Source organism: Aulostomus chinensis, chromosome 22 (genome assembly GCF_037954235.1).
Source record: "Aulostomus chinensis isolate RoL2024-O1b breed Wild chromosome 22, RoL_Achi_v1.0, whole genome shotgun sequence".
In the NCBI taxonomy this organism is placed as follows: Eukaryota; Metazoa; Chordata; class Actinopteri; order Syngnathiformes; family Aulostomidae; genus Aulostomus; species Aulostomus chinensis.
The window spans coordinates 17,162,494-17,234,582 of record NC_141341.1 but is presented as its reverse complement, the minus strand read 5'-3'; the positions used below and the strand labels follow the sequence as shown (position 1 = coordinate 17,234,582).

At 42.5% G+C, this 72,089-nt stretch overlaps 3 protein-coding genes across 8 annotated transcripts in view; all 3 read left to right on the top strand.

The window, feature by feature from the left end:
- Positions 1-6,471, top strand: part of lrrc3b (leucine rich repeat containing 3B) — a 20,799-nt gene extending 14,328 nt beyond the window's left edge. For all 5 annotated transcript variants that reach the window (XM_086194088.1, XM_086194089.1, XM_086194087.1 and 2 more), the window contains one exon: positions 1,065-6,471. In XM_086194088.1, coding sequence (XP_086050214.1) covers positions 1,206-1,988 — 783 coding nt within the window. In that variant the 5' untranslated portion in view covers positions 1,065-1,205 and the 3' untranslated portion in view covers positions 1,989-6,471. The remainder of the gene's footprint in view (positions 1-1,064) is intronic.
- A 25,075-nt stretch (positions 6,472-31,546) lies between these two features.
- Positions 31,547-61,789, top strand: septin7a (septin 7a). Of its 2 annotated transcripts, XM_086192465.1 has the most exons (13): positions 31,547-31,649; positions 38,631-38,737; positions 48,061-48,161; positions 48,243-48,377; positions 51,498-51,615; positions 54,329-54,421; positions 54,825-54,921; positions 57,919-57,970; positions 58,531-58,656; positions 58,998-59,018; positions 59,853-59,988; positions 60,067-60,212; positions 61,025-61,789. In XM_086192465.1, exons 1-13 carry the CDS (start codon positions 31,640-31,642, stop codon positions 61,059-61,061), a joined length of 1,179 nt encoding a protein of 392 aa, XP_086048591.1. In that variant the 5' UTR covers positions 31,547-31,639; the 3' UTR covers positions 61,062-61,789. The 2 variants fall into 2 exon arrangements, with proteins under 2 accessions (XP_086048591.1, XP_086048592.1); XM_086192466.1 differs by lacking the exon at positions 58,998-59,018 and having other exon boundaries at positions 31,553-31,649.
- Positions 61,790-68,922: 7,133 nt separating this feature from the next.
- eepd1 (endonuclease/exonuclease/phosphatase family domain containing 1) overlaps positions 68,923-72,089 on the top strand; it is a 20,427-nt gene continuing 17,260 nt past the window's right edge. The window contains exon 1 of the mRNA XM_086192828.1: positions 68,923-70,162. Within this exon, the coding sequence (XP_086048954.1) occupies positions 69,315-70,162 (848 nt within the window). The 5' untranslated portion in view covers positions 68,923-69,314. The remainder of the gene's footprint in view (positions 70,163-72,089) is intronic.

Here is a 72,089-nt window from a genome sequence, read left to right as displayed (position 1 = left end):
ATCATTTTGCGTGAGATAAATGCCGGAAAGTTTCGTGTTCCAGGTGTCAATCAATCCATCTTCAGTGGCTTATCCGAAATCAAGTAGTGATAGTGGCAACTCAAGTTTCCTTTTCCCTGGCCATATCAAACAGCTCTGACTGGGGGATCCCGAGGCGTTTCCAGGCTAGAGTAGAGATATGGTCCCTCCACCTAGTCCCCGGTTGGCCCCATGGCCTCCTCTCAGCTGGACAGGCCTGGAGCACTTCCCTAGGGGGGCACCCAGGTGGCATCTTAATTAGATACCTGAGTCACCTCAACTGGCTCCTTTCGACACAAAGGAGCAGTGGTTTTACTCCTGTCCGTCACAGATGAATCCGCCTGTCACCTTATGGCTGAGGTAGACCCCAGCCACTCTCCAAAGGAAAGCCACTTCAGCTGTTTGTAATTGCGTTCTCGTTCTTTCGGTCATGATTTCCCATTTCCAACCAGTCATGAAATTTCCCAGGTGTCATCACCTCTAATCCGAGGTGGACCTCGTGAATTTGCTTGGTTACCAGAGTCGTTTGATTCCGGATTCAGTCCAGCTTGTAGCCACGGTAAACAAAACTAGTTGTTTGTATGTGTTTTCGGTCCAGTGCGAAAAGGAAAGGGTATGAAATAAACCAAATATCAATCGTTGTTGTCTCAAGTTGCTCTCACAAAAGCTCTTTCAACAAGTTTTAATGTTGGTCAAGTTGAGGCTTGATACTCTTGTCAGTGGCTCATTAGGAGTCTCATGGACTTCACCCCAATGGTCTGCAACAGCAAGTCACTTTTCAAAATGTTTACAGTTTTTAACACTTTTGCTGGGTAATTCAGTAAAACGATCATCCTTCAGTACAATGACAGAGAATTACATGGATGTGTCTCCAAGTAAAGGGAGCAGCATTGATTTGAAACTGCCAGTTACTGAATCGCACAGATAAGTGTCAGTACCTGAAGAAGCCAGGATGATGACCTCAAACAGAACAAAAAAAATGTCACATTAGAATGAATGTACTGGAGGGTATTCCACTAACCTTATTTTCTCATCTTTTGTTTTAGGTCTCAGCATGATCTTATCTGTCGACCCTCCAGTACCTCCTCTGGGTGGACGCTGAGGACCAGTCGCTGCTATGCGATGTGTGTAAGGGACCAAGAGTGGTGTAGTGACCCCAGGCGGGATGCTGCTGACGGCCGGTCAGTATGACTCTGCTGGACTTGTGGCTGTCGCGCTCCCTCCCCATGTGCCTGCTCCTTCAGAGCCTTGTTCTCATGGCCCTTTGCTTCCCGTCGGCCAGCATGTGTCCAAAGGGATGCATCTGCCAACGCGACCCCCATCTCCACGGTTTCAATGTCAGCTGCAGCCAGAGTCGGCTCAAAGAGATCCCCCCAAGCCTCCCACTTGACACAGTCCTGCTGAGGCTGGACCACAACCAGATAGGCGCTGTACCTGATCAAGCCTTTCATGGACTCCGGCTTTTGAGGGAACTCAACCTTTCTTACAATGCAGTGGAGACGTTGGGGGAAGGCGCCTTCAGTGGCATAGAGGCAACATTACAAGTGTTGGACCTCTCCCACAACCGCATCACTAGCGTACACAAGGATGCCTTTACTCGGCTCAAAGCCCGCATCATTGTGGATGATAACCCCTGGCATTGTGACTGCGCCCTCCAGCAGGCAATTGGTGGAATGGCCCACAACCACGAGGCTGCTGCCCGAGTTCTCTGCAGGAGTTCAGAGCTTCGAGACCAGGAAGGACGACCCTTTTTGGCAGTGGATACTGACCTCTGCAACCTGGCCAAAAGGACCACAGACTACGCTATGCTGGTGACTATGTTTGGTTGGTTTGCCATGGTTATTTCATACGTGGTCTATTATGTCCGTCAGAACCAGGAGGACGCCCGACGACACCTGGAGTACCTCAAATCTCTCCCTAGCAAGCCCAAGAAACCTGATGAAGCTGACGACATCAGCACTGTTGTCTGACAGCGGGGCCAACGTGACTGTATCCTACACAAACGCAAGGAACACCAAAATGATTATTCAACAGGACCCACATTTGTAGTGTTTACCAGCTCAAACTTCTAGGTGATATGAGCATCAAAATGACGTAGAAATATTTGTATGTTGGAAGTAACATTGTATGTCCTTACTAGGGTTGGTGCATGACTGGACCTGAGATGAGAAGAGAGGCAACCAAGTCTAGGAATCTATACCAACATCTTCTTTTCAAAAAACAAAAAAAACAACAACAAAAAAAAAAAAATCTTAAGGAGTCTTGAAAAATTTGAATCTCAGGTTTAAATATTGACAAGGTTTTTTTAGATGAAAATTTGGAATGTTTGACAAAAATATATTTTTAAGGCACCCTTTCCTTTCCCAGAGCCCAAATGTTTCCATCTGTAATTCCATTGTAAGGAAACTATATTTTATTTATCCCGTTAAAACCACAAAGTGCAAGATATTCTGCTGAGAAATGTTCTGATGAATAGATTCTGATGGAGACTATTTCGTCCAAATATTGTGTAATATTCCAGACCATTCAATCCTTTGAGACCCCAATCAAGTTATCACTCAGATCCCCCTGCTTCTGCTGTGGTGGCTGTCTTTATACAAACAAGATTTAAAAAAAAAAAAAAACAGAAAAATGATAAAACTTCCACTATAGAGAGAAGCAATCGCTGAAAATGTAATGAATGTCTTTGCACTGTGGTAACATAGACTACTGGAGCTGGAAGTCCATTTCTGCCAGAAAAGAGAACAATAAATAAAATGTCAGTGATGATGAAAATGATGTTCATTGAAAGTCAAATTATTATGTCTTTGGTGTTGAAGAACTGAATTAAGTGTTTTGATCACGATTGACGATGAAAGCTGAAACTAAAGAGGTCTGTTGCAGGTCAAGGTTGTCCAGCAGAGGGCAGCATACTGACTGACCAAAAGGTCATATTCATTACAATGCGTGTTGTCACTCAGCTGGTTGAGTCCAATGGAAACAAATCTTCCTTTTATCGTCTCTCCCAGTACGACGTGTGGTGTTTTTTATTATCTCAAGTATTTATGTCCTGGAATTTATCTGATACTTTGTTTTCAGGTGTTGACTCTCTCTTTGAGTCTCCATTTGCAGAAAATCCAAATGAATCTTTGAACGTAAGGCCGACTTGTACAAAAGAAAGAGGGGTTTACCAATGTGGAACCACAAGAAACCTGATGCCTGTGTTCTTTACTTGAGGGAGCTGGTTAGTGAGATTCTACAGCCATGCGAGCTGCGCTCCCATCTGGAAACTAAACATGGATAATATTCAGCGAAAGATATTTAGATTTCAAATTGAACCACAAAACTCAGGAAATCTTTAGGAAAAGCTGGCGGTAGATTACCAAAGCTAGATAAGCCTTTGTAGGTGAACTGTAAACTGATTGCAGGGCGATAGCTATGTACCATGAGGAGACCGGTTCCTGAGTTAGTGACTCAGTTACAGTAGCCAAACATACTCACTTGCCTAACGTGATTGCGCCATTCTCATCAGGTTTGACAGGCCAGACCTGCCATTTTTTTGTTGTAAAAGTACAGCGCAGCAGCTAACTAACATTAGCTGGCGTTAACTCAACTAAATGTCCAATGGAAAAAAATATTCAATTTAAAGATAAATACAGGATTTATTAGCTTAAATATTCTACAGAATCCATAGTTATTATCACATATCAAATGTCAGAAAGACTGAACATTGTAAAGTGTCTCTCATACTACCCTTACGTGACCATGACTGGCTAAATTAGCCCCAGAACCAGATGTCTCCTATTCACTGTTCGGTGATCAATTGCAAACGTAAATGAGTATCTATTAAACCTACAGGCCATAACTCCCACATCAGCTTCTCTTGCTCAGTAGAAAATTTGAATTTACTGCTGAATTTTGCAAAGACATACGGTGCACTGGCAAACATCTCAAAGAACCTGCTCATTTCGCTGGGTGGAGCATAAGCCAGTAAAAATGCCCCCCCATGAGATACTTGTGTATTAATAATGTCCTTCTATGCGTCACAAGTGGCAACATATCTGGATTTAACCATCCCATTGTTCTCTCTTTACATATAATTTCAGCCTACAAGTAATTATATTTTTCTCCTTCCTTACATTTTTTTCTATATTTTTCTTTTTGTGGCGGTAATGGACTTCCACGTGATTCTGATTGGCCAGAGAGTTATTTTAAGTCAAATGTGATGCTGGATCAGATTTTTTTGTGTGTTTAAATGCGTGTGAAACTTTAATTTACAGATGTAAAATGTTACTATTGAGCAAGAATACTTGAAATGGGGGTCCCCAGATTGTTACAACTTGGGGTTCCGAAAAGTTCTGTGGTCTGAAAGCCTTTGAGTGATAAACCATGCACAGTTCCTGGTCACCGGTTCTGATAAACTTCCACATGTGCCATTCAAATGAATTCTGTCAGAAAACCTCTTGACTTGAAAATCCAGCCGACTCATTCATTATAGAAAAGTGATAAACATCCAGTTTACAAATTCGCTGGTTAAAGTTTGACCCTCTTTACTTCCCGTAAGTGTATGTACATAGTTGATCCGTGCTATGAGGAAATATGAGCAACGTTAAAGCTCAAACTTGAGCATTTAAAGCTAAGTTTACTACCTAATAACTCATGTTTAGCCAGATTAGCTGCAGCAGGTAGACCTGGACCGCAATAGTAGCTAATACAGGTCATCTAAATTTTGATATGTCTCCACAACAAAGCCTTTGGGGAATAATGTTGCCTTTGTTTTTCTATTCAGAATAAGTTTGATAAACCAGTCAATAGTTTGTCCTATGGTCACTTTGTGTTAAAGTAAAAGTGCACACGCCCCAAAGGTGGCCCTATAAGCCAACCAGCAATTCACAAATTCTTGATAGATATTTGGAAAATAACAAGAGAGAAAAAGGTTAAGATGCTATAATGATGTAAATGATGTAAAATATAAATTATATTAAAACATGTATCGAATATTTGTCTGCCTTGCAATTATATTTTTGAATTAATGTTCATTTTTTTACACGTTATGAACATTCATGTTACATTTATCAAAAATGGAATGTTACACTATCTGTCATCTTACAACAACAACAACAACAAAATATATACTTTCAGGTTGCATGTTTTAAAACTATACCAGCGTTTAATCTTATTTTTAAGTACTTGAACTCCGAACTAAAAAAGCCTGTTCAATGAAAACTTATGAAAACCTCTATGCGCTTATTTGGGAAGTAGGACAGATGTCTAATTCATGTAGCAACTTAATTTTATCAGCTGAAAAGTGACACCAGTAACGTCCTGTGGTCTTCTCAGCATGAGCTGCTCAGCAACACCACACCGCTGTGACTACATCTCCCATCAGATCTGCTTGTGGTGATTCACACTGAACATTAGTGCTTCGTACCTCCTGCTGCGTTTTTACGTGTGTTTTATAATTTTAACTGACCAGCTATTTAGCACTTTTTGAAAGGAGGAAGTTCTGTACTGTCTCTAAAATCAGCAATAGTACAATAGGATTAGAAATCAAGCAAATTAAATTGAGCTGCTACTGATGGAGCGCCACCTTCCAGCAGCTGGTGTTCTTGTCTGAGGTGCTCTCGGGAATAACAGAAATGTTCCCATTTTAGCACTGGTCTCTGCATTTTGAGACTGAATATGTCATTGTGTGTCGACAAGACCCTTTAAAATATTTCTCCCAATTGAATGACCAAAGTCACAAATTCTTCGACTCAAAGAATTTCACAATGTTTGAAACCTCTAGTTTGGCTGGTGCCGAGAGGGTTAGCAGCTGCAGGATTCACACACCAACTGGTTTCTGCTCTGTCGATGGATTATTATTAGGAGGGGAAAACAGAATGATAGTTTTCTTTCTCCTTGTCAGAGACATGTTTGGTCTATTGATCTTCTCTTTGTCTTGCTGTACTATCACAGCGTGGCACCCTCACAAAACAAACAAGGGATGCTGTCCCTGGTTGATAGCTCTCTCTCTCCCTCTCTCTCTCTCTCTCTCTCTCTCTCTCTCTCCCTCCCTCTTCTTAAATACATTTTAAATGAGAAATGTCACTGGGGGAATAAAAAAATGTGCATACATATGTACAAGGTCCAAAGTCCTGTTCAAGCTCAAATGAAACCTTGTTGTGGTCTAGCCACCTCAATGTGGAACTCCAGTCTCGGTAAAGGTGATGGTTGTTAGTGTACATTTGGAGGAGAGGATGACAACAGTCCAGTAGGTTGAAGAACAGAAATGGCACCACTAAATCAAAGGGGAAAACCAAAGTTCCTCTGGAACTCAAATGTCAACATGGCTTGGTTTCATCCACCAAACAAGACTAACCTGTTCCGGCTTCTGGTCAGTGCTCACTCTGCAGAGGTATGGTGGTGGTTTTGTTAGTAGAGAGACAGTCAACCCATTCATCATCCATTTTCTACCGCTTATCTTGTTAAGGGTCACGGGGGGGGGGGGGGGGGGTGTCTAGAGCCTATCCCAGCAGCCTTCGCGCGAGAGGCAGGGTTCACCCTGGATGGGTCGCCCGTAGATAGTCAACCCGTTAGAGTGTAACTGTGCGTTCACACATCGACTGTTGATGGTGTCAAGTGAAAGCCAGTGCCTCTTGGTGGCGAGCAGTGGTATGGCTGCTGTTGGTGCATCGCTACTGGTTTAGCTGTCGGTATGCAATCCAGACAACTTTATGGTAATGACCTGTGACATATGACTTCCCATCAGAATCCATTTTAGAAAATCTCAACAAACTGAATAAAGTTTAGTTCCAAAGCACCAGGAGAAAAAAGCAAAAATCAAGCATGAAGACAGATTTGTCGGGAAGTGTTGTGTTACCGATGAGTTGGTGAGGTGCGTAATACATGCAACACAAATACAAAATAGTAGTGGTGGTTGAAATAAGTATGGAACATTAACAAAACAAAAATTGTCAGTTTCTTGGAGCACTGTTGGCAGGGAGAGAATGTCAATGGTCTTGTGGCTCCCTGTCTGAAAGTACAGGATTAGGAATGAGGTCATCCGCCTGTCAGGCGAGCTGTTTACATGCTTCCATCATTAATGTCTAAAGACAGAAAAACTACCACCATCTCCCCCATATGCAGCCAACCATAGTCAGATGAGGCAAGTTGTTCTAAAACGTATAAAAAGCTGGATGTCATCTTCATCCAGCGATGACAACCATCAAACACCGTGAAAGAGCAAGTAAAATGTCTGGTACATGGAAGCTAAGGCTGAAGAGACTTTTACTGTTGTTCTCTGTACTGTACTTTTCTTTGTGATGTCAGCATTCGTTCCTGTTGTCTGGAGTCAGCTGTTGTCAACCAGAGTCTTTGTAAATCTGGTCTGATCAGAAGTAAGCACACGGCGAACTGTCAGCGCAAGTGAACTCTTCTTGTTGGTGTTTTGTGGTCCTGTGAGTCTGTCAGAATCAGTGGTATCATAGAACATTGGGGCAGTTTGCCATCACTGCCTTTGATCCCCACCAGGACCTTTTCAAGGTTTCCCAAAATGAGCATATGGCAGACAATATGATAATCTCAGATATGAAAAGAAATCCACATCGAGTCCAAATGCTAATGCATCATTTCCCTTTAATAGCACCTCATCACATGGTGTAAAAACCTGTTCCTGGCAGCAGGACCAAGCGCCGGCGCTCCATAAAACAGAAATTTCTGGGAAGACACATTCAAGATGATAGAGGAACAGGAAATTAGATTGAATTTTTAAAGAACTTCTTTCATAGATGCTTCCCACTTTTGAATAATAATCTGAGGGAACCTTCACATGACTGGTGGGCATCCTCTTAGCTCATGTTTGTTTGTTACAGTATTTGTAAAATAATGGTTGTTCAAATGACGTAGGAGATTTTCTAATGAGAATATGTCAGTAGAGAAAAATAGGACCACTTGTAAATAGGAATGTTGATGTTGTGTGAAATACTTGAAATCCCTTTAATTATTTATTGAATGTGTAACTTCCCTAATAATGAATGAGGGGACCTTGTACTCCGCGTGACAGGATCAGGGTCGTCGATCACATGCATGTTTCATGTAAGGAAGCACAGTGTAGCCAAGGACCTGAGAGTTTTTCTAAGTGCCTGAATACTTCTCTGTGATTTACCTCTTCTTTTTCTCATCTTCTGGTATTCGTTCTCATCACATGACATTAAGGAGTCCCAGTTTATTGGATTTGTCAATCAAGGCTTATTTTGCAAGTTAGACAAAAAACAACAACAAAAAAACTGAACCAAATATTGTTTCTGTATAGAGCTGAATTATCTTGTACCATGTCAGTTTTCTGTGTACGAGAGGTAGCGTGTGATGGGTCAATTCACACTTGTGACTACAAATAAGAATGAAAGAGTTCGCCCTGACCATCACAATTGTGTTGTAATGGCATGAGATACAGTACATGAAATAAAGCAGGTATAAATTGGTGTATGCTCTTTATTTGTATTTTGATGTAGAAATACTCAGCATACTGACAGTAACGTGTAACCCATCCATTGGTGAGTTTTCAGATGATTTGTTTCCCAATAAGTATTACAGGTACTTCATCTACACAGTAGGTGCCTGCAACTTTATGGCTGATTGCTCTCGAAGAAAAAAAACGATATTTAGAAATGTTTTCCTTTGACTCCAACAGCTAAGGACAACATTTAAGATAATAACAATTAAACTACAAAGAATTCTACCATGAAAGGAAAAGTTGGCAACTTTTTCCCCGACATCGGAATTTCATTTTTATGGGATTTTACAGTTTACGGTTCTGTATACGCACACATATTGATTGTGTGTTACTGTTGTTTTACTTTGTGTTGAGATATAAAAAAGTCAGTTCCCAAAAGATTGGTTACACAGTTAAAAAAACAAAACAAAACAAAAAGGCAACAGATCATACTGCATAATTTAGTTTTAATGATTTTTATCTGTTATATTGACTGAAAAGTAGTTGATGTATTTCATTTCATACGATTGCATTCATTGATTCACAGGAGAATTTGTGTTAGTTTATGCGAAAACTTGTTTTGTTATGGTTTGATAAGAAATTTATATAACAAGTGATGATCAACCAATATCCATTCTAGGCTCATAATATAATATAATATAATATAATATAATATAATATAATATAATATAATATAATATAATATAATATAGGGAGGCACGGTGGTGCAGTGGTCATCACTGTCCCCTCACAGCAAGAAGGTTCCGGGTTCGAGCCCCGGCTCGAGCACGGGATCTTTCTGTGTGGATCTTGCATGTTCTGCCTGTGCCTGCAGAGGTTCTCTCTGGTACTCCCTAAAGATGCAATTTCATTCCATGGCTGTGTCGACAAAATATTGTCTACAACACAGTAGGATATGAGACAACCTTCCCACTGTCATGGGTATGTCCATATGAGCATGGATGGGGACTCAGCATTCACAAGCACACACTTTGTCAAGCAGAAAAAAACCATCCTGGGAAATATTATACTGGATGGGTTCTCCAATACCTTCCTGGTGTTCATTATTTCAGTGCTGGAGTGTCCTGTGCATATCTCATAAATTGTTCCCCTTCCTGAGTACAAGCAAAACCTTTCAATCACTGTGCAAATACTATTCAGCGAATGCGGTGGCCTGCTGCTCAGGGAGGTGGGCTGGATCAAGGTGCTGCTGGAGGCAATGATATCGTACTTTCACCAGAAATCCAACTTTTAATTGTGATCTGGGCTGCTGTGGCTTCTTAGAACCAGAGGGTGGTCTCAAACCAGACACTAATGCACACTTGTTCCAGCTGAGGCACATTGTTATAACTAAGGTCAGCCCTGGGCCACGGGCCTCTGGTTGCTGCACAATGTTAATTTAAGTGTGTACAGGCCCACTGCTGAAAACCCCACAGTGAGTCATTTCACATTTTAATATTTCAGATCACTGTTGCTTCATTGTGAATAATCAAAGCCTTCACTCAAAGCCAAACATCGTGATGAATATTGTCCTCAGGTGGCATCTTCCCTTCCTCTGCGCTGTACAATTTTGCTTTTTAAAAAATCCCATTGCCTGATCAAATCACACAACCGTGCTGAGATTGTGATGCGTTTTTACGACTGAACCAATTCAGAAAATGTTGTGCATCAAAAGAAGACGAGGAAAGAGGGAGGGTGGCTCTAATTTTTCTTGAACTGAAACACAACCAGATAGATAAGGTTTGCTTTAACCTCTCAAGAGAAATTTCATTGTGTTTTGTCTCGCTGCTCAAATGAGGAAACATAATATGCTCCCTTATCTTTTCTTAATTGCATTTCAAACCGTTATTTTGTGTGATGCCTCTGCAGTAACCTGATATTTCTCTCTGGTGCGAGAACAGTCACTCTTCATTTTCTGCCAGCCCCCTTGGTATCTGTTTATCTTAATTGCAAACACTGACTTCTGTCTGACTGTAAGAAATGAAACTCGTCGACGGAAAAGACTCTTCTATTTTGCCAAATGTGGGATATTTATATTGTTCTGATTAGCGTCTGTGTTGCTTTTCATGTGATTAATAAGGAGTGGCCTCGGCTGAGTTTTTACATTTGCTCACAGTCATGAAGCAGAGATTAATATTAAATAAAAGCATGCTGATTTAACCTGACACTGATGGTGTAAATCTCTGCTAACACTCAGAGTAAACTCAAGACTCACCGACTGACTATTCTGATTCATATAACATATGTGGTGGTGCCCCCGAATTCTCCAAATTCCCTTGTGAGGTAAATCCTTTCCAATGCTTGCTGAAGAGATTTAGGGAGTGCAGTATTGACAGAACAAGATTGTATCTGCTTTGTTTTCAGTCTTCAAAATATGCGCACATCGCCCAGTTGCTAAACAATGTGCTAAATCTTCATTGAACGTAAGAGAAATTAATTTTCTTTTAAAACAGAGGGACCAGAATGTCTCTCAGTTCAATATTTTCATTGCTCAGTTCAGTGTTTTTGTTGCTTTCTGTCTGCAGCCTTGATCCAGCTGACGGCTTTGAACAGCTTCATCATCACGCTGACAATTGTAAGATTCACTGAATAGCATCAGATTCAGCCTGTGCTCCATTCATTCATCAACCTTTATCAATTCAATGTTCCTCTCAACAACAATACTGGGGCACGTCTCAGCAGCAGTGCTCCTGGTCGGAATTACTAAGAGACAGTGTGGAACTTCTCGAAATATTTTGAGTTTATGTCATGGAGCGAATGCACAAAAAATTACCTCCACCTGACCGCATCAGACAACAAGAGCAAAGTGGAGGAAGTATACAGCAACAGCAGTACATTCAAAGTTTAATTCAGTACTTTGGGATGAGGAAATATTTCCATGTTTTGTATCTTGTTAAATCACCCTGCTCTGACAGAAAGTTTCTTCTAGAGATGAGAAGGTGAGCTCAATTGTTCTCAAATATTTTTGTTAGACATCTGTGTATGTGTGTGTGTGTGTGTGTGTGTGTGTGGACATCTGTGTATGTGTGTGTGTGTGTGTGTGTGTGTGTGTGTGTGTGTGTGTGGACATCTGTGTATGTGTGTGTGTGTGTGTGTGTGTGTTATAACAGAAATTAAATACATTGAATTGAAATAAAATATGGGTTAATGGCTCGATGTTTATTTGGGATATTCACCTACTGTGGATCAGAACATTTTAAAATATGTTATAAAAATAAATATAAATATTATATTTTAAAATATAATATTTTTTTCAATGGAGGCTGCACAGTGGTGCAGTGGTCAGCACTGTGGCCTCACAGAAAGAAGGTTCCAGGTTCAAGCCCTGCTCCATCACAGGATCTTGCTGTGTGGAGTCTCCATGTTCTCCCTGTTCCTGTGTGGGTTCTCTCTGGTACTCCAGCTTCCTCCCACAGTCCAAAGACATCAAGAGGGGACGAGGCTGACTGATACTCTAAATTGACTGTAGGTGTGACTGTGAGTGTGAATGGTTGTCTGTCTCTATGTGTTGATAAGCGGTAAAAAAATGGATGGATGGAAGAATGGATGGAAGGATATTTTACAATTGTACAAGCCAGTCAGCGACGATACGTTACCTGAATGTGACAGTGAATAACAATGCTCCTTTAATAGAAAAACATATCTTTTTAGAACAGTTCAATAAGAAAAATGTCTGTCTACTAAGGTCTGACAAAAATTTAAATGGTTGCAAGATTCTTTGCAAAAGATAATGAAATGAATGAACATCCTCTGCCTCCTTCTCTCTCTCTCTCTCTCTCTTTCTTTTGATGCAGGACTGAATTCAAGTGTGTCAGGAGTCAGACGTGAGCTTCCACAGCTGCAATGCATCATCTTCTGTTCCTATACGTTTTTTCCTTGACCGCCATGGAAAAACGTTCATGGGGTCAAATTAAGGAGGAAAGGAAAATTCTTTAGCCGGCAGGGGAAAAGCATGGTGATGCTGACAGAATCCGAAAAGATTTTTTACTAACTAAAGTGACGGCGCACGTAATCGAAGCATGTCTGCATCATGAGACTATGAACAGCTCTTAGATTCTTTACCTGGCTTGCAGTAAAAAGGAAACTACTGAATTTGAACATGAAATAAACACGGTCGGACACAAACATGAAAGAAAGTGATCAACACACTGGGAATGTTTGCTCACACTCATCCTATAAATCTTATTTATCAACCCCTGTTACTCATCTAGGAAATGTGTCTGATGACGTCATAACCTCTCAGATTGTTTTAAAGCGGCAGCAGAACGTTCATGGTTCACCTGAGAGTTGAACATGTTGAAAGCTTTAAAATAGAAACATACTAGCAGATTATTGCATGAGTTGAAAATTTTTTAAAAAAACCATTAATAATGTGCTAATTACCTACTAATTACTATCTACCACCAGAGAAATTAAATGTCTCCACAATCGATACACACAAAGCTTCATTGATGATTTAAGTGTCCGCCGCCCAGCAATGAAGCAGCCGTCTTCCTTTATTTACTGTGTGTGTGTTGTTTTGATGTTTGCTGTTCTCGGATAATTTCATGTAACGATCAGAGGGGCTGCACCACCCTGCTGCCAATATTGTGGAAACTATCAACTTTTAGCGTCTGAAATATTTTTAAGAGTACAAACATGTTGGTTACTGGTTTTGATCAAATGCCCACACCAATGGCAAAGGGGGGGGGGGGGGGAGCACATCATCATCATTAACTTCAAAATGTTCTTGTTCGCACCATATTTTGAGTCCATTTTTGCATTCATGGTGCACATTTAATGATGTACTCTCCCAGCTGGTGTCGGTGTTACGTAAAATCAAGGTGATGCCTTCTTTGTTGAGTCTGAGAAGTTGAAGCCACAACAACTCCCACATAACTTCTGTTTTTACCTCTGCTGCTACTGTAGTTGTTTTTAACACCAGAAACATGTTTTCTCCTGCACATGAGGCTGCAGCTGCCCTCGGGCTCCTGCATGCTCTACGTGGGTTGACCCAGAGCAGCCTGCACATGGCACCGTTTGAAGACTGAAGATCTGTTTTTAGTCGCTCTTACACCTGATGACTGGCGACGCTCACGTTTCTCTCGTTCCTTCAGAGAGAAACAATTTAATTTCCTCAAGCACCCCAAGTCTCGAGATAAACTGGGACGTGTGAAACTTTATTAGGTTAAAAAAAAGGGAAAAATGCAATTGTATGTATTTGTTTGTTTTTTGCAAGGGAAATCATTACATTTTGAGTTCATACACAAAGAGAATTTTCGGTAAAGCAAAGCGATTTGCCCTGTTTTTGTTCTCTTTTTCCATTAATGGAAACGTAAAATGTCAATTTCACCTCCTGACCGTCAAAGAATCCAACTCCTTTCTCCTTTCTGCAATGATCAAAGTCATCTCGTGTCACACCAGCAGTGAAGGTTTGGCAGTTCAAAGGTGATATTAACATGCGGGGCTTAGTTTGTGAAAACCAAAGTAATAAAGACACAGAATTGATGAACGGGGGGAAAAAAGAAGTCTAACTGCTCTACAGAGTACTCCTCTGAGGTTCTATGACTGGTTCTCCAAGTGGTGGCGCTTCACCTGATGGAGCTCATGAAACGACCAATCAAAGCCGTCTTCCATTATAAGCGTTTTTGTTTATCTCGTGCGTGGTGAAGAGCGGATCCCCACTTTTACATACACACCTCTGACGGTTTGCCTGCTACCTGTACGTATAATTAGTCCCACTTTCAGCAGATCTTGCTGAGCTCAGACTTTGTGTTTACACAGAGATTCAAGTTGTCTCAGATGAGATTTTTGACAAATGTTGGGACAATTACCAAGTGGACAGTACTCCTAATACTGTCTATATCTCTCAGAGGTTCAGTTCATTGATGTTGAAATCGTATTGTGTCTGTAGATGCAAACAAGAATGACTTATTTTGTTACTTAACTTGAACAAAACTACTACCATTTGTAAAAACTGGAGGACAGAAGAGACAGCCAACTGTTCTCTTCAATTACAGGATGGCGTGTCACAAAAACCAAACAATACAGGCAGTTTGTGGTGGTGCAGGAGCCAAATGCAGAGACAGCAAGGGGGACACATAGAGAACTCAGAGGTTTCAAATTCAAAAGTAAACTAAAACAGGGCTGAGATGGGAGAGGATCCAACAAGGAATGAAACATACAACCAAACTAAAATACAAACTCAGCCAATCACACAACAGGAGACAGATAAGACACAGGTGGTTCACTTAAAAAAAAAAAAAGGCGGGAAACAGACAAAGCCAGGAAGTATAAACCAAAAGAAGTCACGGGGAAGGTGATTTCAAAACAAAATAAGAACTGACTATAGCGTGAAACATCCATCCATTGTCTTCCACTTATTCCTGTTAAGGGTCGCGGGGGGGGGCTGGAGCCTATCCCAGCAGCTACGGGCGAGAGGCAGGGTTCACCCTGGACAGGTCACCAGTCCATCACAGGACCAACACATAGAGACAGACAACCATTCACACTCACAGTCACACCTACTGTCAATTTAGAGTATCAATCAGCCTCATCCCCTCTTGATGTCTTTGGACTGTGGGAGGAAGCTGGAGTACCAGAGAGAACCCACACAGGAACAGGGAGAACATGGAGACTCACACAGAAACCACACCCCCTGTCCGAGCCGGGACTCGAACCCGGAACCTTCTTGCTGTGAGGCCACAGTGCTGACCACTGCACCACCGTGCCGCCTGCTAGTGTGAAACATAAGGAGTGAAAATACAAATACAAAAATTACAAATGTCCTCAGGAAAAACAAGGAACACGACTAAGACCAGAACTACAAAACTGAATTGTCAAAAATATAAAGTAAAGTTTCCAAAAAACTAAAAGTCCAAAATTAAAAATTCACACAGTCCAGACGGATGGTGACACAACATGCCTGCATGCATAAAACATACAACAAAACACAGATTATGATGAATTATGCCCAGGGAGCCAACTACATGCTTAAATGTCACATCAGTGTAATAAATTAATGAAATGCACTGCACAATTGCGTCTGCTAGCCAAATGCTTTCACCATAGAATTATGGGACATTAGTTAGTCCAGCATTATATTCTTTAAAGCGGTTGCTGTTGGTGCTATTTATCATACACTATCAGGGCTTTTCCGAATAAACGGATAAAATATTCTCCCATTATGGCAACCATCTTTCTGCTACCTGAACTGGTGGCAGGGGAGTCTACCTGGAGTCTTTCAGCAGTGTGCGAGGATCAAAATCATTCAGAAGGAGACAGAAAATCCATTTTTTTAATGGAAATTTTTGATGTGAAACAGCTTATCAATGTAGGTTGAATTTAGATGCGTTGATGCATTTTGTGGACTTGTATCCGTCGCGTGTAAGGACATTAAAGTTGAATCGAATCTAACCTAACAATGGCAGGACATTGCTGGTGTAGGTACTGTGAACCAAAGTGCCTCAAAAGTGCTTCTAGTTTTCCCTCAAAAAAGTCGCATGAAAATATATGTCTCATCATAAGTTGTTCATTGACCACCACTTCATTCTCCACCCGTGCACCATGTCCTCCATTCTCTTTCATTCCATCCTTTCCTCCTCTCTTCCTTCTATCATTCCATTGACCTCTCTCCTAATCGTTCTATCAGTAAGCAGAGCACACTGCCTTTTTGATCAGTGCCTGTAGGAAATCAATACAGAAGCTACCCTGTGGGCTCTGCATGTACTACAGTATTCAGCTGCTCCATATTGTCCACATCACTGCACACCTGCAGCCACATGCAACATTAACTTCCCCTTAACTCTGAGGTACCCACAAAGCTTTGAAATAACGTTTCTGTCATTCGTCACCGTCTCTGTAATTGTATTGATCATTCTGTAAGCTAAAATTTTGCAAATGATATCGAGTTTTATCAAAGAATGATACTGGATATTTTGCCGACAACAGAAACGCCAGTATCATGCAACTGATTAGGAAATGTCAATATGACCTGTATAAAACTTCAAACCTGTGCGTTCTCCCTGTACCTGCGTGGGTTCTCTTCAGGTCTTCCAGCTTCCTCTCACACACCAAAAACATGTAAGATGGGTTAACTGGAGACTGTAAATGTGTCGTAGTGTGAACACTCGTACGTCTCTAGACCTGGCGACCTGTTCAGTGACAGCTGAACAGGCTAAGTGGTATAGATAATTGATGGATGGACATTTGGAAAAGCCCATAAATCATAGCGTCACCACATTGTTTAAGCGCAAAGAAGAGACGGCTGCTGGCATTTAAAAAAAGAAACCAATATCTAGCGATACTAATGACATGCCAATGTTAACATGCTTCCCTTTTTTAACGTTTCAGTCCTGCACTACTTTGAACATGTCCTCTTGTCAGTAGCTTGGTGTCACACTGAGGTACACCAACCTGAAGATACAAGTGAAGAGGAAGTCACAACTTGACTCTCACCAAAGAGTGGATGGACAGGGCCATTTGTGCCTGATATCTCTGCTCCTGGAACTCAAGCTCCAGCTGAAAGGGAAGAGGTTACCTCTCTCTGGGATGACAGCACAGCACAGCTCATGGGTTTGTTCCCGGGCAGATGAGAGATGAAACAGAAACACTTTCTCAGATGGTAATACAGGATGACAATAAGGCGTTTCTATGTCAAACCTGCAGGAACATCAAAGAGAATGTGTTGAATGCGGAGCCAAATATAAGATGGGGAGAAATGTATTCACACATGAGGCGAGTACAGGGTATATTTCACCAAACCGCAATGAAATATTCAGATACTATATAAAAAAATCATTACAATCTATTCATGTTGCATTACGAGTATATGATGGTTTTTGGTTGGTGCTCATGTATGTTTATAAAAAAAAAAAAAAAAAATCAAGGACTACATACATTCAGTCTCACTGGCGGTGTTTTCCGGAGCTATTTCTATGCATAGAAATAGCTCCGGAAAACACCTGTCCTTCCACATCATAGTCATGACTATGATGTGGAAGGACAGATTTCCAGTCCATGTATTCCCCTGACATACAGAAATCTTGGGAAATATATACAGTATATATATATATATATATATATATATATATATATATATATATATATATATATAATATGTGGTTATTAAATTTAAAGTAGAGATTTGAAGCATCCATAGGATGAATTCTACTCTCATCATTTGATCTGCTATCCTTTTGTATTATCCGCCCTATTGTATCTTATAATAAAGCAATTCTTAATTGCATTTTCTCTTTCTGGCATCAGATAAAAAGATGAGTATGAAATGAAGACTGAAACAAGGTCCATTTAGTCAACATGTTACCCAGCAGTCACTTCCAAAATGCTGCTCTTTTTGTGTGAGAACAGCTTTGTAGGCAATGACATTCCAGATATTGTTGTCTTCATTCAGAGGGGTACAGGGTACACAGGTTGGCACCGCTCACCAGTGATGCCAGATGTAGAGGTGCCACAGTTTAAATATCGACCCTTCAGTCCCCCAAGGGAAGTCAGTGCTGTTGTATACATGGTCTCTTTTTGAGGAAATTCACTCCCTTCCATTCTGGTGATGCAGGGGTCTGATTTCTGATCAGTTAGTGCATGGTGAGACACGCCTGCAGGAGTATGAAGCTGATTCTCTCCAGGGGTACATTATGGAAGAACCCAGTTTATTTGAGGGAAGATTAGTGACATGGATGAGTTCAATGTCCTCCTCCTAGTGGTTTGACCAGATCCATCACAGATTTGGTCAGAAACACCTCTTATACTGGTCGAAGGGTAACTGTGAAGACTGTGAGTTTATGTCAAAGGGAAACTTGAGTTTTTTAACCTGGCCCCTATTTTCCTGACATCTTTTTTATCCGATGGACAACTGGCTACCATGAAATTACACCCACTTACAGTGCAGTTTTTTTCTACACTGACAGGTATGAAATAGTCATTATAACTGTTGAAAAACATAATGGAAAGGATAAATGTACGTCTGTCTGTACCTTCACTTGGATCGCATCATGTTTGTTGTAGTCTGTGTTTAACTCTCTGAAATCTCCTAAGAGTTGAGTTGTTGATTAGGATGCGCTGTGATTGTGGCTAGTTGTCCTACATATGGATACTAACACCGCTCCTGCCAACCATCAGGTCTGACTACTGCCTGTCAAGCAGGAGAAGAGAAGAAGAGAATAATTCCTAAGCACTTTTTCTTAAAGAAAAGTGCTGCTCAGTGAGAGACCTCCTGCAGACGTGCATTTCTTCTTTCCATTAAGCTGTCAGACAATTATATTAGCATTTGTCAGCATGGAAAATTTGACTTTTTTTGTCAAATCTGCTACATGATAGTGGACCGATTTACTTGTCTGTTCAGAAGATGATTCGCGGCAGAATGTTGCTCCGTGGAGCAGCAGATGTGTAAACAGCGATGTGGCACATTCAGCATAGGTGGATGAGAGACTGAAAAATAAGCTGCCCCTCACTGACAAGGTTGTGAAGGTCCGTCTTCTTTCACTCATCCCCAGCTTCTGCCAGCCTTACAGCTGCCGTGAATGTTTTGAATGATTCTCATCAGTAGTTCCATGGAACCGGTGATCAATAGCCAGGTCCAGAGATGGCGAGAGAGTTAGGAACAGAAACTGCATCCTGGTCACCAATGTTATATTGTATCCACAGACGATGATAGAGCAAGCGCTCTGGAATGTTTATTCATCACTTGCACCACAACAACCTTGGCTGTAACTCTGTATAAACCACCTCCCAGCAACTTTCACATGACTCGCTGCGCCAGATGTGGTGCATTTAAACAAACATCATCAAACATTCAATTAAAACTGTATTGTCTTCACATGGCTCAGAGGTAGAGTGGCTGTCTAGTGACTGAAGGATTGCTGATTCAATCCTCACTTCCTCAGGTAACCATGTCAAAGTATCCTTGAGCAAGATATCAACCCCCCCCCCCCCCCCAACCCTTAACGGATAAGCAGTACAGAAAATGGATGGATGGATGTCTTCACTGGATGGTCAACACATAAGACTGTTTTCTCTGCTGCCACCTAGTGGACTCGGCAAGTGACAGGCACCACTGTGCGGCATTAGTCTGCTCCTACTCTTAAATAGAAGCGAAGGGTGTGTGTGTGTGTGTGTGTGTGTGTGTGTGTGTGTGTGTGTGTGTGTGTGTGTGTGTGTGTGTGTGTGTGCATGTGTGTGTGTGTGTGTGCGCGCGTGTGCACGCACATAGGGTCTTCAGAGAGATTTGTGTTTTGTGTACAGTACTTTGGTCATTTCCTTGTTTTCCCACTACATGTTCTCTTGTTTTGTTTGTGTTTTGTGATCCGTGAAATACTTTGTCATATGCAGGAATATGTGTCATTTAAATACATTTTTTTAATCTTTCTAATTCTAATATCAGAGTCACCTACTGATCTTATAATTTAGCATGATGTAATTACCATTCCATTTCTTAGAATTATCTTTTTTAATAACTGATTATTGTTTAATTAGATGGCATGGAGAAATTAAGTAATACAGCTACTTCAATCAATAAGAACCAATAAATAATAGAAATTATTACAGACAATTGTCAAACTTTCACTTTTTGTCATTCTACTCATGATATGCCTTCTCTGATTTCACCCTTTGTCTTTGTTTGCCACACCACCGAATTCTGTGTCCAGAAACTTATCAAACTTACATTCATCACAGTGGGGGCGGCATGGCTTGGAGGTAGAGTGGCCGTTGAGCAACTGAAGGGTCGCTAGTTCAATCCTCACTTCCCCGGTTGACCACGCCAAAGTGTCCTTGACCAAGATATTAAATCCCTAATTGCTCCTGATGGCCCCGCAACAGACTGGCAACCCATCCAGGGTGAACTCCGCCTCTCAACCAGTGTCAGCTGGGATAGGCTCCAGCCCCCCCACGACCTTTAATGGATAAGCGGTATAGAAAATGGATGGATGGATGGATCATCACAATGGCAGCATGTGAATTGTGCAGACCAGCCTGCCTTCTGTGTGGCCACCGTGAATATGAATGGAGAGCCAAGTAGTGTATGTAGAGGCTGGCATATATTTGACTGTTGTGCAAAGCGAGAAGACGGCTGGCTGGTTACAGGCTTCACGTTTCCCAGGGTCTGTTCTGGGAGGAAAAGCTCACTTTATTCTCCTTCCTAATGAGCTTGTGCTGAAGATGACAGGCAGCTCTTCCACCAGCATGAATCATGCTTCTCTAAGACACGCCAGCTACACTGCCTACTGGTGTAGCTCATTGTGCGTGTGTGCGTATGCACAGTTTCAAAAGGAGAGTTAATAGATACCTTGGATAAAAGGGAAATCAGATGCTGCTTAGTAGAGACAAACATTGTTCATGAAAAACAGGCGTAAGTTATTTCTTCTTCTTCTTTTTTTTTTGCTTCTACATTATAGGCCCGAGGAAGAAAGAAATTGGGAATTTTCAGTCTCTTACTACCGAGGTATGAGGTCAGTATTTTGTTATGTAACTGCATCATTATTCTCAAATCCAGGCAATGCTCTCTGTATTCCAGAGCCCACACTGACACCCTGTGTGTGTATTGTGTCATAGCTCACCGAGGGCACCCTTGTCTACGCTGCAATGTTTCACTATCACCATAAATAACAAACATGTATAGACGGGAAACTGTGCTGATACAAAGTCCCCCGCTACATCTTTGGATATCTGTTAATGATACGATGGATAGGATGCTCGATTTGGTGGAAGCCTCCCCCCTCTGGAAAAGATGGAACACTACATTGATCTCACTTACGCTGTGATGGCTTCCCATTCCCAGTTCTACTGCCATTTTAACTATGTCAGCATACAACTGTCATTGGCAGCGTCCTGTGGTTGCAGATCAAGGCTGCCTAAGCTCTCTTCTGACTGGGCTGCTCCTCCGGTGTGGTTATGAGCCTGGTCTCGACTGTACTTAGCAGACAGTGACCAGTCACTGTGAGGGGGGCTTGTGGTTGGGAGCTAAACTCAAATCGGCAAAAGGCTTCTTTCAGGTTGACCTCTGACCATGATTGAGCAACGATCAGCATACAAGCAGACAGCGACCTGTCATCCTTCAGTTCCACCGCCTGGCCCGCCTGCTTGTGCTTCTTCCACATCTTCAACTAAGACTTCAATCTGGCCTCGACACTGTCCGTCATTATTTATGCACTCTTCCACGAAAACGGCTTTCTTCAGCTGAGAAACAGTCTGTCTTGCAATAGTAAGGGCAGTGAAACATTTGTGTCCACCCTGTGATTTGGACCCGCTCGAACATGTAATGAGTAATCCAAATGTGTGATTGATAGCTTATTTTCAGCACAGAGGTTTGAGCATTTTAGGTTTGTAAAATAGGCATATCAGAGGATTTTCAGGACACAATTGCCCAAAAGAGGAGAAATCATCAGAATTCTTCACAAAATTATTGATGCATCTATTATCCCAAATAAACCTAACCAGGAAGACTGAGGAGTGTGATCCCATTATAGTTGGAACACATCTGCTGGTTGAGTCGTGTCAACCAAGACAGCCCCATAGCATCCAGGGCCTTGAGGAACTCTGGGCGGATCTCGTCCACCCTGGGGCCCTGCCACCAAGGAGCTTGTTGACCACCTCGGTAACCTCAGCCTTAGAGATAGGAGAGTAAGTCCCCTCTTGTCCAAGTATTGCCAACCCTGCCCGTCGCCTCTCACTGGTGGCAACACTGAAGTAGAAAAGAGTCCAAACCCGCTCAAGAGGACTGGTTCCAGAGCCCTTGCTGTGCATTGAAGTGAGTCTGACTATATCTTGCCGGAACTTCTTAACCTCACCCACCTGCTCAGGCTCCTTCCCTACTAGAGAGATGACATTCCGCCTGCCCAGAGCCAGCTTCTGCAGCCGAGAAACAGACCGCCAAGGTCTCCGCTCTCGGCTGTCCCCCATTCCACACTGCACCTGACCCCTTTGGCCCCTCCCATGGGCTCAGGCCAAAGACCCACATTTCTTCTTCGGGCTGTGCCCAGCCAGGCTTCATGGGTGCAGCCCTGGGCACCAGGTGCTTGCCATGGAGCGCCGAGGCTTGGCTCCAGAGGGGGGAAAACTCGGTCCATCGTTGTTGATCACCATTTGGGTCTTTCGGCTGTAATTTCCTTTGGTTAGATTTTTGATGGAAACACATTCAATCTTCACGTAGTTCATGTGTAATATAGAGCTGATACCAATGAGCTCATCAGAGCTGATATCATTCACTGTCTCTGAGCAGCACTGACTCAACAGCTATGGCATCCACAAGAGTAAGACAACAGCTTCATGATTATTATCAAAGAATAGGCGGCTCGTGTGAAACTGCCAGATTCGCATAATGGGATATGACATGCTCATTCTTTTGCTTGCCATCTCCTTTTCATTACATTTCACAGCCGGCCAGCAGCTGTCATCTACTCATCTGCTCAGGCTCTGCATTCACTTTATTGTTGCCTTGTGTGGGACGGTCCATATCTGCAATCCTCTTTCGTTATTTGTTTAAAAACAAACAAACTGAGCAACAGATGAGGTCTGTCCTTTAGTAAGTAGTTAGTTATGTACCAAAGGAAAATAACATGCAGCCATAGCCACACTGGCAGCATTGTGATGTTGTTGATGTAACTTGATGGTCAGTTAAGCACGAAGTAAAATATCCTTACAAATATTAAATGGATTGCAATCAAATGTAGTTGTTACATTCCTAAAATAAAATAATGAACTTTCATCTATGCCTACCGACACATTCAGAAATACTTCAGTGTACCACAAGATACCTTCGGCCTTTATTTCCCCCCAAAATAATTACTTTAAGACAAAATTTAATGAAAGAAAAACAAGGCAAATCAAATCAAACAAAAAAAATTTTTTTTAAGCACAATACTAATGGTGTTTTCGGTCTGAAACGTGTAAAGTCTTCTTTTAATCTGGAAAAATAAAATGAAAGTGAATTGTAAGTAATGCAAATGTCCTGTTGATGGCGCTGTAGTATGCTTTTTTTGCACCACACGGCGTTATCAGATAAGAGTCTTTTCCTCCTCCTTATTTGTTTCATATCCTACTTACAGAATTCCGCTGGTGACGTTCTGACTAACGTCTCCTGTATTTGTAAAAGTTTTAAAATTTAGATTGAATTTTATGCCGTACAACCCTCCCGCTGTATCGCAATTGGTATTCTCCAAGGAGAGCGTACGCATTTTACTCTGACGTAGCCGCGTCAATCCTGCGCGGTTACGTGCAACAATGTGCGTAACAGACGAGGTACAACTACTACTACTTTCTACTACTCTTTACACAGACAGTTGAGCACTAAGAGAGAGGGAATGTTGTCCGGAGGAAGAGTAGTCACTGAAACAGACGAGAACGGCGACATCATGGGTGAGTTTCACCGTGTTTGTAAGGTTTTATGTTGTCCGCCTGTAACTTTTTACACGGTTTGCTTTTGTTTAGTCAGCAGTTTTCTTTAGAAGCGACACCAAAGAGTTGGAAGCCACTCGGAGTAACGTTAGCCTAGCCGGTTAGCTTCTTTAGTAGCAGACAAGTGTCACCCCAATCTGAACCATGTCAAAGTCAAAAGATTCGCTGCTTGTACACACCTCGGCTATTGCGATGGTCCCCCAGTAAAGGAAGTTCATGTCTTAAAACGCCTGGTAAAAGTTCGCGTCTGTTGCTAGCGCGCACCACTTTGCGTTTCATATGGAAAATATATGGAAATTAAATACGACCCTTCTCTAATTAATATGATGCTATATGTGTGCGCTGACCTGAAAAGTGTAGGGGTTCTTATTGACGGTGTACTGGGAGTCCACTCCAGGTGAGAGAGAGAATGTAGCAGGGCTGTCGCTGACAGGTAACGTTGATGTTAGCTATGCCACATAGATCTGCACGCTATTGCCTATGTCACGCTGTCTGATCGAACCCGACAAAACGCCAACAAGGCCTGCAGGTTAGTGGACGTAATTGAGAGAAAGGAGGAATGAGCTCCGTAGTTCAGGTTAGCAGCGTCACCACAGCCAGCGAAACAGGTCGGTCTGAAACCAGTGCAACTGTGTCGATGCGATGTCCTTCGATGTCATCTCCCTTCACTTTTACGGCATTACTTCCTGAGTAGCTCTGTCATAGTGAAAACCATACTGCTGATATACGTCCTGGGTGATATCAGACTGTACTGTGACATGTTTTGGTGTTGGATGCCCACCTGCTGGTCAGTACACTTCACTAACTGGCATTTAGACTCACAGTATGGTAACTGAATTCAGACTTAACAAAATCACAGCATCCAGCTTCCAAAGCGGGCTAACATTTAGTAGTACCATCCCATTCAAACTAACATGGGAAGTGTTTGATCTTACTGGACCTGTATAAGGGATGACAAAAAAAATCAACATGTCATCGGCAGATTCTGCTCAGATATTGGCTGTATTTATTTTAGCCCAGCAAATAAATATAGTGATTGTTGTTTTTTTGCTCATTGTTGTTGTTTGTGATGAAGTAACAATGAGCATTAAGCTTTTCCAAATGTTATGGAAAGACCGAAAAATGTTACTCTTTCAAATTGACATCGTTTATGTGTGTTTCCCGGTATGAGCGAAATACAAACATCCTATGAAACTTGTAATCCAAACCCTACTTGTACAATTTTTCGGTACGGGGATGTTTGTTTGACTCACCAGGGTGAGTGTGCAGAAGCACTTTAGCCTAAAATGGTACTAGTGTGAGGAATCACAAACATAATCTTTCCACAAGACCGAAGGTTACAACACCTGTTTCAGAAGTCAAGAGGAGCACAAGTAGGAAGGTAGTAATGGTCTTTGGCTCAAGGCTACAGACAGATTTGGGTTTTACACATCTGAGGCTATACTGGAGTCAGAGCCAAGTGGCGTACTGTTGGTGCTGTTTACATGGTGGAAGTGATTTTGCACAGGGTGTGTGTGCGTGTGTGTGTGTGTGTGGGGGGGGGGGGGGTGGTATCAGGTGGCCTGGCAGTCAAATTCCAGGGGGGAAGTCTAGTTCTGCTCTCAGTGTTACTCAGGTGTTAACACGAGTATTGAGCTTCCTGCCCAATTACTTTTAAAGACATAAATGGGGGGGGGGGGGACATAAATATGACCCATTTTTATATATAATGTAAAAATTCTAGTAGGTTAAATGTTAATCCTTCATTGTGTTGTTAGTTCGTGGCTTGAGTACAGTTCTTATGAGCTCTTGTCTTCACCTGCCACGGTGTTACTATCGAATGTAGTTGAAAGCTTTAAACTGCACTATTAAGCACGAACATCACTAGTTCACAAAACGCTGCAGTTGTAGCAGCAGACAGCTTAAAAACATCTGCTCCTATGAGGAGAGCTCCCTCCACTTGGAACTTCAGAATGCATCGAGCATTCAGACAGACGGAGCGAGCTTCATTTTATCCCACTCCACCATGTTTTCATCCACCAAGTCACATCATCGCCTTTATCAGATGATCCGAATATGCGGTGTAACAAATCTGCCGCCTGTTGACACAAACTGTCAGTGTTATGTTACCCCCTGTTGCCGCCGCCGCTGCTGCTGCTGCTGCTGCTGCTGCTGCTGCGTAAAGCTGCTCCTGTTAGTGGTAAACAAGTGGCAGGGTGCTTTTATGATTCAAACAGCAGGTTGCACTAATATACTGTTTTCGCGGCATGAGCAGCGATGACTATCATAGCGGGGCGGGCACATTTTTTTATGTAAGTTATTAAAAATATAACTAAACAGGGACTCTCCTTTGCATGTCTCCTTTCCTCTTTGACCCATGTTCTCAAATAGGATCTCTCTCTCTCTCTTTTTTTTAACTTGCACTAAAGTTTAATAAAGTTTTGATTATGATAAAACACATATTTTTAAAAACAAAACCCCACATCTTTTAAATGTACTTTTGCTGTCATTATAATTGATGATAAACATTTATCTGACTTTGGAAATCTCATATGAGTGCAACCCTGCACAGCAGTGACGTATTGCAGAATTGCACCGGAAATGATGTTGTCCTCTGGGCTAAATAACACTGTAATTTAGCTTGCAAGGTGCTAACAAATATCTGTTTAAGGGATGACACTGAACTGCAGGGAGGCAGATTCAATCATGTTGCTTGTCAAGGTGCAGTGTCACCATGAAAGAACATAAAATTGCTGACGTTGTGGCTTCTGCATGTTTTGTTTGTATTGAGGTTCCAAATAAATGAAGCATATCATGCGAGGAGTTCAAGGAGCACCTGGTGGAGTTAAAACATGTCAAACTCACCACGAAGACAATTATTCAAGACGTAAGTGCTAAGTTTAGTTTTTTTAGGGTCCCCATTACCTGTCAGCTTAATGAGAGCTAGTCTTCTTGGGGTCCATTCAACCGATCAATTCAATACAAAGGCCAAGTATAAATAATACAAGATTAACACAATAATGATAATACTGATAGAAGAAAACCAAAAAATTACTTACATCAAGCAAAACAAAACAGAACAATAAAAACAAAGACAATTTCACATCTGCTGCAGGATCTAAATGGCAAAGAAACGCAAAAAGAAAACCTGAATTCTTTAAAGTAAGATTTCAGTCGTTAAGACCATTTAGATCATTGTCTTTGTAATGATAATAACAACGTTGTGTCTCGTTCTGGACTGAAATGACAAACACAGAAATTGCTTAATTTCAAGTTACGTGGTTTCAGCAGTGAAGTCCATAAAGACTGTTACATACTTTCAGACAGAAAAAAAACAACCCATGATGATATCATCAGACTATGCTGGAATTGTACAAAAAAAGCAATCCTTAAACTTGTCATTGCAATGTTCTATACATTCTATGTGTGTGTTAATATAAACAGAGACGTTTGCAAGAAAAACATATTTGGCTGATTCATGTAGTGTCTGAGCTCTCTCTTCAAAGGTCGTGGGAAGGGGTTGGTCTGTATTCTCAGGCCCAGTCGGACCTCCCTCTAACCCCATTTCTGCTGGAGGCGCGCTACAGAGTTTCCGGTAGTATAGCAAACAGCAAAGTATGCCGTCAGTTTTTCTGTCTGTCAGATTACTGCATTCCTTCATGCAGTAATTAGATTTGTCAGTAACATTGTGTTGGAGCTTCATGAGCGCTGCAAACTAGCTTCCTGTTGTCTTAGCAGTGATGGCGGTAACCAGACTGAATCATATCCTATCGTCTTGTTTGCTTTTCACTGAAACTTGATGCACAACTTGCCTCAAAGTTCAGCCAGCTTTTATCTGTAATGCGGTTAGCTACACATTGAACTGAGAAACTGCAACCAGGAGTACGTGATCTCTCTCCTGTAGAGACCATAACCACAGCGTGTCAGAATATAACCGTCTGCTTTTGCTGAAGTGCAGATGCTTTTGTGTAACGTAAAAGTAGGAAATATGGCACAGTGACATTATTCCTGGTGTGTGCAGAGCTAAAAGTGGACATTAAATATCATGTCCTCAGTTGCATGTTATGTTTGTAATGTCTGTGTGTGTGTGTCCCTTTACATTAGAGAGGAGGTTATGTTGGCAGCTATGCGCACATTGTTTCAGGCTGAATGCTTGACGTGTCTGCTGCTCATCAGCCTTCTCCACCACAGGAAGCAGTGGGGAGAGGGCCCTGGGATGCACGCCAGTAGGCTCCTAGTGTGTGTGTGTGTGTGTGTGTGTGGGTGTGTGGTTGGTTGCAGCAGGACCCATGTGAGCGATAGAGGATATATCATCATCAGATTAAGTGGGACAGCTTTTATAAATGCTCGTAAAATACTTACTTACCTACATAATAGTTACTCTACTGTATCCTGGGTAGTAGTAGCTGGCCCTAAGTACTTTTTCCATTCTTCAATGAAGTTTGATTCAAATCACTGTAGTATTTTTTTATTTTTGTTTTTATTTTTTCAGAAAAGAGTTGATGTGGATATCTAGCAGATGTGCTGTCATCAATTGATGTATCTCCACACATTTCCGTGTGAAACAGGATTGGGGTGCAGGAGATAACGTTGATTTTAAAACTGCAAAGTGGACACATTCAGAGCAAGTCATGACAGTACGATATGCAAGACTGACTGTATACACAAGGGTAGCCAATCCTTTTTATTTCAGTGGAAATCAACATATTGGCCGATAGTAATTTTTGAATATTGCCCGAAAAGATTTAGCTGTGTTCTAAGGATGTTCTGTTAGCGTTTGACTTTTTTTAAAAACTGCTTTACAGTGCTAATAATGTTGAGGTGTTGCTCTTTTGATAGGAATTTGCTGTGTGGTTAACCAGAGCCTCCTGTCTACCTTTTTGAGATGAAACCCTTTCACATCAGTTAGCAGGTGTGAAGCAACCCTGACCCACCCTTCAAAGAAGCCTGAAACCTGCTTCCCGCATTTGTTGTCCATCTGGCTTCCATGTTGATTATTTATCGATAATGATTTTAATTGAAATTACTAATTTGAAGCATATTTTTTCTAATTCTTTTCCCTTTGGCTCTTTTTTTTTCGGTTGCTGCCTGGTGGTCCAACCTGCTTCGACTGGTGCCTTCCATCATGATAACCTAACCACTTGCCAAATCAGCTGTAAGTACTCTGTCATTAGCGTGCAGCTTCTCTATGGTATTGATTTGCGATATGATCATGAATGCAATATTCCCCTTGTCTTTTTTTGTTTTCTATTGGGTGAATAAAGGCGTACTAGCTGACATTGTTGTCCAACCCATAGATATACATTATGCAGTGCACTTCTCCGAAGTGTAGAACACACAGAGTAATGGTTATTTAACTCCTTAGATTTATCAGAATGCAATAGATGGTATATATGGCCGTATTTATTCACAATGTGTAAGGTTAGTGCAGGAAATGATCAATTAAATCACAACAGAGGGCTCACAGTGGAATGCACTTGTGATATATCGACCAAAGGAAGAACACTTCCTGACTTTTGAATTTTCAGGTGTGAGATTTCACCTGGACCACAGTCAAACAATCTAACTGGGGTTTTTCTGAATAGTTGGACTCAGTCTGTCCGATAGACCTTTCCCACTGACAGGGAACAGGTTCGGTGCCCCCTCACAAACCATATTAGGAGCCATTCCGAGTGATTGACAGAAAGAAGGTTTTCATGCAAATTTCATGCCCAAAAGACAAACATCCTGGACTACAACAGGTTATTTGTATCCAATACTCTGCAAAACACATGGCCCGATGACATGCAACATGCAGTATCTACTCTGAAAAAGACCCAAGAAAATAAACTTTTCCGCAGTTTCTTGTTTGTTTTTTTGTTATCTGTGAAGCACTTATTTAGGAATATATGCCTCCTTACTTTGCTAAATCTAGCGACTGAGTGGCAGTGTGTAACGTAAGAGGAGGAGGGGTGTGTGACAAGGCATGTCCGTCAGCTGGGCAAGCAGCTGCTTTTTGTTTGTCTCTGAACCTCATTGCTGTGAGTGCCGCCACTTATAAATGCTGCCAAACCTGCAGAGCCTCCGACTGGTATCGTGCATGGAATGAGAGTGGGACCAGCCTCTCCAGTTCCCCCCAGCTTGGCCTTCAGTGTGCTGCTAGATTAGAATCACAAATTCAGAGACACTTGGAGTGTGTGCGTGCATGTGTGTGCAGCAGTGTCAGTTGTAGATTTCATGATAGGGATTCAGCCCAAGCGCTAGTGCAGAGCATCTCATTGCCTGCAGGGGATCGTTGTGCTACGTCTTTTGGTCAACATGTAAATGAACAGATTATTAAAAATCAGAACCCTGCAGCCTCCAGATTTTCCTCAGATATTCCCTGTGGGCCTTGAGTGTGATGTGTTTAAAGATAGTTGACTCCATTATGGTAGCGTGGTAGTGTGCTAATTACTACCTCAAGGCACAGCACTGATTTTCATGTGTGCCATTTATTTGTGGTGTGCTGCTGTATATGTAACGGCACGATCAAGCCAAGCTGGCATCTTTTTTATTTTTTCTTGTTAATAAAATTTGATCGACGTAATAGCAGTTAGTCATTATAGTGTTTTTATTTTTGTGCTTCTCATAAACACAAAAAAGAAAACACCGATGTTTGTTTTGAAAAGCTTGGGACATGCAGTTTAATACGCTGCCATGTAGAATGTTTGCATTTATAACTTCTGATTATTCATACATGTATTAATAAAACACTGTCGATGAACAAAGTGGGGAAGGAGCTGCAGAAGCTGCTGCTCCGTCATCAACTGTCTTACTCAGTTTGTTGATGCACGTTTGTCATTGCGGTGTCTTCATGTCGTTCTTAATTTCCAAAGTCGGCATTGTTACCTCCACCAAGGGTGCCATATGATCACAGCTATGGGTCTGTTTTTCATTCCAGTCACTCAAAAATGAAGAGACTTAGTATCAGTAAATTTGGTAAAAGGATGAAATAGATCACAAAGAACCTGTGATTAATTTTTGAAGACAATTTGGATCATTCATCAGTTGTAGACTGGAGATGCTTGTGGGCCTTTGGCAGGATAGAATTGGTTGTGCTTTGGATCAGTGATCCGGAAGAAGTTTTTTTTGGCAATTGGGTAGAAAATTGATGAACAGATTTAGATAATACTATGTTCATATTGGCATGGTGGTGCAGTGGTTTGCACTGTTGCCTTTACAGCAAGAAGGTTCCGGGTTCGAGCCCCTCCCACAGTCCAAAGACATCAAGAGGGGACGAGGCTGATTGATACTCTAAATTGACAGTAGGTGTGACTGTGAGTGTGAATGGTTGTCTGTCTCTATGTGTTGGCCCTGCGATGGACTGGCGACCTCTCCAGGGTGAACCCCGCCTCTTGCCCAAAAGCTGCTATGATAGGCTCCACCCCCCGTGACCCTTAACAGGATGAGCGGTAGAAAATGGATGGATGGATGTTCATATTGTGTAAACTCAGGCTACTTGGTGGAAGGATACACTCTCTGAGGGCTTTGTAGTTTTTCTGAATGTACTGTATAGAAAATATTTAGCAGCAGTTTTCAATGGTGTGACTACAAGATGCATATGTACGTCATAGTTGTTGTTTTTTTAGCTCTAACAAAGGAGATCTAAACACAAAGTTTTACATCTGCCTGTAAAATTGCTTTGTTGTTGTTGCCACCAGAGTATCAGCTATGTTTTCTTTCTGTCCACAGCAACAGAAGAACCTGGAGGGATATGTGGGCTTTGCAAATCTTCCCAACCAAGTTTACAGAAAATCTGTGAAGAGAGGTTTTGAGTTCACACTCATGGTTGTGGGTGAGTACTACTTTTTCTTTTCCATCAGTGGCACGCTCGGGTATTCGTGTGACAAAAACAACCACAGAGAGAATTATGAGTTCTGAATCCGATTTCTTGTCGCAGTGTGACGGTTTTAAAAGATGTTGATAAATCTGCGTACAGTAAATCTTTGTGTAATGTTCCTGTGTTTAGCAGTTTTGGGTTTCACAGAAACCGCATGGCAGAAAGAACTAGCAGCTGCCAAAACTCATTAAAGACAATTTGAGTTGCATGGAAAACAAGAAAAATATTTAAAACAAATGTTACTCTGCTGCTTAAGCGGCCTGCTACATTTGTGTGTGCGTGCGCTCATGGGTTGGGAGGAGGTTTCCTGCCATTCCATTCATACAGCCAAAGGGGGGAGGGAGGGGGCAGCACACCAATAGAACCTTTCCCTTCTCTGCTGCATGTTTTCTAGAGGTACCTGAAAGGGAAGCCACCCTAAATGCTTGCATGATGTCACGTCCTGTCTACTGGGTTCATTGCTATCGGCAGCCACCTGCCTCCAGGGCCATGGAGCCTGTCTCCTTGGCAGTCGGTACACCCTTCTCCTCCTGGCTTGGTTCATGTAGTCACGCCCTGGAGTTTCCCCCTGCTGTCCGCTCTCAGGAAAGAAGCTGTTATTTAGTAATTTTGTGTGCAGCATGCAATTAGAATAGCAGGCTAATTGACAAAGCAAAGTGCTTGTCATGGTGGAGTTGATGAAGCATTAGATTGTGTGTGCTTTTTCCTGAACTGTTCCCAGGGCTCTAAAACACATTTATCCACTGGAGACTCACTGGCTCTGGAATTTATGGGATGTTATGGAATTTAGACACATATTCCATGATGAGAGACCAGCATAAATAGAGAGAATTCAGTCTGCAACAGGTTACTTGATTTTACAGTCACATAAAAACAGTAGAAAGTAAATTGTAACATGGACTGAGACCAGTCGGCCCACCCTGAGGAAAGTATGAACACATCAGGAAAGAATAGTGTTTCTATGTGTGTCTTTTTGATATTGGCATCAATACAACTGGTGCATAACCAGGGCACTTGTGAGGGAGGTGCAGATGCATAGAGGCAGGCTCAGTGCACCGTGTTGAAAGGGCGTATGGGAATGCACAGATATATGAATATACAAAACTTTTGATTGACTTTCTACTTTTGACTTTGATTGTCCATATATACATTGAGAGCAGTGCAAACAAAGATCAAAATCTAGATACTGTCAAAATAGTGAAAATGGTCATTTTACCCATTAATGTTAAAGGTTATTTGGCACTACTTAGTGGTTATCAACCGGTTAATCATAATGCACGGATGAGTTTTCTTTCTTTTTAAAAATTTCATGTAAAAGGCTTTATTTTATGTGCAAATGACAGCACAAACGACAAGAAAACAAAGATTCACACACACCCTTGATGAAAACAACTCAGATCTCCTGTGGTAGAAAATATTACATGATGATTTATCAGGTAGAATGGTAAATTAGCTGCGATGCGGTCCTTCTATCCACCATCAATTATTTTCTCTGTTCAAGTGATTGTAAATATGTGAAGAAAACCCAAATGTGTATGAAAGATGATGATTGTTGCAGTTACTCCGTCATAATGTTTTTCTAGCTGACTGAGTTCTGCCACAAAAAAAAAAAAAATTACAGCATTTTTTGACAAAACAAGGTTTGTTTGGACGAAGCTGTCTAACAGCTGCAGTATTGATGACTGCCGACCATCACAAAGAAGGTAGTAATGCTTCACCATACAACCTGAAATGGGAGGGGCTTAATTGCCCTCAGGCAGTTGAACAATGTCAGCAGTAGTCCACTATCTTTTGCCGAGTGGCTATTATTGTAACCATAACAACAGTTTGTAGGGTTATGATGCACACTCAGTTTGAGTTGTACATTGACAGGCAGTTCCAGCAGCTACTTTGATGGCACGGAACATGTTTTACATCACATGTCATGAATTCATATGCTAATGACATCATAATTGTCTATTAACATAATGAAGTGGAAATTTTATTCCAACATTTTAATGTCTGAAAAACACTCCTGTCAATTAGTCAATGCCATCTTGACGCCTTCAGGAAATAACAGTTAATTAGAGCTAAAAAAAAAAAAAAAGACACCATCACATTTATTAGTCTTTTTTACAGCACATGCACTGTTCAGTTGGAGTGTGGACCCACACGTTGTCAACTGTAACTGGAGCAGTTGGTGGAGGAAGAGGACCGCAAGGAATCAAGGGAAACCGATTGTCTTTACCAGGAATTTGTGATTAATAAGAATATACCATAGACTTTGTGTGGATGTCACTATTGTCATTGGACTAGATAAAGTGGGCCAGGGCCATTTGTTGATCCCAGTCAATATTGGGCAGTGATTGACACGCAGGAAGGGATGCTCATTGATCTTGGCCTCTGCAGTGAGAGCTCATTAGCTTTGTTGTCCTGGTCCACAGAGGAGTTGTTGTAACCTTTTGGAAAAGAATGCTCTTACATTTAACAATAGGGGCTTTTAGGAGAAGGAGGCCAACTGTGACACAGTGAGGCAGACGGAAATTCATGGCTTTGCTGACAGATATATGTGTACAGGCTGTAGACATGTTAAACATTTACTGTCTCCTGCCTCTTTGAAGGGAAAGTCCCATTCATAAACACAGTGGTGGAGGGAAGATGACTGCTTACACATGATAATGTTAAACATACAACTTTTCCATTTCACTAAACACAGAGTTGTGTTCGCTTCACCTGCACGTCATTAGCCCTGTGTTTTGGAAGTCCTGTCAAACAAATTAACCTAACAGGGCCTCCCTCTCCCAAGCACTTCCCCTTTCACCAGCTTCGGTCATTCAAAAGGAAATGTCTGTGAACAAATCACTATGGTTTACGCAGCTGCTGGAAATTTCCTTTAAAGGAAGTAAGCTGGATGCTGGACGAGCAGGCGAGCATTCGCTTGACGGGTCGACTCAATCTCAACCTCTGATGCTGCAACTGGGATGCTCAGCTGGAACGACAGTGAATAGCTTCATTCTTTCTGCCTGGCCAGTATGTGGGCGTGGTGGCATGTTTGAACGCAACTGGAGGAGCCTTTGGTTCATACAACTCAATATTTATATAACTCAATTTATATTATATATATATATGTGTATATATATATGTATATATATGTATATGTGTATATATATGTATATGTGTATATATATGTATATGTGTGTATATATATGTATATGTGTATATATATGTATATGTGTGTATATATATGTATATGTGTGTATATATATGTATATGTGTATATATATATATGTATATGTGTATATATATATATGTATATGTGTATATATATATGTATATGTGTATATATATATATGTATATGTGTATATATATATATGTATATGTGTATATATATATGTATATGTGTGTATATATATATATATATATATATATATATATATATGTATATGTGTATATATATGTATATGTGTATATATATATATGTATATATATGTATATGTGTATATATATGTATATATATATGTATATGTGTATATATATATGTATATGTATATGTGTATATATATGTATATGTGTATATATATGTATATGTGTATATATATGTATATGTGTATATATATATGTATATGTGTATATGTATATGTATATGTGTATATATATGTATATGTGTATGTATATATATATGTATATGTGTATGTATGTATATGTGTATATATATATGTATATGTGTATGTATGTATATGTGTATATATATATATGTATATGTATATATATGTATATGTGTATATGTATATGTATATATATATGTATATGTGTATGTATGTATATGTATATATATGTATATATATGTGTATATATATGTATATGTATATATATGTGTATATATATGTATATATATATATATATATGTGTGTGTAATCCGTATCAGCACAGGATTGATAGTTAGGACACCAAGTTAAGAATCAACTGATTTGATTTCTGCACAGAACAACACATGATTCCAGCGTGGTAGCATATTCATGGCATGTGGTAATTGCACTGCTTTTCTACTGCAGCTGACAAAGTTTCTTTTCTGTTGGCCTCTCATTGACCCACAAGTGACCCCAGTGCAGCAGAAAGGACTGCTGGCCACTGGGAGCAACTTGGGGGTCAACAGTGACATTAGCTTTTCAACTATATAATTTTCTCTCCTAGACTATTGCACGATGACTGTCGAGGGTTAAATCGGAACTTTTCCCGCTCTAGTCAGCAGGACTGGAGAGTTCCAATGTGCCCTCGTCTGTTACTTTCAACCAGATTTAAATTTGAGCCACCTTTTTATCTAGTTGTGATTTTGTTACAAAACAATCATTAAAAACTAGTGTTTATTATACATGGTCCTGAAAGGAGCTTCTGTGCTGCATTTTGCATACGGCTGCTGCTGCAATTTTATTGTTTGCTACAAAAAACTGGCAAAGTCATGTGCAGAAAGCAAGATTGAGGATGATTCACAAAAGCAGTGCCTATGAAATCCCTTGAAAATGGTAGGAAAGTTAAGCCCAAAATGTCCGTGGAAAATGAAGATTTATTCAAAAATACGTGCAACAGCCACTCAGTTTTTTACTCCCTGCTACCTATCACTATTTTGTCCCACCGCTAGTTCTGGGGAAATGATGGCTGCAATATTACTGCCATGATATTGCAGGTATATGTGCTGATTCTGTGGGTCAGCTATTTTGTTAGCTTGCCCTCAAGCCAGCTTGGTGCTTCAGTTGTGATCTCCACATGTAATTTCAGCTTTATTAAGACCTGTGGCAGATTCAGCACCTCATCCTCTAATGAATGCCAAGCAAACCACAGCGTCCTGGCTTAACTGGGACCGCCATTATGATCCCTGGTTCCGTGGTTCTCCTTGCAACCAGAACTCTTCAACTGTCCTGTCACACTGAGCCAAGACTTTGACCTGCTTTTTTTTTTTTTTTTTTTTTTGTAGTCATGCTTTTCCTGTTAGCTCTTGGCGTCCTTGATTCAGGATGAAAGTTTTATCACGTGGATTTTACACAGAATTTGCACTAAACCAAAGCATCTCCTTTGAACCAAGCAGCCCTTGAGTCCTCTCTGTTCCCTGTCAGCCTTGGAGAAATGTTTATAGTGGACTTGCATGTTTCCGCACTGACCAGCTAGAATTGTTGAAGCATTTCTGTTTCAGTTGCAAGATAAATGTGGCTCATCCCTCTTAGGAAAATATTTATGACTTGGGATTTTGGTGACTGAAGGATGCTTTTGTGTGGTGTTTTCCCCATCTTGCTGCTGTCCTCCACCCCCGTCTTTAAGGAGCGTTGAGTGGCTGAGCTGTTAGCAGCAATGGCTGGTGTTGGCCAGGGCCACTTGTAAAGGTCAGGAGCAGCTCTTCGGCTGCAGAGCCAAGCTGGCGTGTGACTGCCTCTTCTCTCACACTGAGGCTTTTGTTCCGCAGCTCCTCGTTGCCCTCCGCTCACCCCAGTCTTAACAGTCACACAGCTGATGGTATGGGATCACACCAGTCAGTCACCAGCTTCTAGCAGACTTTATGATGAACACTCATCAGGATCCCAAACCTCTAAATAAATAAGTTTAACAAAAAAAGTGAACAGTTACATTTGCAATAATGGAATCATGCAAGTGATTACTTTTGTTTGATAAATGACTGGACAGCGGAATGGAGCATCAAAAAATGTTCCTGATGAATTTTTGATGCAAACTTCTTTAATGCTTGGGTCGAACAAAACTAGGGGAATTATTTTAGCTACATTATTATATAGCGTTACTGGCAATGGAGCAAAATTCATGAATGACGCAGCCATGCACAGAAGCCGACCTCACACTGACCTGGTAGGGAGAGTTTACAGGGAACGTATAACATTGATCTCAGGAATTAGCTGTTTGTAGCTCTTAGCATGTGCAATCAGCCAGGGACTTGAAAAGCCTCTCTGTAAAATGAAGAGTATAAATAACCATTTGCTCTTCCTACCATACTTTTACGCTGACAACAAGCTCCATAAATCATCCTGCAATATATTGGAGTGGCCTCCACATACATCCTCTCAAATATTTTCATTTTTGTGCAACATCATGTACTTAAGGCCACATTTATTGACAAGATCACATCGGAAATTATGTTGTCAGACTTCCAGTTATTCAGTATATAGGTGGAAGCATCATCCTCTGAGGAGGGAGGGGCATGGCCAACAGTAAGACCTTGTATAGATGCTGCTATAGCACCTATGCTAAAGTTACACCAGAGTAAACCGACTGCCTTCACCTTTGACGGCGGCGTCTTCATCTGGTTGGTTGAAGTGTGCTGCAGACAGTCGCTGACAGACAGGTGATCATCGCTCCTTTTCTCAACAGTTTCTGTGGGCAACTTCTGTGATGGTTCTGTGTAACAAACTGTGTGACATGTTAATTAGGATTAACTTTCTTGTCCCGGGCGAACCTTCTCCTTTCCAACGGCAGCTGGGATTGACTCCCGCTGCACACGACTGTGCACAAGACGAGCTTTATTGACAATAAATGAATACAAATTGAACCACATTGTTCGTAATATGTTTGCTTCATATGCCTCTGATGACACTGATTGTGATTTCTGCTATATTTTTTTTGTCCTGTCTCTTTCAAGGGGTCGACAATTAAATTGCTGAAATGTGAACAGGAAAGAGGAAAGGCAGGAGGACTCTGTTTACCCTCGTCTGGTTTAAAATTTGCCTTTTTATAAAGTTTGATGAGTAGGGGGACTATTTGACACTATAAAGTGTCGAACCTGAACCACGTAAAGAATGTCAAGCAGCGTAAGACTGCTGTAGAAATACAGCTGATGAACATCTGGAGAGTGTGTCATGTTGTTCCTCAGTCTGGCATGAAAAAAGAGGATTAGAGAGGAGGGAAAGAAAAGAATAGTGTGAAGACATCCCCCGCCCACTCACTGTGTCTTTGTCTTTCAGGGGAATCTGGACTGGGGAAGTCGACGCTGATCAACTCACTCTTTCTGACAGAATTGTACTCCCCTGAATACCCGGGTCCTTCGCATCGAATAAAAAAAACTGTTCAGGTACAGCTGATTTGCCCCCTCCATATTTAGAGCTAAATATCTGTCTGTTAGCTTTACCCTTTCCCTGGCCGGTGTTGGAGTCTGTCTGCATTCTAGTCATCAACTAAATAGTTGCAGTGTGAGATCTTGTTTTGTGAGGCTGCTCCTCCTAGCTGGTGCCACCCATGTGTTTGTGTTAGCGGTGAAACCGGTTCATCTGCTTCAACAAAGAAATAGTTCTTCCCCAGCTGCAGAGATGGATCATAACTTTATAAACACCAATGCAATTAGTTTGTTTGGTTCTACTTGTCACAAAATGTGCAACATGTTTCTTAATATTTGATTTCATCAAAATTAAATTTCCAGAGCTACTCTGGTTAGGGTGAATAAGTACTGTGTTTCATCCAGTGGAGGAATTTGTAGCACATGAATACTGCGTTCGCAGTTATTTGGGAATTGTTTTATTTTTAGAAACATTGACAGACTTGCAAAATAACAGAAGTGGGATATAAATTAGGGGTGGTATGATTCTGGAAAAAACTCATGTGATTCTCAATTCAGTGCAAACAGAATTGTGATGTATTGCAAAATGATTTTTTTTTTTTTTTTTTTAACGCACTCTACGAAGCAGTGCTCAGAATTCCGGGATTAAGGGTGCAGAAGCTGCATGGAGCTCAGTGGTGCATATCTCAGACCGAATGGATGTGAAACGGGCAGCAGCTTTGGAGCTCCCTCTGTGACGAAGTTGACAGTGAACGTGTCTGAAGCTGCCTGGTCGCGTTGCTGTCGCCATGTTAGCTTCTTTCTTGCTCTCGTGCTGAGAGCAGCATCTAAGTGTGAGGAATATCTAGGCTGAAAACAGCACGAGTACATGGTGCCATCTGTAGGATTGGGAGTCTGACCCAGTTGTTTTCAACCTGGAAGTCGCAGAATAATATCTGCAGATCACTTTTTGGATTACAAAACAAAAGTTTAGGACTGGAGACTTTTTTGTGATATTCTGCTGCCTGCCTAACAGTGACATCATTTATCTTGGCATAGATTTGATTGACTTTCTGCACATGAATATTAGTAAAAAACAAAAACTTGTTAAATTAAGGCCTTTAAGACTTAAAGACATATATTAACAGGCCCATTTACTTAAGTAATATTAAAAATATATTCCTCACAATTATTGTAGATTCAAACCTCTGAGTACCCATTTTGAGTTTGCATGTGCAGTTTTTTTAGAATTAGACTTTCACCAGCCTCCCTCCCCCACAAAAAATACATCAGTTTCTAATTGTCAGGGTGGAATTGCTTTTGTAATATGAATCGCTTTTTTGTGCGTGCTCAAACCTAACATACATAACATAAAAGTAGAAGTTTGCACGACTCCGTAAACTTCCTCCTCTGATCGTCTTTCATGAAGTGATGGCATAATCAAATAAACAGGCGTCTGCTGCATGCTAAAAGCAAAAGGCGCTATATACAGTCCATTGACCGTTTAGTTCCATTCTGCTCTTAATTTTTTGTTTGTTTGTACCGGAGGGCCAGCACTATTAATGCAGGTGTTGTTGCAGGACCATAGTTCCTGAGAGATCCTATCTGCCTCATTGATCAGTTGTCGAGTTTTGGAGTTGGAGTGAATCAGTGTGAATATACAGGACTGATCGCTGCAGCAAGAAGGCACAGACCTGCTCTCGACAGTGCTGGAGAGGCCAAACCTCTCATCCAACCCTGAAAATGAACTGCTGTTGTGTTGAGTTGTTTCTCTCAATTGATTATCGTTATTATTTGTTGTCTTCTGCTACGGCTCGGATTACTTTGAGCTGAAGATGTGAAACTTAACTGAATAACTGGAAGTGACATGACTGCATTTAGGCAGTAGTGGAGCTGACCCACACAACCTCTTCTCCACCCAGGAGACACGGCTTTGAGGCGTGTGGGAACAGACCAAAACCAGGCTTTTGAGAACTGGTTATTAGGAAATGTACGGCTTTATTCTCCCCATCAATACGAATACAGCATAGACTCTTTAACTGCTGAGGTCTAAAAATACATAGAGATTCCCGATAAAAAGAATAATGTTAGCTGTTCGAAGCCTAAGATGAACGAAGAAAAATCTCTAATCAAAGGTTAAAGTTAACACGAGTTTCTGAGTTAAAGTTGAAGGCCTTCTCTGATTTAGGGTATTTTGAAGAAAGGGAGCACAATAGGAAAAGGATCTGCAGCCAGCTGACTGCTTTATAACTCTGGGGACGCAAAGAAGTCCAGTGTCCTGACAGCAGAGAGCATGAGAGGAGACAGAAGGTTTAATTGAATCAGAGAGATTAGTCCAGTGGCGAGCTCATTTAAAGCTTTAGAAGCCTACAGAATTACCAACTTAAATTCTGATCTGGCATGAACAAGGAGCCAATGAAGGGAGGCTAAAATAGGAATAATGTGATTTCTGATTTTAGTTAAGATTTTTTGTGACTTTGCTGCAAACATGTGGCAGACTAGACAAACAATAATCAAGTCTATATTGAACAAATACTCCTTTCAAACTGCACATTCACAGGTTTTTCTGACCCGGGTAAACCCGCTGGTAAAAACAGATGGCTCCTGTTCCCCTTGGGAGTGTTTCTGGTGTCTTGTGTTTGACATCACAAACACAGTCACTGCCAAAAGTGATCCATGTTGTCAAAACACCTATAAGTGTCAGACATTGGAAGCTCCACTGATCACCGTGTTCACCCGGGTTTTAGGTTCCCATCAATGCCGATTGGAGCCAAAAAATAAGTGTCTCCTGCAGGGTCATTTGACCCGGGAGCGAACGCCAATTAAAGCTGCTCCCGTTGCAGACAAAAGCTGGGCGTTAGCAGAGTTTTTGGCCAGACGTAAAATCTCTGCATCCATCCTGGATAGATAAGAATGTTATGGGACAAAATAAACATCCAAAAGTGGGTGGCGTCAATCACAAAATTCTGCTCAGATCGGGGGAACGTGTACTTGTCAGGTCTTTGCATGTGCAAAGTACAACGTGGGCGTGAAAGACCGAAAGAGTTATAGGGTTTCCTGCTGGAGGAAATATCACGTCTCGTGAATTTTCACCACATCTGACGCATCCAGTTATGTGAGTTTCAAGCGTGTTTATCTTCTCCAAAATAAAAAAAAAGAGATGAATTTGGCAGGAGAATTAGTCCTTAATTAACAACACAGCCTTTGCCTTAGTTGGTGCTCACTGCCTGGGCCCATTTAGAAACCTCGATCATTCAACAGGCTAGAGACACAGACTGATTTTAATGTAGGAAAAAAGTAATATTGATCCTGTATTTAGAAATGTTGTGTTGTTATCAGTGTTACCAATGTATTGCTACAAAGGCAGACTCACAAGATGCTTCTGCCTGAATGCAACAGACAAGCCTGGCATTACAACTTTGATAAAGATGACTACAAACATCCCATTACGATCACATTTAAGGTTTTATGATGAAAATGACGCTCTGATTATCATAGCCTCCAATTATCACAAATCATATATCAATTGGAAAAAAATCACAATCATTTTTCAAAATCATTCAGATAGGATACATTTTGTTCCACCTTGTATCATAGACGCGCCCCCCCCCCCCCCCCAGAAAAAGTTGGTGCAGTCCAATAAGTGACCTCACAAAAAAAAAAACTTTATCCTCTATTGATTTCCTATAAACAGACCAGTCATAACTAATGGGAGGGAAGGACCACTTTTTTGTTGAACTGGTAATCCCTCATGTCTTCCCATTGAAGTCAGAATCTCAATGGAACAAACAGACCAGCAGCTCAGTCTGCTTTGTGAAATGTCACAAATCCTTCTATTGCATTTTTTTGTTTATGTACTTTTACTTGCCTACCTCTGTGACTGGCAGGTTTAGAAAAATCACTTGCATTTGTGGTGGTGCAGTCCAGTTTCCACCTTAATTTGATTCTTTTTATAGAGCGAAAAATCACCGCATTGGTCTGGTCCTGTACTCAGATCTGTTTGCGGCCGGCAGCAGGCACTTTCAACTGCTCAGTTAGGTTTAGCGTTCAGTGAATGAAGTGCATGTTGAAGATAGTCGTGTCCCCCCCCTCCCCCATGTGGTCCACTACTTTACCCTAAATCCTCTAATCCCTGGCACCACACTGTGGGGCTCAGCCTGTCCTAACCCACTGCTGTGTCCAATTTGTTTACCTGCCTGTTACACCTCCTCAGCTTTATTAAAAGTTTAAACTAGATTTACTGTGTGTTTGTGTATACTCTCAGATGGAATGTCTGAGAATATCTGGAGGTTTCCAGTTGTACGTGTTTTTATATTTATATATATATATATATATATATATATATATATATATACACATACATACATACATACATACTATATATATATATATATATATATATATATATATATATACATACATACATACATACATACATACATACATACATACATACATACATACTATATATATATATATATATATATATATATATATATATTATTGCAAGGAGAACGAACAGAGAGCTCTTCTTCTCTTCCCAAGAACCACAAACTAATTACCTTTCATTTAACTTTTTACTTACTCATGGCAGAGCAATGGGACAAAATCTGGTGGAATGCTGTTTGTAATGAAATCCAGTCCGTTAAAAAGAAAAAGATGACTTTGTGGGCTGACGGAGTGGGTGGTGACTGTCAGAGGTGCCGGGCCAGTGTTCTTCTGGAGAGCATACAAGGACAGAAACTTGGTGATTAGCCAGCAAGCTGCCGTGTGCAATGAGCTCAGTCTTGTCCTGCCAATGCACAGACACACCTTGTTTTTCTACCAGGGACTTACAGCTAGCTAATGGAATATGAAGCCATAAAAATAAGATTATCAGGCTGTGACCTTCAGTTCTCGCTGGATCGGTTTGAAGCAGAGTGTGAAGTGGCTGGGATGGGAATCAGCACTTCCAAGTCTGATTCCATGGTTCTCGCCCGTAAAAGGGTGTAGTGCCATTTTCAGGTCGGGGATAAAACCCTGCCCTAAGTGGAGGAGTTTAAGTACCTTGGGGTCTTGTTCACGAGGGAGGGAAAGATGGATCATGAAATCGACAAGCAGATTGGAGCAGCGTCTACAGCGATACAGACTCTGCATTGGTCCGTCGTGGTGAAGAGGGAGCTGAGCCGAAAGGCAAAGCTCTCAAGTTGCTGGTTGATCTACGTTCCTACTTTCACCTGTGGTCATGAGCTTTGGGTAATGACCAAAAGGACAAGATCACGGGTAAAAGCGGCTGAAATGAGTTTCCTCCTAAGGGGTGGAGAGGTGGGCTCTCCCTCAGAAAGAGGGTGAGAAGCTCCGTCATCTGGGAGGAGCCTGGAGTAGAGCCGCTGCTCCTCCACATCGAGAGGAGTCAGATGAGGTGGCTCAGACATCTGGTCAGGATGCCTCCCTAGGGAGGTGTTCAGGGTATGTCCAAATGGTACAGGAGGAGGCCTCAGGAAGACCCAGAACAGGTTGGAGAGACCATGTCTCTCAACTAGCCTGGGAACGCCTCAGGATCCCCCTGTGAGGAGCTGGATGAAGTAGCCAGGGAGAGGGAAGTCTGGGTTTCTCTGCTTAGGCTGCTGCCCCACGACCCGACCCAGGAGAAGCGGAAGTAGATTGATTGATGGATGGATGGCTTGATTGATTGATGAATTAATCAGTCATAACTATCTGTTATTTTTATTAATGGCAGTATTTCAGTACTTAAAAGAAAGTGCTTCAAAACATTCCATCCTTTTGGACAGTAATTCTTGCCTTGACTCATGGTTTATCGGATGTTGCTCTCCTCTACATGTAGCTGTTGGTGATGAGTTCCTCTGTTTTGTGGGATGCCGGCACCTGCAAACACACAGAAAGACATGCAGCTGAGTGACAGCCAGAGCGGTGGTGCAGTGGTCAGCACTGTTGCCTCAAAGCAAGAAGGTTCCAGGTTCGAGTTCTGGCTCCAGCACTGGATCTTTCTGTGTGGAGTCTCCACGTTCTCCCTGTTCCTGTGTGGGTTCTCTCTGGTACTCCAGCTTCCTCCCACAGTCCAAAGACATCAAGAGGGGACGAGGCTGATTGATACTCTAAATTGACCGTAGGTGTGACTGTGAGTGTGAATGGTTGTCTGTCTCTATGTGTTGGTCCTGTGATGGACTGGCGACTCATTCAGGGTGAACCCCGCCTCTCATCCGAAGGCTGCAAGGACAGGCTCCATCCATGAAATCTGGTGTATCATCTTTCAGCAGTTTTATCTAGGTGTACCTGGTAAATTTGGGAGTGCATTATGAACTTGTGAGTTGGTCGTTGAATAATATTTGGAATTGTGTCTCTGTCAATCTGGCGTTTGTTAGTCCACGAGTCACTGTTTTTGATCCGAATTAACTCATGCGGTACATATGTGGCTCTAACCCTGCTAAATGGAATGCTCACCAGCGAGCTAACTCTGTAGTGTAGGGTTTACAGCTTCTTCTCTGAAAGAAGGAGCCTGTTGAGACTCACTCTCAAACTTTATCAAACCAACATTAATAATAATTGTCATAAGGTGCATCACAGTATGTGACCTTGATCTAGACTGAGCTTGAAAATGCAGTGCTGGCTCTAATGTCACTTTTGAACTGGCTGGGTTGTGGATGGAGGAAGCAGCAGCAGTAGCATAGTGAGAACGTGGCAATCAAAATTCCAAAACGGTCATTGATGCGCACGTGTCAGTGGGTGTGTGGGTCACTGTGATGGACTGATAACCTAAAATTTCTTAATAAACCTGTCTTAAACAACCAGGCAGCACACTTGTATGGGCCTACACTAGACACAGTCAGAAAGTCTGGATAGGAATGATTTAGTCCATCGGCCTTCAGCCGGCATCTCTGCTTTTTTTTGTCGAATAGCATTTGCACCTGTCTCTGTTTGTGAGGCTGCTCCTAGGTTGAGGAGGCTTGTGGGGTTGTGAGGACCTGGTGTAACCAGCCTGTGGTGTCGTGAGTGCAGCCCAGCCCCAGTCAGTGAGGGAACCACAGGCATTCTGTGGTTCAGTGGACCTTTAGCTCCAATGTGGCTTTCTCCTTAGAGAAACTAGTTTAATATGAAGTCAAATGAAGCGGCATGGTTCTGGAGGTAGAAGGTTACTGGTTTGAGCTGTGGCACCTTCAGAGACATATTGACTCATGGCCGACGCTGTCATGTGACGTGCCAACTGGCTTATCAGGAGCAGCGAGGGCTTCCGAGTCTTTTTTCAAGGACACTTTGTCTCACCGTCTGGAGGCCAGCTGGGTATTGAACCAGAAACAAGAGCCATACTGTCATTATTTCAATATTACTGAACAAATGCTTTTCACAGTTCTTACTATTTTTATTTCAAGTCCCCTGCTTATGAAAAATATATGTAGACTGAGACTGTGATTAGAGAATAATTATAGTGTATGTATTTTAGGGTGTTGTAATGTCCATGTTGATCTGCTTTGTGGACCTGGCTTGACGTCAGCCAAACCATTGGTGAGAGCCATGAGTCTCTGAAATCAGATCTGTGGATTAAATCAAGTTCATCTGCTAAACACGAGTTCTGCCTTGACCCATGCTGATCAAAGCACGACCTTTTGGCTTCTGATGATCAGAATCAGCTTTGTTCAGCAGTTTCAGCCACTGCAGTTCCCCTCCTCTGTGTATCTGGCTGTCCAAATCTCTGTGCAGATTTGACTGGTTCAGGCTAATTGGTTTGCAGAGCTTTTTTTTTTAACTTCTGGTCTAGTGCAGATGTATTTGTGCAAGTACACTAAGCATGTAAGGAGGTAGGCAGCTCAGGTCAATGATCATGCATTAGGTTTAAATGTCATGCTTTTCATAAGCTCCTGCAACAGGTGTGAAGGTCGATATGTGTGCACATGCCATGAACAGAATATAGAAACGACTGAACCCCCACATCATGGCACCGCAGTTTGTTATCGCTTCATGACACTAGCAAGGCTGCACTATCTTCTTGGTAGGGTTATCCTAGCTAGCTGGATCACATCATCTGATCTAGCTTAATTTAGCTGCCTCTGTAAACTCAGAGAGGCAACTTGTCCTGCTGCCTCTTTGTGTCACAGCACTCCTGATTATTATGCCATTCCATTTATTTATGTAACTTAAAATAACAGCAGAAGTGAACTCTTGGCACCTTTCATGTGAAGCAGGAGTATACATCTCTATTAATGGACTGTTAGCACTGCATTCACATCTTGTTTCCATCCATACATTTTCTACCACTTATCCTGTTAAGGGTGGTTGGGGGGGGGGGGGGGGAGCTGGAGCCTATCCCAGCATCTACGTGTGAGAGGCGGGGTTCACCCTGGACAGGTCACCAGTCCATCTCAGGACCAACACATAGAGACAGACAACCATTCACACTCACAGTCACACCTACAGTCAATTTAGAGTATCAATTAGCCTCGTCCCCTCTTGATGTCTTTGGACTGTGAAAGAAAGCTGAAGGACCCGTGCCCAAGCCTAGGCTTGAACCCGGAACCTTCTTGCTGTGAGGCGACAGTGCTAACCACTGCACCACTGTGCCGCCCCATCCTGTTTTGTCTGTCACCATGTAGTCAAAGTCTGCACCTCTTACACCGTTTTGGGTGTGCTCCACTTTACACATTTGACAATCAAAAGTTTTGTTTTTTTTTTGGTGCAAATTTTCTCTTCTCTCCAGATGGGTCCCTGCTATCCCCTCCTTTACGCATGTGCATAATGAGAAAGACAGCACTGTCTGTATTGTTGAAGAGGTGATGATGACTGAGTGGTTTATGTTTTTTTTTATTTAATTTTCCAAACAAGTAACCTGTTTAGGACGATGAAGTTTAGAGGCCAAGATGGTGAGACACACAACATCCAGCAGGAGGTCCAGTGGTGGTTGTCATCTGATAGTGGAACAGTTAGAGAGGGGCGGGGCACACATGGTTGATGTCCCTACATTGATACCAAAAAAAAAAAAAAAATACATTTCTAAAATTGGTCACAAAATTACTTACAAGCAGCAATAAATTGGTCACCTCTAGTAGTGTAATGTGATTTAATTAGGTGAATACCACCCGGAAATTAGTGGAAAGTTTAACAGGTTCAAAGATGAGCTTTCCTCAAGATCAAAAACACTTCAATAGAAACACACTGGGTACATAGCATTAGACTGGAAAAGCAGGTCAATATGTTTTATTCAGGCAGTAAAAACGTAGTTGTAGAAGTCCTGACTGCAAGCTCATACTGCAGCATCAGGACACATGAGTGAGCTGGTGGAGATGACCGAGATAAACATCCTGGGCCATCCAGCCCGTACGGATGATTGCAAACGTTTAAACGATGCTTATTGACATTGTTGCTCTTTGCAGGTGGAACAATCGCAGGTTCTTGTAAAAGAAGGCGGTGTGCACCTCCTCCTCACCATAGTTGACACGCCAGGCTTTGGCGATGCTGTTGACAACAGTAACTGGTGAGCTTAGCCATTAATCAGTAGCTAATGAGTTCCACCACAGTTTTGACATCCCTGACATCGATGTGGTTTCATCCTCAGCTGGCAGCCGGTCATCGATTACATCGACAGTAAGTTCGAGGATTACCTCAACGCTGAGTCCCGGGTCAACAGACGACAAATGCCAGACAACAGAGTGCAGTGCTGCCTGTATTTCATCGCCCCATCTGGACATGGGTACGTCTCTCAGGGCCCATTCATTAGTGAATATTGATGGTATTGGCCTTTGAGCTCAACAATATATCCTCATTCACACACTCACTCACACACACACACACACACACACACTTAACAAACTAATGGTGGAGCCTGCCATGCAAGTGCCAACGTACTCATCTGTCCCATAAGTTTGTCACCTTAATTCACATGAATGGGATGGACATAATATTTGATACTGACTATCAGTAAAAGCCTTTAGAGTTCAATATCAACACAAATTACAGCCTTGCAAAACGACCATTACAATAAATCGGCTCCTCCCTCAAGCTGATTCATTTGAACATTCTAATAATCATTAAGGGGGGCGTGTTGTTGGACATTTGTGTTATACTGAGAAACCTATCAGCGGTTTCAATGTTTTGGCTTTGTGGATGTCTTGACCTTGATTATTGGTAGATAAGTAAGAACTCTGGACAGTCAGAGATTGACAGGTTGGTTTTGAGAGTTTCTTTGCTTCGTACCACCCGTGTGTTGTGATTGTGGATGATGGAAGATTGAAGAAGGAAATGCTTTAGTTGTCTAAATTAAAATAGTTTATTAAGCAAATGTTAACATGCTGAGGATAACACGGAAAGTTTTTGGTTGGAGAAAAATAATCCCAAAAATCTCAGCTCATGGTTTGCCGTACCTGCACCGCAGGTGTCGCGTCGTGTACGGACTCAGTGCAGCCAAACCGTACATGTGACATCGTTGCTGTTGTTTTTGTTAGTTTACTGAAGTTGAACAAAAATATGAAAATGTAATTATTGCATTTTAGAATAAGAGGATTGAGGGAGAGCATGGGACCACTAGTAAACAGGCAGGGGTGCCTGATACTACTGGAGGCTGCCATTTCACTACCGACTGTACTTGGATATCTCTTATAGCTTTTATAGGAAGGAAGGCAGAATTGTGTCCTCTGATCGTAGTTTCTTTTTTATTTAGATCCCACCAATTCAAAATTATGGCAGCAGAGATATTGTATCATAATTTGTAGACAAAATCTGACATATCACCTTTTGTAACAACTTTTGGAATAATTTCAGAGAAAAGCCAATTATCGTTTTCACACCATTAAGGTCTCAAATGCCCTTTTGGCTCACAAGCTACAAGCTGGTGGCAGTGTATGGTCACCTTCCATCGGCAGGCACAAACACAATTCAGGCCTGGGAAGATGAGTGGAAAAAAATATACAGTATACCAGAGCCTCTATTTGAACATGTGCCAAATGCCGAGATAAAGTGTACTGTATCTTGTCGCTTGGGTCCGCAGAGCTTTTTTGTGCATATTTCGTGCAACAGTCAGTACCTCTTGGCAGGCAAAGACCTCTTTATAGTTTTACAACCCCAAAATAGGCTTGTGCAAGCAGGTTATCTTTAAGAAATGATGACGTCATTTTCCAAGTTAATTCATTGGTCACCAGGTGGTTCTTGGGTGTTTTAATCTCTTATCTCAAATATAATGTGCTCCGGGGCCACTAAGGTGTACAGCAGAAGTTGCCATGGTGATATATCTGCTGAGAAACTGAACCATCTCTATGAAACTTGCAAACAGTCCTCAAAGTTCTCAAAACAGATGCATGGATTGAAGTTGGATTGAAAGCTGGCATTACTTTGCTAATCCACAAATCCTGCTTTGTAGTCCAGCCCCCTGGAATCATACCGTCTCAATGCCCGAGGCCTTCTGTCAGGCAGCAAGCAGCAATAACACCAGCCCGCTGACCTGGAGACCCTATTCCTCATATCTCTGTTTTGGCTCTGGCCAGTGCCAAACACACACACACACACACACACACACACACACACACACACAGCTGGCCTTGCTTGCTCACATACTAGTTCACACTGAGCTGCCAACAACAAGAGGTGGTTTTGTCAAGTGGTGGTCCTGTTGGCCCACGCTGACCCAGTCTGGCTTCCTCGCTGCAGCATCGTTGGCTCTTGAAGGAAGACAATATGAACCTCTGCATTTTCAGCATTTATCTTTGAGGTGTGTGTGTGTGTGTGTGTGTTTTGTATTAGTAATTATTGATTCATTGAAGTACTAAATATAAAAATCATTTTTAACTTCTCCAAGGCTGCATGTCTGATCTACACAGAGCTTAGCATATGCACATTATTTACCTCATGACAAAGTTATCAAGGGTTTTTAACCACATCTTAAGACCAGTTATGTATCCAAGTACACTGAAGTACTTGCCAGTTGATAGGTACTCTTAAATAATCCCGCTTGTTATATTTGTCAAATGGTTGTTATTTTAGACTGCAGTATTTGAAAGGGAGTGTGTTGGGGCTCTGAAAAAGAGCAGGGCACATGTCCCCAAGAACAAAGGGCAAAGAAACGTCTACCTCAAACGCATGTAAGCAGCTTGACGGCGTGTGGCAGAGGAAGTGCTTTGACGTGGAGTGATCTTACTAGTCTGGAATGGAATGTGGTTTTTTTGTCACGGCACAATCATTAAAGATCATACAGTACATGCAGGATGTTAAATGACCAAATCAGCGGAAAATGTTGTCAAGGCTTGCTTGAGCCCTCAGTTTATGGCCCGTCGTGAACGAAATGTTCTATCATCCTTGAAAATCATATGACGGTAACTTCTATCAACATCTACTGACAGGCTGTTGTTTTGTACTCACTGGGTGCGTGTTATGATGTGTGAATGTCAGCTGTTTAGCTTTTTTTTTTTTTTGTTTTGTTTAAGTGTGATCATGGGTGCAGCTGAAGGTGTTTCTGTGCACGGTCAAGACTCGTAGTTTTAAAGAGCAATCACGAAATATCCCCCAGCCTCACGTTTAACTCCAGCGAGAAGAGTGAGGCTTCACTGGACTTGACTTGCATACATTTGAATAAAACCATCTGAGTGCATCGGCCTTCAGTCTGTTACGTGGGTTCTATGTGACTATTGTGTAAATGTCCTGAGAATTGAAGTTCTATGCTTTGCAACTGTTATAACAGCTGACAAAGGATTTTTAGTTTCAGGCATCTCAGATGTGTTGGGTGCTGTCTGAACCATGGTCCTGAAGGCTTCCCCAGCCCTCTTTCTCCACCCACCATCGCTCTACGCTTCATCGTGTCCCCTCTCTCTGCTTCCCTCTCTAGACTCAAGCCTCTTGACATTGAATTCATGAAACGGTTGCACGAAAAAGTCAACATCATCCCTCTCATCGCCAAAGCCGACACAATGACTCCAGAGGAGTGTCAACAGTTCAAGAAACAGGTTTGTCTTAGCTCCGAGTTGGTTCTCTAACATGGCTTCACAGTGTAGGGTCCCAGTTGTCCAGTGATCTCTCCAGTGCTCCTCCTCTTCTGCCTCAGTCTTGATGGGATCAGATACAAGATGAAAACTGTTTCCTTGTTATTATGTCTGTGGCCTGAACACTCGTTTAAAAACTGTGATCTTAAGTTGCTCTAATATAAGATTAACTCCGGCCCTCTTTCTTTGATAGGGAGATAGAACTTGGGCTGTCAAAATTGTGAAAACTAAACACTTAAATATTCTTTCTGAATCTTATAAAATATTAGAATATATTCCATTATACAATCTATTGATTATTTCAAATATTGTATGATTTAAACATCCCAGACCTTTATTTCTCTGTCTTTCCAAAAGAGCCTGCCACAAACATACAACGAAGAGACAAACCGTTACTGACCAAAACACAAAGCACTTCTAAAATGAGCTTTTGAAGTCGCCCAGAGTGCGACTGACTCTTATTTCATTTGAGTCTGATTCTGAGCTGTCCTCCTCTGCCATCATTACTAGCACATCGCAAACATTTGGCTCCTTGTCCCCTGTATATGCGACAGATGGCTCTGTCTTCCGTGTGGTCTGTCTTCCTCGATGAGGTTTAATGGCAATTTTCTGGCAAACCAGCTGAAGGATGCGTTACCGCCACCAGCCTGTAGGCAGAAGAGCAGAACTGTAATCTTTAGAGAGCAGCTGCGGTGCTACAGCCTGCTAGAGGCCCACAGTCTCGCAAAACTTGCGAGGTAGTGTTTTTTTTTATATCTATATATCATATTTGTATATTCAAATATACATTTTAATATTTGAATACTATATATACTATATATATATATATATTAGTATTCAAATATTAAAATGTATGGCTCAGGCATGGGATCTTTCTGTGTGAGTCTCCATGTTCTCCCTGTTCCTGTGAGGGTTCTCTCCTGGTACTCCAGCTTCCTCCCACAGTCCAAAGACATCAAGAGGGGACGAGGCTGATTGATACTCTAAATTGACTGTAGGTGTGACTGTGAGTGTGAATGGTTGTTTGTCTCTATGTGTTGGCCCTGAGATGGAAAGCCGCCGCGACCCTTAACAGGATAACCAGAAGATAATGGATGGATGGATGGACGGAACATTCTTTGACAGCCCTTTTTAGAACCATGGGATTACAGTTCTCCATTATCAAACTTATCTCTACATTCACAGCCACATTTCCAACAGGAACTGCTGGTAACTAACACATGAAATTAGGGCGTCACTTTACAACAATAGCATCACCTACCAGCAAAAAACTGGGCCGATCAAGACTACCTGGTCTACCTGTACCTGACATTGTAGGAGTCCTTCATGTGAGCTTTTACTGGTTATGTTAGATTTAATTTTTAATGTATGTTTTGTCAGATTGGCCTGTAATTTACTGTAAATTTGTTTTTAATCAAAGCAGAACAGACTTTTTTTTGTAGTAAAAGGACAGGAGGCCCTACTTGTGGTGAAACTCTGATCTACTTAACAATAAAAGGGCATGGTTCTGGACGGGGCTTAAGATGACAGGAGGTCTCTGAAGCACCGCTGTGATCATAAACAGGGTCTCCGCTCTGACCAGAGCAAATAATCTTACACTTCAATCAACCTTCACCAGAGAAACAAGGCACGCCCATGGATGTATAGAGGATCTTATTCATTCCTGCTCATCCCTTCTCAGTGGCAAATGAAGGCAAAAACAGTCTGAAAGAAACGCTGGTGCACTGCACTCTGGGTCGCCCAGTGTAACCCACCATTATCTAGAATAAAAGGATTTTTTTAGATGTCCCAAATGTTATCAAATTTCAGTGGTTACACGAATCGTGTCTTCAGGATTGTGAAGTTCAAACAAATGCATCCACTGTTTTTCAGGAGTTTCTTTCATAATGTAAGTCTAAAGGGGACGTATTTTTTTGGCGGCTGTGCATCACAGGACGGACGCCATAGTTATGACACTTGTGGCCACTGAAGAAAATTAGCCTTGGAGTTCTTCTTGTATCCAGTTATTAGTCTACATCTATGGTCCAAAATGGCCACCATACTCTCTGAACCCAGGTGTGTGCTGGGCCATGGTTGTATTGATGAAGGGTAAAATGTAGAACAACACTGAGTATTGTCGTGCTGCCGAGCAACTGTGGCCTGCGTATTCTCCGGATTCACAAGAACAGGATTGTTTGCTTCCGACTCCAAAATAAACACATACTGTACTTTGAAGTGAATATGAATCACAACCAGTATTGTCTTAGTATTTTTACAGATACTCAAGGACTGCGTTTGATCCACATTCTGCGTTCACATTAGAAAATTGACCTGTTTTATTTTTTGGCCTTGGGATAAATTAGATTAGAAACTCGTTATTCATCCTAAGCTCCTTCATCACATTACAGGAATTTGAAGTCATGATTCTTTTGAGTGTAAAAAGGCTCCGGTGTATTAGTGCACTGTTTGCTTCGTCTGGGGCCTGATGTTAATGGGGTTGATGCACAGCTCTTGTACACTGTTTACTCAGTACATCACTGACGTGGTGGTGGGGGTGGTGGTAGTTGCATGCATTGGTCAGGTGGGTTCCTCTTCCTGTTGTCTAACCCCTAGTATGACCATCTATTGACCGGTGTGTCCCACTTCACCACACGACCTCTCACGCTGCCTCTTTCTGTCTCCTGGCTGCTCTGTGTAGATCATGAGGGAGATCCAGGAACATAAAATTAAAATCTACGAGTTTCCAGAAACAGACGATGAAGAGGAGATGAAGATGATTAGAAAAATCAAGGTCTGTTCCCCTGAAACAACTCTTTTATTCCTGCATCTGAAATATTGACTTTTCTTTTTATGGAACGGTTCTCTGAACTCACCAAATCCAAGTGAAATTGATTGAGATGGAAGACTCCTCCTCCACTGAGGAGAATGTATTATAGAATGTTGTATTATTAATGCAGAACAAAAAGCCTACGAGGGGCTTTCTATACTGTAACTACATTTAAGAGCATACAGTATACTTTTCCACTTTTGCTTTGGTAAAGAAGTTGAATCTACCAGTTTTTTCGTAACACAAGTATCTGCACTTCTAAGGTGTGTGTGTGTGTGTGTGTGTGCGTGCGTGCGTGCATGCGTGCGCTCGTATTTTTAGCCTACGGAGCTATGTGACAGTTGTGTCCCCTCCCTCTTCTCTGTAGGATCGTTTACCTCTGGCTGTAGTGGGCAGTAACACCATTATTGAGGTCGATGGAAAGAGAGTGCGTGGGAGGCAGTACCCCTGGGGTGTGGCTGAAGGTGAGTGATCGGAGGTCAGGTGACCGCGGTGCGTACAGTGTAAATCCCAATGGATTATTGAGCAATGCCCAGAGACAGCTGCAGAGTTACGTTCAATCACGTACGAGATTACTGCTTATTCATGTACTGGATTGAATTTTAGTCAATCAAGACATCTATCAACAACAAAGAATGGCATAAATATGCATTTTTAATTGATGAATACATGCACTAAAAAACACAATTTATAAAGTCGGGTGTGTTGGGGGAAAAAACCTGTGAAAAAAAAAAGCATTAAAAAGGCAAATTAAATCAAAAGACTTTGGAAAATCCAACAAAATTGGAATTTGGTGGATAATCGACATAACAGAGCTGTAATATCAGGGCACTGCAAACGGTCCTGCTTGCAATACAAAAAGAGTGCAAGAGAAAAAAGAGCGCAAGATTCAGATGTTCTTCTAATTTGATCTGCAGATATGCAATGAGGAAGGAAACTAATTTGCCTATAAATGAGTGAGGACAGCGCTTCCGTTCATAATGCCTGAGGGGTCACTGACTCTCCTAAGAATGAGAGTTTTGGGTCCTTTTAGACGGCGTCTGCGCCACCATCATCCAAATGCCAAAGGAGGGAATATTTTCTTTTCTGTTCTCTTGTCTATGACCGTCTCCTCCTGACTGGAGGGAGAAGAGGGGAGTAGGAGCGAGTGCACTGGTTCTATTACTGTCCTCGTCCTCTGACATACCACAGGACTCTGTATTCAGATTAGTTTTAAACGGCAATTTATAGGCGGCGACTCCGGTCATGATGAAATCTCACAAAAGTTCTTTCACATGCATCAAGCTGAAACCGACTGCTCACAACATGTTTGTGCTCTTGGATTGTTCAAGCAGATGTCAGGTCAGACCGGACAAACCTGACCAATTTAGAGGAAGACCAAAGCATTCTTGCTGGTGGCTGACGGGTTTGGTTCGTTGAACCTTTTTGATGAGATCACAGATGATGATGATGATGATGATGATGGTGACGGTGTGACGACCAGAGAACCTTCAACTATAGTTTCATTTCGGTAAATGAGTCAGGATTGAGGATCACTCAGAGAAAGGAATTATTTTAAGCGCCGGCCGCATGCTCCACCACCCTTCTTCCCAGGAATGTGGTGCATTTCTGTGCTTTCTTTTTTTCTTTTAACTTTTCACACCTGTTTTCCTTCAAAATTGCACATCACCAAATTACCCGCTGCTCTGTTTGTCATACTCTCTGTTGTGTTGCCAGCCACCCCCCTCCCCCCAAAAAAAACAACAACAACAAAGAATTCTGAATGCATTAGCAGGTCATGTGATGCATAATTTTATGGACTGATGCTGAGACATTTCCCTTTTGTTTGTGGTTCTGATAGTGTCTCACACAAACACACACACACACACACACACACACACAGAGGAGATGCGTAGATATTGTCACCCCTCTTCAGCACAGGATATGAGAGTCAGACTTGCCCTGACACAGGAAGTTGCAGTCACACTGCCAGACCTGTGAACAAATCTCACTGCCATGGAAAGCTGAGCGACTAGTGTGTGCGACTAAGCTGCAAGGTTTTATGGCTACACATCAAATGGAGGCAGTAATGGGAACATCTCAGCACCCTTCACCCCACCCAGTCAGCGGAGAACACACCTACTACAGAGCAGAACACAGTGCAGCCCAGTGGACCACTTGTAAGAGTGCTACGAGGAAACTGGTTTTCACCTCGGTTTGTGACTGTGGGGCGTGAGTTCTGGAATACCAAAAATGTTTTTGGCAGTGTGTCAGCATAAATCCACAGAAAGGGCGCGGAGAGAAAGAGGGCAAGGTCCCTGAGAAGCTATGCAGGCCAGCGTACCACAGCAGCTCTGAGAAACCTCAGGGGACTGGGGGGGTTGTTATTGGAGCCCAGGCAGAAATACCAGCACATGATGCCACATGCTGGTACTGTCAGGTACTACAACTGTCTAAGAAGTGCAGCACAATATGAAATGGAGTTGAATAGAGTCTGCAGTAAATAGTTTTGTTCAACTTCTGTGAAATGTTTCAGTAAGTACAAAGACGATTCTTTTATTTTTTTCTCGTTTGTCTGGTCTTGTAATCTTGTTTTTCATGTTGCCAGTGACAGTGTGATACTTCAACTGTCCAAAGCAAAGGGAGGTTTAGCTTCGTAAGTCAGGGAAAGTTCCGTCCCTTCCTCATGTCCCCGGTTGCTTTCTCCACATCATCGCTCTCTCGTCTTCTCTGCCTTATTTTGATGCCATCTGACTCTGCGTTGTCAGAATAATGCTGGATTCTGGACCTCGGAGGCGATGCTGACTTGAAGTTAATTTGCTCAGCATGGGACCCTAAATATCAAGACATAGTTAAGGGAAGGTTGCATTCAATCACATTTAAACCCAAGAGATCCAATGCAGCATTCAAATTTTACCCCACAAAAATAACAATTAATAGGTAGACGTGCATTCATTCATTGAACATTTCATTTATGCCTTGAATGTTTAATAAAAGTCAAAGTCATATTTCTGCAAAACAAGTATCTATGATTCAAAATATCACATTTTGTCCCTCAAAAATCTCGTGATGATTTTCTGGATCCATATTCAAATCGCTGTCAAAATGAAACGGGTTCCTCAACAACGCAACATGTGTCATTCGTTAGATTGTGAAAGTAATAAAGTCATATCTGTTCAAACTCTTGCTCATTTTGCTCAGGGCCCTCAGGAAGACCACTTGCTGTATTCATTATCAAATCAAATCCATCAAGCAGGTTAGCCAGTCGAGATCAGACAGCAAAACTAAGATGAGGTGTTCTAGCCACACCTCCTGCTTCAGTGCCAACCTACTCTCCTCAATAGAACTTAGAACCTCAACAGTGACATTGTCAAAGTTGAGAAGGTGCGTCCGTGCAGTCCCACGTTGACGTGGTGGGATGGGCAGCTGTAGCTCTTCTTTTCTCCAGCATTCAGCGCTGCTCTGTCTGCTTCTTCCCACAGTGGAGAACGGAGAACATTGTGACTTCACAATCCTGCGGAACATGCTCATCAGGTGAGTACGAACACGCATGATCCGACCGTCGGTGCCTCCTGTGACCCTGGCTCCTGTCCTGCACCTGCACTCTCATCCGGAATAAGTGAACAAGCTCAAATTAATTTCACCAGTAGCGTCGTGAAAAGTCCAATTTTGTAACAGAGATCCGATCAAAATTTGAGTTTATCAACTAGCAGAATTTAAAATTGGTGTTTAAATAAAAGACTTGTCGGAGAAAATGGAGATATTTTGCATGCTTTTTTTTCCTCCAGTATGGATTGGAATGTGGACACCTCATAATTCCATTTGATTCTGATTCATATCCATGATAAATTATACAATCCTGATAATATGAACAATGTTAACCTTTACCTGATATGATGTCCCCTGTCCTTGAAGTATCTGGGGTTGTCAACTGTACATTTTAAGCTTCTGCCTGGTTAGGGTTGCTGATGGCTGTGACGTCTTCACAATTTCTGGCTGATAAATGGTGAAACTTGGGTGATATTTCTTAACCTCAGAGGGCTAAAACATTCCAAAAAAGATGAGGGTATTTGGTTTTTGTTGTTGTTTTCCAGGACCCACATGCAGGACCTGAAGGACGTTACGAACAATGTCCACTATGAGAACTATCGCAGCAGGAAACTGGCTGCTGTCACCTACAATGGCGTTGACAACAACAAGCCCAAAGGACAGCTCACCAAGTAGGTTTCTCTACACTTTGTGTGTCTGAACACTCTGTAAATATGAACCCAGGTAAGGGGGGGGGGGGTCTTCCCTCCGCTGGAACATGTTGCTGGTGTTATCAGGGACCTGTGACCTCTATGGAGGAAACTGCAGGTCAGAGGTCAGCGTCTGCAGCATCTGACCCAGAGATTAAAGCTTCCAAGAGGTCACTAAGGCAACCCTGAACACCCTCTCTGTCAAAGGAAGGCTGCACTAACTAACTCCCACTAACTAGCCAGCAGGTCTCCCTACATATCTCACCAGCTCATGCATGGGTCATGGCTGCATGCTAAGTGTCTGTGCATTTGTTTGTTTTTAGACCTGAGACCCCTGAAGGCATGTAAGTGTTAACTTCACTTCTTCATAACCTCACTGATGCTTTTGTACTGCTCCCTTTTGTTTCCTCTCCTTTTTATTTTCCTTTTCTTTTTCCTGCAGCCGTTAAATGATTATAATGGCTTGAATGAAACGTAAACCAACTGAACTGAGTTGGCCTGCGGAGAAAAGCCCATCGTGTTATTTTCATCAGCTGTAATCAGCTGGCTGGGCTCGTCTTGCAGATTCAGCCGTAGTTCTTATTGGGCACATTTGGCGAGTTCAAGGACTGTTGACAAATGTTCGGCCTGCGCTCACTGCACAATTGATGGCTGAGTTCTGCGGGAGAGCAGCCAGAAAGGGTGGACGTAAAATCATGCAAAAAGCAATAAAAAGAATCCGCTTAAATACAGCTGCAAAGTGTCACGCTAGAACTTTAAATGTATGGATATGTTATTACATTCATGTATTTTCACAAAATGTGCCGATCAAAGAATAATTACCATGATGTTTCTCAGTTGCACTGTGATATCTAAGACGTCGATTCACCTGTCGGCAGTATTTCTTAATGAGGTGGATCACCTGTGTGGCAAGTTCCGAAAAGCAGGTTCATCTTGTAGCTGCAGAGTTCCCTGGAAGCCTCCATAAGAGTGGGTTTCCAGGGAAGGGCAGCAAGCCAGTCTGTCCCCTTTGCTTGATCCTCTCATTCTGATGCCAGACCTTTGTTAGGGGCGGAGCTTAATCTCTGCTCATCTCTGGCAAGGCATTTGTGCTGTTGATACCATGAGATGTACCTGATTTATGCCCAACTCTGCGTGCTAGTATGTGCTGTTTGTCTGAACGTGGTTCATGTCTCCAGGAGTCCTCTAGCCCAGATGGAGGAGGAACGACGGGATCATGTGGCCAAGATGAGGAAGATGGAACAGGAAATGGAGCAAGTATTTGAAATGAAGGTCAAAGAGAAGCTGCAGAAGCTTCGAGACTCCGAGGCTGAGGTAAACTGATAAAGCTCATGTTAATCAGTTCGTTTTGCTTCTGAAAGTCTTGGCTCACTGCCGATTGTATTTGTGCAGCTCCAAAGGCGTCATGAGCAGATGAAAAGAAACCTGGAGGCACAGCACAAAGAACTGGAGGAGAAGCGCCGCCAGCATGAGGAGGAGAAGGCCAGCTGGGAGGCCCAGCAGAGGATTCTGGAGCAGCAGAAACTTGACGCTTCCAGGTAAACACACACGATGTCCAGCTTCCCATCTACATGCTCCTAGTATCGATGAAGAGTCGACACCTTCAGTGCAGCTCTCAATTTGTTTTTTTCAAGGAGCAGTTACAATTCTACAGAAACGCAAGTGTAGAAACGATCACCTGTGATATTTTTTCCACCTCTTAGCAGCTTTTAATCCGATTTTATGTGGTCAAAGAGACATTCTTGATGAATCTGCAGCTACAGCGGAGATGCCCAAGTCTTCCTGACTGTCAGCTGCCTCAATTTCAGTGTTTTTAGAATCAATAGGTCAAAGTTTGATTTAGCTGCACAGTGTTTTTGAATGTGAGAATGCTATAGGAAAGCAATGGTAAATCAATTAGTAATCGTGCGAGTACTAGTTTAACCAAATAACATGTACATTCCCGGATACATTAACATCAGTACATCTTGCCTCATAATACCTCTTTGTTCCTCAAGAGGTGACAGTAAGTCACTGTACTGCAAAAGTAGTGTAGCTGCACCAGAGGCCTGCGGAAAAACTTCTTCAACCTGGAGTTACATTATATAACCATCTCCCTTTCCATGAGCTTTCAGTCGCTACCCAGAAGTTGTGACCATAGGGTAGTGTGATCTGACAAGCAGCTGGATAGGTGATCGTGTCAGGACCAGTTTCAAAGCAGCTGCTTCCTGCCCCACATGAGCATTCTCCCCTAAAACAGTTGGGTGGGATTCAGAAAGCAACCTGATCACCCATTCATCCTCCAGTAGAGATGCAGGGGTCCTCACGGGAGTACCGTCTGCTTGACTTGTCCTCCCTCTTGTTTCTACAGAACCTTGGAAAAGAACAAGAAGAAGAAGATCTTCTAATACACCTGCAGCGTCTTCTCGATGTTCCAGTGTATTATTTGCCAACCTGCCAGCCTTGATTGTCAGAACATCTGTCATCAACTACATCCATGGTTTGACCAGATGACTGTGCAATAACGAAAGGAATGCCAGGGGGCAGTAATGTGAGGACTCTGAATTTAACCAATCAACAAGGATAAACTCCACACACAGTTGAGTTTACTTGTTCTACATTAAAGCACTGTTGCAGTTTAAGTTCAGAGTCCAGTCCATCTTTCCTCCAGCTCCTCTAGTTTAGAAATGTTGGGTGCTGTACATGCAGGGCATCCTTTTAATGCCAAAAAGCAAAACCTTTTCTTTCCTCCCAAGGTGTTCTGTCATGTAAATTGTATAACCTTGAACTGCAGTGTTCGACTTAATCACATGTTAACGTTCATTCTTACTTCTTATTTTATTTTGTATCGACCCTGCTAGACAAATTGTGTTTAGTTTCGGAAACTCAGGGTATATCCCTGTCCTCAGCCATGCAACAGTGTCGGAGAGACCGCTGCTCGTCTGCTTTTTAATGATTCAACACGCAACTGAAGCAGGAACCAGTTGTTCCAGAAAAGTTGTCAAGCAGCACTCAACTGGATAACCATACCAAGCTGGCGCTCCTCCTGTTATATTTACCAATGTTGTGTACTGCATCATCTTTTGTAATGTTTTGTTTTTACTGTATAAAGTCACATAATAAAATCGTGATGGGGAACAAACCACATGACACTGAAGTCTTTGAAACACTTGCAATGTCAAAAATGTGAAGTATGCCAGGATTCTTCCTGGATTCCTCTTCCCAGCAGGCGTTGGAAGCTGGTTGCAGGTATTCTCTCCCTTCCAGCCAGGGTTAAGCTCGTCAGTGTTTCAGTATCCTAAAAGTAGTTGAATGAGATTGATGTCATAGCTCTGTGCAGGCCCAGTTCTCCCACGACAAACTGGGAAAACCTTGTAGCTGGAAGATCATTATTGTTGCAAGTTTCTAATTGAGGTGTGGGGCATGATGTACTTGGTTCTTACAATTTTTTTGTCTCGTTTTGACTCTGCAGGTGCTTTTGTGGCTTTTTCTGGATGTGGATAATGTTATTAGTGTTTTCCTCCAGCAGGTGGCATTGTAGCATTGCATTGAACTCACCCCAGGGACTTGATGTTTGATCAGTCTTATCAGTACCACACTGGACTTTACACACAACAGACCAAAGCCCTACTGTGCAGAGTGAAGAATGGCCCGTCTCTTCATGTTGTCATAACCTTTCACCCACTAACAGATCTTCCTTCCTGACCTCCTGCACACTGTCGTTCTGCAGGAACAGGTCAGATCAGAGGCCATTATCTGGAACCGCCTCAGTCTGAGGGTCGCAGAAGTAACAGCGACCCACCTGCCACTTACTGCTGGGTCTGATCTGAGTTTAGTAAACCCTCGTGACGACAAAATTAGACAAGCTATTGGTTGGCTGAGTTAGTTCAGGGGGTCTTGAGAGAACTCTGAAGCTACACTACAGGCAATAACAAGCGTTATTTCAATTATCTCATAGTGCTGGGGCTCTTGAGAGCTTCAAGGGGGCTCGACTTTCATGAGTGTCAAGCATTCTTTGGGATGGTTCAGGGGTCACTGACCTGATTCCTCAAGATGGTTCAGAGCATTCTGAGACTTAAAAAGGACATCTGTTAAATGGAGGTTAGGGAATCCTATTTGTAATACTTTTATGGCAATTATTTCATGTGGCAATACTTTTATGTTCCACTAGTTCTTAAGAAGATCTTTTTTTTTAATCACTTGTCCACCTGATGCTAATGGGAAAAAGTTGAGGTGGTGGTCAGGTGGTGATTCAGTAAATCATACTGGACTTAGTGTTCATGTCAAAAGTGCCCATGATACTTCCTATAACTGAATGCAAATTCATTTCTAATACAGAACTAAAGGATGCCCTGGAGCCTGTTGTTGATGAGGAGCGTGGGATCACTGAGGCTATTCTGGGGTTTCTGAGTAGTGTTGAGGGGGAACCTCCTGGTTCTTGAGCAGGTTCCTCAGGTGGTCTCTGTTCTGGACAACAGTTTGGCGATCTTTCACGTGACTACTGAGGCACTGACAAAATACACTGACGTGATTTCATATTTAGCCTAACCCAGCCACTAGTACAGTATACACAACTTTCTCTTCTGTAAACCTTCTTGTGCAGTGATGATCGGGGCCTCCGGATGTCAGAGCAGTTTACCTCCTTGATCCAGACCCTGATCCAAAGAACACAGCTGGCTGTACAAGAATATGCAGGACACATCGGTCATCGACTCTTCAAACAAATTAGGCAGCACTGGATCCTCCAGATCAGATTAATATGCTTAGAGAAAATGGGAACGTTTTTTTTTTCTTCATGCTATTTGGTGTAAAGTTGCTTTGCAGTGGGCAGTTCGAACAAATTTGTGCAGGCGGAGTGTGAGGCAACAGAGTTCATTCTTAATTGTTGCCAAGTTGTGCAACAGTTCCTGTTTTGTCTGCAACCAAAAGAGTTCTTTATAACTTTTGCATTTATTGCCGTGCAGTCTTGTCCTTGTCATGATGGCTCATAGTTTCCTAGTTTCATGCAGGTCAGACTTGGTGCCTACAAGCAGTCAGAAGTAGTTTGTCATTTTTGCCAATCTGGTAAAAACATCTTTCATTCTTTCAAATGTGATCCATTTCACAGCACAGTTCAATACGGCTGTTGCCAACCTGATTAGTACAATCTAATATAAAGCAGTCAAAATGTTACTGAGAAAAATCCATAACTTCAGGATCGCAGTACAAATTGCCAGTAAAAGTACTGAGTACTGAGTCAGATGCTTCCTTGTAATGTTAAAATGTGGTTTGGGGTGAAATGATGTCAGGATCAAGACTTGCTTCGCGGGAATTTGTGTTGCTAGGAAACAGATTCTACTTCCTACTTCAGCAAACAGGACAAGAGATGAATGTGGTGTAATGCTGGATGTTTGTTATTCAGTGACATCCTGTCAACTTTACACGTCAACAGATTTGGGATGTGCCACAAGTCAGTATTGGCTCCACGTGATGACCTCCCATTTGACGTTCTCTCTTCTTATCCAAATAAATAGCTGGACCCTTTGGACCCACACACACACACACACACACACGCACACACACACACTGCTGTACCATGGCAGCATCACACCACAGTTTTTCCAATCTCAGAGCCTGTCCGCTTTGCCCTCTCCTCCTGCTGATTGGTCAGACTGCGCCTCGGGTCACCCAGGTGAATGCATCCACAGCCAATTACAGCGTTCTACACAAAAAGCTCATCGGTCAGCTGACATGACACAATGGGCGGTCTAAATGATGAGCGCCGAGCTGTCTAGGTTGCAGGGTTGCTTTGCCAAATACTGTGTTTGTGCAGATGGATACACTAATTAGTTTGCATCAGCCTCTGATTTCCATCCACTCATATATTCTTGATCACCAACAATGCTTTACTTCCACCATGGCTGCCAAACTCTGGTGCTTTCCCACTAAGTAAGAGTCCTTTCATGTTTGTCTAATTGCAGTTCTGACAGTGACCTGGTTCACTGGGTGCTGCAGTGTTTCTGGGTTAACTCTTGCTCTGGACCAGAGATAAGACTGGAGGCCACAAACCCCAGACATAGAGACTTATTCAGATGGAAAGACAGCAGCCATGGGATCAAACTTTACTGCAAAGAGATGATGGTATAAGTATTAAAACAGCTGATTCATACATTTCATGCCACAATAATTTCAACCTCCAAAGCGTCCTGCACAGTCATTAGGGAATAACAGTCTCAGCCTTAGCGTGTGATAAACCATAAGATCTATACATAGAAAGAGGCGATGCTAGTCCTGCTACTGATGCTCTAAGTGATCGCAACTGGACTAAAAGATTCACAAGAATAAATCTAAAGCAGCCCCATCGTGGCGCTGCAGCTCTGACTCAGATGACCTATGACCTTTACAGTCCAGTTCTCTGAGCTCTTTCCTGTCAGCAAGGTTACTGGTCAGCGCTAAGTGATCTGAATCCCCTCAGGTCTCCTTCGTTAGATTACTCAAGTCATCCCTTACCAGGTCAAGTGGTGCTAAAAAAAACCTTACAGAGTTAGACTGATGTAGGGCAGCAGTCATCCTGATACCCTCATACGTCCTGCATAACTGGAGGGTCTACGTCGGAGTTATTCTGTATGTAAGGCAGGATCATTTCCTCTTTCTTTTTTTTTCAGGATTATGAATCCCAGTCTTCCCTGTAGATGAGCTCCTCTGGTCATTCAGCCTTCACCTGGTGCATACCAGCTGAGGTCAGGCAGACATGGCGGTGAGCCATGGTCCACCCTGCTTCTAAACTGAGCGTTACTGGTCCCGTCTGCATGTAGCTGACTGCTCTACGTTATCTGTCCTTGGTCGCCAATGTAACTTTGCACAGACTAAATGAAGTGCAGAGGGGTGTGTTGTCAGATGCGATATATTATGATGTATCACTTCCTGAGGAAATCCTCTCAGGGGCTCATATACAGTAGCTCTCATCCTAGATATCCTAAATAAATCCCAAGTACTTTGTGTGGTGTGTGTGTGTGTGTGTGTGTGTGTGTGTGTGTGTGTGTGTGTGTGTGTGTGTGTGTGTGTGTGTGTGTGTGTGTGTGTGGGGGGGGGGGGGTTTGTGGGGGTTTGTGGGGGTTTTGTGTGTGTGTAAAATAAATCCCTGATTCCACCCTAGCAACCCAATTCTTCTTAAATCCTCTCAGGAACTCAGTCAGTAAGTCACTGCCATCGCACCACTCAGTCCTTCCACTTCTGTATGCTCCCTCAGCTTTGTTGGCGGTGTTGGACTGAAGGAGGGAAGGAGTCCCTGGGGTCTCTCAATCACTTTCATACTCACCCTCAATTCACAGAAACCCAGTGATACACCCTTAAAGATTTTGGGTCCCCTTGTGTGCCCCCTTAAATTCCTCAAGAGCCAGTAGAGACCACCTTGAGCCTTGTTGAAGCTCACGCCTCACCTTCTCTGGGTCCTGAGTATTCTGATGAGCCCTTCACCCCCCCAGCAGGCCCACCGGAACCCCCTTGATAACTGAGAATGGTGTTAGAGTATCGACTCTGACTATTCATATATTGGCAGGATCTTAAACACTGCTAGCACTGATGACCATCACTGCCTCAGACAAGCTGCCTGGACTGACATCAGAGCTGATTGCATCTGACAGGCGTCAACAGAAGGACCAGATCAATGACAGGCTTTGTTGATAAAAATGAAACCAAACCACTGGTCCTATCTAACATCCGAATGCTAAAATAATTCAATCAGACCTGGTGAGGCTGCAGGGTGATGTCAACAAGGCTTCAGAGAAGACCTGTGATGGATGGTTCCCCTCCTCACTTCCTTCTGTCTAACGTCTTCAGTCGCTTTACAGAAAATAGCCTGCTGAAACACGGTGGGTTCATGCCGACTGTGAACCCTTTCAAACTGAACACACAGCCAACTAACATTAGTCTTCTACGCCAGAGGGTCCAGGAAGTATGTTTTCCTGCGTCACATGACTCGGTTACCATTGGCGGGGACGAAAACACCTCACCAGGTAGGCACTCCTTTCTGCATTTCTTTTTAACCCAGTAGTGTAGACCATAACTGGGGGTGATGTCACACCAGGACACAGAGAGTAAAAAACTTGGTCATCTCAACTTTTCACAGCACCAGCTGATAATAACACAAAGTGGTTTTTGGTACATATAAATGTCATGGCAACACTGAGGAGGAACACAACCACATGAATGGGAAAAAATTCAGATTTAAGTCCTAAAGATTGTATATTATCAAGGTTTTCACAGGACCAAAAAAAAAAGGCGCAGCCATTTTGATTTATGATCTTGAGGTTTCCGAGTAGGAAGACTGACTTTGGGTCCAGTTGAAATTTCCAGCTTGGAACTTCTGACTTCCCAGTTCAACTGGAACACACAACAATGCTAAAACCCTGTTGAGTGGCATTGTGGGAAATGTAGGAACAATGGTCTTTGTAGCTTGACCTCCTAAACTAAAAAAAATTAAACTCAGTATGTCTCGGAACGTGTGGTTTTAAGTGTGACTTATTTTTTCCAACCTGTTCTCCAACATTCAAGGAGAGCCGTGTAAGGTTGGTGCAGTGTCCATTCAATGAAACATAACCGCTCACACACACACACTAAACAGATCTAGATTTCCCCCAAACCAGTGCTTGACGTGGCAGCTCACAATTCACATCACTTATGAAGATTTATCCTGCCTTTTTTAATGGCTTTTTTTTTAGCTATTAGATAAAAACCTACCTAAAATTAAAAGTTGGTTTGACCTTTTATAAATACATACCTTAGCAATAGCAATTCACCCTGCGTTCTGAACCATTCAGCTCCTCTCCCCCAGTGACAGAAAGCATTGGGTTCCTATGAAGGGAGCTTCCTCCTTTTCCTCCTTCTGCTACTGCAATTGATGATGATGATGATGATGATGATGATGATGATGATGATGATGATGATGATGATGAAGGAAGTCATACACCACAGACTTCTGTTTTCAAAATAAAAGCTCTCTCAAAAAGTGACTCCTTTCCAGGCATCAAAGGCAAAATAACTGAAATGGAGTCCCCAGTTCCATTTTTTTAAAGACCTGAATCAGATTGTTAGAGACTCTGAGAGATACAATTATACATGGATTTAACTATAATTTCTCCACTAATATGTTCTACTCCACATTATCTAGCCTGCATTAAATGTAGGACAAAGTCACAACAGAATGTGATGAATATTTCATGTTCTCTAAAGGAGAACAAAATAGCATCAGTCTGTCGAGCGACTGGGGACCCTGTTCCAAACGTGGCGTAAGCTGGCGTCCAGTCAAGCTCAGGCATTATCGCAAGTTTCAAGCCGGCACAAATGATGTTTTCTAGCCCAGCGCCCTTCCCCTGTCACTACCACATGAACCTGCGCTCTGTCTGTGCCAGCAGGTGCTTAAGTATGTTAATGAGGCACGGTCAGGCTCAACCAGGGTGCATTGTTATTTGAGAACACCAGAAAAAGGTTAAAGCCACAGACCAAGAAGAGGCCGGTCTTTGGTCAGTGATGTTATTTGTGTTGTGTTATTTAAAGTGTGCATAAGTCAGATGAGCAAATACGCAGCATTGCAGTCTGGTTCTATTGATACCCAGCAACACCGGTTGCCACCTCCTCCCAGGCTTGCCTCACCTCTGACAGCTTCAGTGGATGCCTGCGTTTATTAATATAATACATGCTCGCATGCCTTCGCCTGGTACACAAGGAGGTCCGTTTCCTCGGTTGAGAAGTATTCAGTTCTACTGAGTTGAAAAATGAGGACCTCTTAAAAAGCAACCCGCAAAATCCTGGCACAACCAGGGTTTAAAGGACCATCATGAGGCTCTCTGATAGTTTGATGTCACATCAGTGAATCATTGGGTGTCTAATGACTGCTTCTTTGAGCTGTGCGCCACGCACTGTGGTTTGCACCCTGATTACACGCTCCCTAAACACCAAAATAAGGCTGAACATGTGTCAGCAGCTGCCTGACACCAGGGATCGTTTAAATAGGACCCATAGTCCAAGACCGGTTAGTTTGAGGTGAGTAAGTCTGCCCCCTACCGTCTGGTTCCACAGGTGGTTGATAATCCCTTACATATGATACCTTTAAACCTATCAAGCTTTATCCAGTGAATACCAACATATACGCTGTAGGTTTTTATATTTAGCTATTTATAATAGACTGTGTGTGTGTGTGTGTGTGTGTGTGTGTGTGTGTGTGTGTGTGTGTGTGTGTGTGTGTGTTTTGTTTTGAAGAGCTGACATCCATTGTTCCGGCGCCATCGCTGTGTCTTGACGTGTTGGGAGCAAAGGCTTGCAGTGAGGAGTCAAACGGGAGTGTGTAGACACCGACCTGTCACTGGGCACGAGGACAAAGTTTAGCGTGGAACTTGTGTTTCTAGCGCGCACGCGCGCGCCTAGGAGCACAGAGACGTGCGGGGCGCAGCGGTTAGAGGAGACACACACACGCACACACACACACACACCGGCATGTAGGACGGAGCGCAGCTGAGTGTATATCTGGTATCAGCTGTAATGAAGCCGTGTGTGGAGAAGGTGACGTCTCCGTCCTGAATCTCTGCTCCAGTCGGTTGTTTCAGCTTGTTCTCTCTCCACGCCGGTGGCCGCCTGCCTGCTCCCGTCCGCTTCGGTGATCCGAGACCCAGGGATCCTCTGGAGCCATGGGTGGGAGTCTCGGCTGCCACCGCTCCATCCCTAAGGACCCCACAGACTTCAGCTGCAGCAAGCGCAAATTCAGCGCAGCTTGTAACTTCGGACACATTTTGGTGAACCAGGAGCGACTCAACATCAACACCGCCACCGAAGAGGAACTCATGACCCTCCCTGGAGTCAACCGCACTGTTGCGCAGAACATCGTGGAGTACCGGGACTGTATCGGGGGGTTCAAAAAGGTGGAGGACTTGGCTCTGGTGAGTGGGATCGGGGCCACCAAACTGGAGGTGATCAAACTGGAGATTTGTGTCTCCAGTAGGACAAGTTCGTCCCAGCACTCCCCGTCGTCGCTGCGCAAAGACCCGGAGCACCAGTCGAGCACCGGGATGAACATTAACACCGCTACTCCCGCTCAGCTCATGAGCATCAGGGGCATCACGGAGAAACTAGCCCAGAACATCGTGGCCTATCGGGCGGAAAACGGTCCGTTCCGAAGTATCGAGGACCTGGTGAGGGTCCGCCACATCAACAGCTCTCTGCTGGATAAGATCCGCTTCCAGGTGTACGTGGAGCGCTCCAGGGCGCCTTCCACCAACACCAACGGGGGGCTGACCTGCACCTCTAAGTCACATCCCAGTCCTACATCATTCAGCATGACCAGCGATGACTTGGATCTCCCACCCGGTGGACCCACCCAGATCATCTCTGTGCGAGCCATCGTAGAGCCCCCGCCCGGTCTGCGGGATGGGAAGCCCGTGGTCCGGTTGGCCACATGGAGCCTGCAGGGCTGCTCCTGCGAGAAGGCCAACAACCCGGGGGTCAAAGAGGTGGTGTGCATGACCCTGCTGGAGAACGAGTGAGTACCCCTACTCCTCCGCCAACATTATAACAGTACAACAATATTTCTTTAAACTAAAGGAGTGTGAAACGTGGATGAATAGAATCATTCAAATATACACTCAACTGTCAATCCTCTTTGTTACTGACCATAAATCTTAATATAACATTCTTACCAAATACCTTAAAAACAAGAGTTCCTCTGTATTTATGAGCTCCTGCAAGAGTGGTGATTTCTGAGTGATCACATTTTAGAACAATATGTTCCAAATAGTCTCACTGTAAACAGCTTCTAATTCGCAAGTGAGGCTCTGGGACTGTAAGAGCTTTGCTGTCACCTAGAACAGATCCTGGAAAAGTAACTTGTCAGAAGAACTGTAAAACCTGATGAAATGATGATCAGTTCAGTAAGAGAAAATATCACAAATCAACCAATCATCCAAATAATTGTGATTTATGACCAGGGGAAGCCTGACAGTGGCGTGTCGTTGGCAGTGACGTAGAAGCGTTGGGATCCATCAGCTCAGTGGGTTTCAGGAACACTGACGCGATTTCACAACGTCTCTCGTTCTTTCATTCACGAAAAAAAAAAATCGTGTCAGCTGTTCGATGGAATCTTCTAGGTGAAGACAATGCGGGGGGAGCGGAGCGCTCAGTCGAAGTAAGAGGCAGAAGAGTTAATCAGCACAACAGTACAACATTAACTGGAAGCTCAGAGAATCGGGTCAATCTGCTGAGATCAACTGCAGCAGCGTCAGTCTGTCAATGAATGATGATGTGACGTGAATGAGAGTCTGCAAGTGTGAGACCCAGTGCTTCTCAGTTCTCATGGGTTTCATGGTACACCCTGGGTGAGCTGGGTGGGACCACACCAGTGTTCCTTGACACCAGGAAGCTCAGGTGTTGGTGAACCCCCATCTACCTGTTAGTTCTTCAGATCTTCCCAGTACCTAAACATTCACTCTGTGTAGGAACTCCTGCACTGAACTGTATTTAAAAGTATTGTTTTGTTATCTGGCTTAACAAAAAACATACGTACCCTCATCCATCAGTCCACCGGTTGGCACAGATCATACACCACATAGTAGACTGAGGCTTCATCAATTAACATTAGACACTGGTACAGTGACAAGCATGAACTAATAGTTGAGTGTGTGTAGTTTTAATTTACCAGTAGTCATGATCATTTACTATTAGTTTAAACATTATTTTAATAATAATAAGCCGAAACAGAGTCAAATGGAACATGATACTAAACTGCTGGGCCTGACAAGAGGATATGAGAATCGCAGCTAAATGCAGAGTTGCCTGTTGTGACCTTTCAGGCCACATATTTCTACATTCAAGTAGACTTTTGCAGTTATGCAAATGAACAGTATTACTGTAACTGTTACTCTTAAACTGCACTGTGAGCGATTCGAAGAAGTTCTGGAGGTCCTTGAAGCCTTTACAAAGGTCTTGACTGTTTAAACCTGTTTCTATTTAGTCACAATTGTATTGCATGCAAAAAGAATGATAGCACAACAAACGTGTAAAAATACAAAAAAAAGCATTTAAAATTAAAAAACTTACCAGAAGGAGTCGATGAATAAGACACGAAGAAGCTGTGAGTCTGGATCAATGTGCAACTTGTATGATCTTTTTTTAAAAGCGTGTCTGTACTTGGATGTGAAGTCGACTGGAGCTTCTGAGGAGCCATGTTACATCACCGTCTCGTCAAACGTGACAACAACATTCATTTGTAACTGCTGCGAAAAACTTAAGACATCTCATTGATGCAAATCAGTTCCACCTTCAACCACAATGTGGATGATGGCAGAGTGGCGTTTTTTCTTTCAAACTCAGAAAAAGAAGATGCTGGCTAATGCGTCGTTTTGTATAAAATTGCTAAATATATCAATAATGTTGATTATCAGCCATGTCACTCTGTGTATGGCACTTGGACT

Bases quoted from the DNA above. Each gene is read 5' to 3' on its own strand.
- septin7a (XM_086192465.1), top strand. The intron at 48,378-51,497 runs GTACGTCTCTCA...TTCCCTCTCTAG, and splicing joins ATCGCCCCATCTGGACATGG to ACTCAAGCCTCTTGACATTG. The intron at 59,989-60,066 runs GTAAACTGATAA...GTATTTGTGCAG, and splicing joins TTCGAGACTCCGAGGCTGAG to CTCCAAAGGCGTCATGAGCA.